The sequence below is a fragment of the Oncorhynchus mykiss genome, chromosome 16 (assembly GCF_013265735.2).
Source record: "Oncorhynchus mykiss isolate Arlee chromosome 16, USDA_OmykA_1.1, whole genome shotgun sequence".
Lineage (NCBI taxonomy): Eukaryota > Metazoa > Chordata > Actinopteri > Salmoniformes > Salmonidae > Oncorhynchus > Oncorhynchus mykiss.
Window position 1 is genome coordinate 39,651,826 of NC_048580.1, and position 65,151 is coordinate 39,716,976.

The window sequence follows — 65,151 nt, forward strand, 5'->3', positions numbered from 1 at the left end:
GAAACGCTCTCTCCTCTGTGACAGTAGTCATAGCAACATAGACGCTACAACTGTCAGCGAGCTAACCCTTCCCAAAAATGGCGAAAAGAAAGGCAGAAAACAGGAGCTTTCTGGACAAGTGGGAGGCAGAATATCTGTTTACATATGTAAAAGACAAACCTGTTTGTCTTGTTTGTGGAGTCAACGTGGCTGTAAGTAAGGAGTACAACATTAGACGACACTATGAAACGAAACACCATGACAAATACAAGGACCTGGACATGACTCAAAGGAGCCAGAAAGTAGAGGAGATGAAAATAAGTTTGGTTTCACAACAGAATATGTTTAAAAAAGCCACATCACAAAGCGAGGCTGCTGTAAAGGCTAGTTATATAGTGGCAGCAGAGATCGCAAAATCAGCCCGGCCCTTTAATGAGGGACAGTTCATGAAAAAGTGCATGATGAAGGTTTGTGACCTCGTATGCCCAGAGAAAAAACAAGCATTTTCAAACGTGAGCCTGAGCAGGAACACAGTAGCTGATCGCACATGTGATCTTGCCACCAATCTGTATGACCAGCTGATGGAAAAGGGAAAAGATTTTGTTGCGTTCTCCCTCGCTGTGGATGAGAGCTGCGACGCATCTGATACTGCTCAGCTGTCAGTCTTCATCCGTGGAGTGGACTCAAATCTGCGTGTTACGGAGGAGCTATTAGGATTCAAATCAATGCATGGCACAACCACAGGAAAGGAAATCTTTGAGGAGGTTTCCAAATGTGTAACTGAAATAAAGCTGCCGTGGGATAAACTCGTTGGATTAACGACAGATGGTGCGCCAGCGATGTGCGGTAAAAAGAGTGGACTGGTGGGCATGGTTCGGGAGAAGATGCGGGAAGAGAACTGTGCAGGTGAGCTAACTGTTTACCACTGCATCATACATCAGGAAGCACTGTGTGCCAAAGCCCTAAAGATGGAACATGTTATGACCACAGTAACACAGGTAGTTAACTTTATAAGAGCCAAAGGTCTAAATCACCGCCAGTTTAAATCTTTTCTGGAGGAGTGTGGTTCGGAATACGCAGACGTGCCGTATCACACAGAGGTGAGATGGCTAAGCAGAGGAAAAGTACTGAACAGATGTTTCGAGCTGCGTGAGGAAATATGTCAATTCCTGGAAACCAAAGGGAAGGATACAGCAGAGCTCCGGGAGCAAAAGTTCCTGTGTGAGCTGGCCTTTCTCTGTGACATCTCGAGCCATCTCGATGCGCTGAACCTGCAGCTTCAGGGGCGGGGGCGCATCATCACAGACATGTACGCTGCAGTGAGGGCCTTCAAAACTAAACTGTGCCTGTGGGAGAATCAGATGCTGCAAGGAAACCCTTGCCATTTTCCCTGCTGCCAATCCATAAAAGCGCAGATCTCTACCGCCGTGTTCCCATGCGCACAGTTTGCTGAAAAACTCAGTGTTCTCGCCGCTGAGTTTAGCCGGCGATTTGCCGACTTCGATGCCCAGAAATGCAAGTTTGAACTGCTTAGTAATCCCTTCGCAGTTGATGTGGAAAATGCACCAACCAACATCCAAATGGAGCTGACTGAACTCCAGTGCAACGACACGCTGAAGTCAAAGTATGATGCTGTGGGCGCCGCACAGTTTCCACGGTTCATCCCTGACACAATGCCTCAGCTCCGCACCCAAGCTGCTCAGATGCTCTCCATGTTCGGCAGCACTTATCTATGCGAGCAACTTTTCTCCTCGATGAAGATGACCAAAACAACTCACAGGAGACGTCTGACTGATGAACATCTTCGCTCGATACTGAGGATTTCTTCAGCTCAGAGCTTGAGCCCAGACATTGATGAACTAGCATCCAAGAAGAGATGCCAGGTATCTGGCTTGGGCACATCAGATTAGACCAGTGTGCAATAATTAACGTTTTCTTTATGCACTTTTTCTTGCTACAAGGCATGGGCTTGAATGGTTGATTGATTTATTATCATTTTATTTGTAAAATTATTAGCCAGTGGAAAAAGTTTATTTTGGTATTTAAATCAGAAGGCTGCAAATAGAAAAGAGGCATACAATTTTTATTTACATTTTATTTATTTAATAAATGAATGCCATTGATGTGTTTTTTCATTTGAAATTCGATTTTGCATGTCTCCACTATTAAATTATATATTGTATGGTAATAAGCGATGCTTATTCAATGTTAAAGCAAAACTTGTTTGGGTCCATATTAAAAGGTTAATTTGTTCAATGTTGGCCCGTGACTTTGTTCAGGTTTTACATTTTGGCCCACTGGGTATTTGAGTTTGACACCCCTGTTGTACACAAAGGATATTTTTGCAGAATTCTGCGTGCAGAGTCTCAATTTGGTGTTTGTCCCATTTTGTGAAGTCTTGGTTGGTGAGCGGACCCCAGACCTCACAACCATAAAGGGCAATGGGCTCTATGACTGATTCAAGTATTTTTAGCCAAATCCTAATTGGTATGTTGAAATTTATGTTCCTTTTGATGGCATAGAATGCCCTTCTTGCCTTGTCTCTCAGATCGTTCACAGCTTTGTGGAAGTTACCTGTGGCGCTGATGTTTAGGCCAAGGTATGTATAGTTTTTTGTGTGCTCTAGGGCAACATGTGTCTAGATGGAATTTGTATTTGTGGTCCTGGTGGCTGGACCTTTTTTGGAAAACCATTATTTTGGTCTTACTGAGATTTACTGTCAGGGCCCAGGTCTGACAGAATCTGTGGATAAGATCTAGGTGCTGCTGTAGGCCCTCCTTGGTTGGTGACAGAAGCACCAGATCATCAGCAAACATTTGACTTCGGATTCTAGTAGGGTGAGGCCGGGTGCTGCAGACTTTTCTAGTGCCCGCGCCAATTCGTTGATATATATGTTGAAGAGGGTGGGGCTTAAGCTGCATCCCTGTCTAACCCCACGACCCTGTGTGAAGAAATGTGTGTTTTTTTGCCAATTTTAACCGCACACCTGTTGTTTGTGTACATGGATTTTATAATGTCGTATGTTTTACCCCCAACACCACTTTCCATCAGTTTGTATAGCAGACCCTCATGCCAAATTGAGTCAAAGGCTTTTTTGAAATCAACAAAGCATGAGAAGACTTTGCCTTTGTTTTGGTTTGTTTGGTTGTCAATTAGGGTGTGCAGGGTGAATACATGGTCTGTTGTACGGTAATTTGGTAAAAAGCCAATTTGACATTTGCTCAGTACATTGTTTTCATTGAGGAAATGTACGAGTCTGCTGTTAATGATAATGCAGAGGATTTTCCCAAGGTTACTGTTGACGCATATTCCACGGTAGTTATTGGGGTCAAATTTGTCTCCACTTTTGTGGATTGGGGTGATCAGTCCTTGGTTCCAAATATTGGGGAAGATGCCAGAGCTAAGGATGATGTTAAAGAGTTTTAGTATAGCCAATTGGAATTTGTTGTCTGTATATTTGATCATTTCATTGAGGATACCATCAACACCACAGGCCTTTTTGGGTTGGAGGGTTTTTATTTTGTCCTGTAACTCATTCAATGTAATTGGAGAATCCAGTGGGTTCTGGTAGTCTTTAATAGTTGATTCTAAGAACTGTATTTGATCATGTATATGTTTTTGCACATTATTCTTTGTTATAGAGCCAAAAAGATTTGAGAAGTGGTTTACCCATACATCTCCATTTTGGATAGATAATTCTTCGTGTTGTTGTTTGTTTAGTGTTTTCCAATTTTCCCAGAAGTGTTTAGAGTCTATGGATTTTTCAATTACATTGAGCTGATTTCTGACATGCTGTTCCTTCTTTTTCCGTAGTGTATTTCTGTATTGTTTTAGTGATTCACCATAGTGAAGGCGTAGACTCAGGTTTTCCGGGTCTCTATGTTTTTGGTTGGACAGGTTTCTCAATTTCTTTCTTAGATTTTTGCATTCTTCATCAAACCATTTGTCATTATTGTTAATTTTCTTCGGTTTTCTATTTGAGATTTTTAGATTTGATAGGGAAGCTGAGAGGTCAAATATACTGTTAAGATTTTCTACTGCCAAGTTTACACCTTCACTATTACAGTGGAATGTTTTACCCAGGAAATTGTCTAAAAGGGATTGAATTTGTTGTTGCCTAATTGTTTTTTGGTAGGTTTCCAAACTGCATTCCTTCCGTCTATAGCATTTCTTAATGTTACTCAGTTCCTTTGGCTTTGATGCCTCATGATTGAGTATTGCTCTGTTTAAGTAGACTGTGATTTTGCTGTGGTCTGATAGGGGTGTCAGTGGGCTGACTGTGAACGCTCTGAGAGACTCTGGGTTGAGGTCAGTGATAAAGTAGTCTACAGTACTACTGCCAAGAGATGAGCTATAGGTGTACCTACCATAGGAGTCCCCTCGAAGCCTACCGTTGACTATGTACATACCCAGCGTGCGACAGAGCTGCAGGAGTTGTGACCCGTTTTTGTTGGTTACAGTGCCTTGCGAAAGTATTCGGCCCCCTTGAACTTTGCGACCTTTTGCCACATTTCAGGCTTCAAACATAAAGATATAAAACTGTATTTTTTTGTGAAGAATCAACAACAAGTGGGACACAATCATGAAGTGGAACGACATTTATTGGATATATCAAACTTTTTTAACAAATCAAAAACTGAAAAATTGGGCGTGCAAAATTATTCAGCCCCCTTAAGTTAATACTTTGTAGCGCCACCTTTTGCTGCGATTACAGCTGTAAGTCGCTTGGGGTATGTCTCTATCAGTTTTGCACATCGAGAGACTGACAGTTTTTCCCATTCCTCCTTGCAAAACAGCTCGAGCTCAGTGAGGTTGGATGGAGAGCATTTGTGAACAGCAGTTTTCAGTTCTTTCCACAGATTCTCGATTGGATTCAGGTCTGGACTTTGACTTGGCCATTCTAACACATGGATATGTTTATTTTTGAACCATTCCATTGTAGATTTTGCTTTATGTTTTGGATCATTGTCTTGTTGGAAGACAAATCTCCGTCCCAGTCTCAGGTCTTTTGCAGACTCCATCAGGTTTTCTTCCAGGTCCTGTTCCTGTATTTGGCTCCATCCATCTTCCCATCAATTTTAACCATATTCCCTGTCCCTGCTGAAGAAAAGCAGGCCCAAACCATGATGCTGCCACCACCATGTTTGACAGTGGGGATGGTGTGTTCAGCTGTGTTGCTTTTACGCCAAACATAACGTTTTGCATTGTTGCCAAAAAGTTAAATTTTGGTTTCATCTAACCAGAGCACCTTCTTCCACATGTTTGGTGTGTCTCCCAGGTGGCTTGTGGCAAACTTTAAACAACACTTTTTATGGATATCTTTAACCTCTTAGAGCTCTAGGGGCGCTATTTCATTTTTGGATAAAAAACGTTCCCGTTTTAAGCGCGATATTTTGTCACGAAAAGATGCTCGACTATGCATATTCTTGACAGTTTTGGAAAGAAAACACTCTGAAGTTTCAGAATCTGCAAAGATTTTGTCTGTAAGTGCCCCAGAACTCATTCTACAGGCGAAACCAAGATGATGCATCACCCAGGAATTAGCAGAATTTCTGAAGCTCTGTTTTCCATTCTCTCCTTATATGGCTGTGATTGCGCAAGGAATGAGCCTACACTTTCTGTCGTTCGCCCAAGGTCTTAGCAGCATTGTGACGTATTTGTAGGCATATCATTGGAAGATTGGCCATAAGAGACTACATTTTCCAGAGGTCCGCCCGGTGGCCTTTGTCTAAATTTGTGCGTAATCTTCAGGTGCGGGCATTTTCTCCTGGGATTCAGGAGAGAAAGCATGTGTCCAAGAACGATGTATCAATGAAGAGATATGTGAAAAACACCTTGAGGATTGATTCTAAACAACGTTTGCCATGTTTTCAGTCGATATTATGGAGTTAATTTGGAAAAAAGTTTGCGTTTTGAGGACTGAATTTATGGATTTTTTTTGGTAGCCAAATGTGATGTATAAAACGGAGCTATTTCTAATACACAAGGAATCTTTTTGGAAAAACTGAGCATCTGCTATCTAACTGAGAGTATCCTCATTGAAAACATCAGAAGTTCTTCAAAGGTAAATGATTTTATTTGAAGGCTTTTATGTTTTTGTTAATGTTGCGTGCTGGATGCTAACACTAATGCTAACGCTAAATGCTAACGCGAAATGCTAACTCTAGCTAGCTACTTTTACACAAATGATTGTTTTCCTATGGTTGAGAAGCATATTTTGAAAATCTGAGATGACAGTGTTGTTTACAAAAGGCTAAGCTTGAGAGATGGCATATTTATTTCATTTCATTTGCGATTTTCATAAATAGTTAACGTTGTGTTATGCTAATGAGCTTGCTGATAGATTTACACAATCCTGGATACAGGGGTTTTTTCATAGCTAAACGTGACGCAGAAAACGGAGCGATTTGTCCTAAACAAATAATCTTTCAGGAAAAACTGAACATTTGCTATCTGAGAGTCTCCTCATTGAAAACATCTGAAGTTCTTCAAAGGTAAATGATTTTTTTGAATGCTTTTCTGTTTTTTTGTGTAAATGTTGCCAGCTGAATGCTAATGCTAAATGCTACGTTAGCCATCAATACTGTTACACAAATGCTTGTTTTGCAATGGTTGAGAAGCATATTTTGAAAATCTGAGATGACAGTGTTGTTAACAAAAGGCTAAGCTTGAGAGCTAGCATATTTATTTCATTTCATTTGCGATTTTCATGAATAGTTAACGTTGCGTTATGGTAATGAGCTTGAGTCTGTATTCACGAACCCGGATCCGGGATGGGGAGATCAGAAAGGTTAAGAAATGGCTTTCTTCTTGCCACTCTTCCATAAAGGCCAGATTTGTGCAATATACGACTGATTGTTGTCCTATGGACAGAATCCCCCACCTCAGCTGTAGATCTCTGCAGTTCATCCAGAGTGATCATGGGCCTCTTGGCTGCATCTCTGATCAGTCTTCTCCTTGTATGAGCTGAAGGTTTAGAGGGACGGCCAGGTCTTGGTAGATATGCAGTGGTCTGATACTCCTTCCATTTCAATATTATCGCTTGCACAGTGCTCCTTGGGATGTTTAAAGCTTGGGAAATCTTTTTGTATCCAAATCCGGCTTTAAACTTCTTCACAACAGTATCTCGGACCTGCCTGGTGTGTTCCTTGTTCTTCATGATGCTCTCTGCGCTTTTAACGGACCTCTGAGACTATCACAGTGCAGGTGCATTTATACGGAGACTTGATTACACACAGGTGGATTGTATTTATCATCATTAGTCATTTAGGTCAACATTGGATCATTCAGAGATCCTCACTGAACTTCTGGAGAGAGTTTGCTGCACTGAAAGTAAAGGGGCTGAATAATTTTGCACGCCCAATTTTTCAGTTTTTGATTTGTTAAAAAAGTTTGAAATATCCAATAAATGTTGTTCCACTTCATGATTGTGTCCCACTTGTTGTTGATTCTTCACAAAAAAATACAGTTTTATATCTTTATGTTTGAAGCCTGAAATGTGGCAAAAGGTCGCAAAGTTCAAGGGGGCCGAATACTTTCGCAAGGCACTGTATGTTGTCATAGTTGTGCCTAGGGGGGCATATGTGTGAGGGAATGCTGTCACCTCCAGGCAGGTGTTTGTCCCCCTGTGTGCTGAGGGTGTCAGGTTCTTGTCCGGTTCTGGCATTTAGGTCGCCACAGACTAGTACATGTCCCTGGGCCTGGAAATGATTGATTTCCCCCTCCAGGATGGAGAAGCTGTCTTCATTAAAATATGGTGATTCTAGTGGGGGGATATAGGTAGCACACAGGAGGACATTTTTCTCTGTTAGGATAATTTCCTTTTGAATTTCTCTCTCTCTCTCTCTCTCTCTCTCTCTCTTCTCCATCCCATAACAACAACACTATAGGCTACATAGAGTAGTCAATCTAGCCTATTACAATGCGGTATCTCTCTCTCTCTAGTTCACTCTGAGAGTTCATAGGTATGTATAATAACATTGGCTACCCTTCCTTCTGGCTGTTAATACCTCCTCCCGTTCTAGAGGACAGGCTAGTTTGAGCCAAGAGGAAGGGGAAGGGGGAGGAGAGGGAGGGAGGGAGGGCGAGGGGGAAGGAGGGATGGTAAGAGCAGACGGAGCTCAAATTCAGTCCTGTCAGTGAGTAGAGGCACTCAGAAATAGCAGAGAAGAGAGGGAGCACGGAAACGCATGGTGAACTAATGGATTACTCTCACAGACTCTTGTGAACTACACAGCACCGACATACCATCAACCACACAACCTGGCAAATACAGTACACACATACAATATTCACACTGATTTCACTTCAGCCTCATACACTCAACAAGCTCTCTACAAATTTAGATCACACAGACTTTGAGACAGACAGTTCTAACACAGGTCTCTTAATCTACATCAGAGTAAATAGACAAACGGATTCTCTGATTCTGACACAAACACAGGCATAATGGAAATGCATGGGCTTCAGTGTTGAACTGAAGGACCAAAGATGTGAATTTCGGTGAGGATTCTGACACCTTTGTGAAACATCACTGAAGAGCACCACAAGCAAAAGTAAGTACTGTACTTGACCTTTTAACTCACTTGAGCGTTTGTAGCTAGCTACCTTTTTACTTTTCCTTGTAACGTTATGACCAAGTAAAACAACACATTTCACAGCGCCTATCCGGTGTAAACATATGTATTTTTTTTTATCCTCATATGTTACAGTAGCTGTGCGTTTGTCTGAACATGGCAGTGTGTGTGTGTGTGTGTGTGAAGCATGATGACAGGCAAAATGAGATAAGATTATACTAAAAGCTTTGTGATAAACATGCTAGCCTATAGACATTCAGATGCAGAAAGTCAACAAAATTCTGCTATATGTACCTAGCCTATATGTCAACACTCTTGCCACACTTATCTCAGTTTGTTCATTCCTTGTATAACTGACCAATCCAAGGTCAGTAACTGTGTATGTAGGGATTCTTATGGGAGCTCCTGGTCCTGGGAATTGCCACTGCGTTTAGACCAGCCAGTCATCAGTCTAATACATTTTTATGGAAAATAATGAGTCTCTCTCCTTTCCCGAGAAGACCAGAGAGGCCAGCACGCTATATGCTCCGTATTTCACCTTTAATGACAATATTTGACTCATTAAGAACATTTTAAACGTTTGCATTTAAGGTGATATAAAGAGCATATAGTGTGTGGACCTTTCTGTACTTTTCATTACGTTTTTGTAGGCAGTGGTTATGACTACAACCATTTCTCTCTCCTTCCTTCAACTGCTGTAGCAGGACACGCATGAAGAGGTTGACCATGCACTGACAAAAAGGTGAGAGCCGAGACTGAGGCAGGGAGAAGGAGAGAAGATTTATACTCACCTTGGTTTGTTCTTCTCTTCTGATGTGTACGTGCCTAGCCTACATTCTGTCACACTGACTAAAACTCTCTTGATGCTAATTAATAGATGTATGAACCCGGATAATTATTCAAATATACACTCATAAAGTATAAATTGTACACAGACAAAATCCAAAACTGAGGCTGAATCCATTTAGTCGACTGGTCGATTGTTTGGTCAATAGGCTGTTTGTCGACCGAGATTTCTTTAGTCGAGCAGTTGCAAATTATCCAAAAAAAGTAACATGTCTTATTCGTGCCTGTCTCTGTGGACTAATCCATTACGGAGGCCATGTGGATGGCACAGTCCATCACCCTAAGACATGTACTACTGAAATTGCAATTGGTTATATCATGTAAGAATAATGGTGCAACACTAATAAATATAATATTATTTTATAACAAATGCGCTACCTCCAGCGCTGTCTATGGTTCTTAAACATAATCTTCAGTGAACAGTTGAATTGGTGCCTTTCCCTATATGTTGCTACGTGCATAATAGCGAAGTTAACCCGCATATTAGTGTTGAGAACCATGCAGCGGAGGCTGCAGAGGAGTGAGGAGACGAGGAAACAGCTCTTGACAAAATTGTCTATGAAAATTGAGTAGAGAGGAAACCAACTTAATTAGGTCTATAATCAATAGCCTAACTATTAAACATGCCTGGCTTTATAAATCATCCATATATAATCTACAGAAGTAAGACAGATCCAGCCTCCTGTTGCTTGTTCGTGTTTGTGTTAAAAGCCTACTGAATCCGGTGAGCACCAAGCCTCACACAACCGCAAAATGTTGGATAAAGCCATTTCACAAATTCGTCTCTTTTTCCATCTTTGTAGTGCTGTGATAAAGGCGTTACAATTGTTTTTCATTAGAACAGACTCTCTGATATGATTTATCATTTATTTTGTGTTTACACTGTTACAAACGGGCAGAAAAAAATAATATTGTAATCTAACTGCACCTGTTTGTCACACGCAATATGAACGCAGCTCTCCCTCCTATACCCTACTTTTTCTTGATCTCCTTCTTCTTATTGTTATTATTACTATTATTATTATGATCATCATTATAATAAGTCATGTCATTATCATTAGTAGGTTTCTTACAGTAATAGCCTTGTATAACCACCATCGAGCTGCAGTCCTAAGAGTGTGTCCGGTTTCATCTTAATACCGTAACATACCTATATTTCAATATTTAGGCTACTGTATCAATCAATCATTCGTTCATGTCATCACACAGCATACAAGTCAGTCACACTTTGAAATGCAATCAAGCATTTTAGTTTTAAAATGAAGGAAGCTTTGGATAAGGAGCTCCGTACAGAAAATAAACCACAATTCATGAATGCATGTAACTGTTTTAAGTCTTTGCTGTAATAAAGGCTTTATATATTTTTTTCTCTCGTTATAACAGACTCTCTGATACACTTCTAATTCATTTTGTCTTGTTTACACTGTTCCAAATGGTTTTGAAAAAAGTATAATATTGTAATCCAACAGCAGTTGTTTGGCACACAATACTCACTCAGCACTTCCTCCTATACCCTCCTTTTTCTGGAGCTCCAGTAATTTCCACAACTAAGTCTAAATGTCTTCCACACATCTGACTTCCACATTCCCTCCTGAAAAACCAGAAAACATACACCCGTTTCAAGTTTATTTTTCACGTCCTCCGGATCCATTTTGCTGTCGCGTGTTACGGTGTTCGAGTTTGTTATAACCAATTTATAGATGTGTTACATCTACATACGTCTGTCGTTGAGTGAGTGAGACCAAAGCGCAGCGTGGAAAGTGTTCATCGTACTTTATTAAATGAACACCAAAAACCAACAAAATATAAGCGAACGTAAAGCTCTGTAGCGCTAAACAGCAACTATACAAAGACAAGATCCCACAGACTAGGGTGGAAAACAGGCTGCCTAAGTATGATTCCCAATCAGAGACAACGATAGACAGCTGCCTCTGATTGGGAACCCTACCCGGCCAACAAAGAAATAGAAAACTAGAATGCCCACCCAAATCACACCCTGACCTAACCAAATAGAGAAATAAAAAGGCTCGATAAGATCAGAGCGTGACAGTATCCCTCCCCCCCCCCAAAGGTGCGGACTCCGGCCGCAAAACCTGACTCTATGAGGGAGGGTCCGGGTGGGCATCTAGCGTAGACCCCGCTCTGCTTGCTGATCCCTCCGCTTCCGTGGAACCGGACCATGGATCGTCACTGGAGGCTCCGGACCGTAGACCATCGCCGGAGTAACCAGACTGTAGATCGTCGCCGGGGACTCCGAACTGCCGACCGTCGCAGGAGGCGCCAGGCCGCGGACCGTCGCTGGAGGCTCCGGACCACGGACCGTCTCAGGAGGTTCCGGACCGCGGACCGTCTCAGGAGGTTCCGGACCGCGGACCGTCGTAGGAGGTTCCGGACCGCGGACCGTCTCAGGAGGTTCCCGGACCGTGGACCGTCGTAGGAGGTTCTGGACCGCGGACCGTCTCAGGAGGTTCCGGACCGTGGACCGTCGTAGGCGGTTCCGGACCGTGGACCGTCGTAGGAGGTTCCGGACCGTGGACCGTCGTAGGAGGTTCCGGACCGTGGACCGTCGTTGCAGGTTCCGGACTGGGAACTGTCACCGGAAGCTCTGGACTGGGAACTGTTGCCAGAAGCTCTGGACTGGGAACTGTCACCGGAAGCTCTAGACTGGGAACTGTCGACGGAAGCTCTGGACTGGGAACTGTCTGAACTGTGGAGGCGCACTGGAGGCCTGATGCGTGGGACCGGTACAGGTGGCACCGGGCTGATGACACACACCTCAGGGCAAGTGCGAGGAGGAGGCACAGCACGTACTGGACTGTGGAGGCGCACTGCAGGCCTGATGCGTGGGACCGGTACAGGTGGCACCGGGCTGATGACACGCACCTCAGGGCGAGTGCGGGGAGGAGGCATAGGACATACTGGCTGTGGAGGTGCACTGGAGGTCTGGAGCGTAGAGCTGGCACAACCCGTCCTGGCTGGATGCTCACTTTAGCCCGGCAAGTGCGGGGTGCTGGCACAGGACGCACTGGGCTGTGAAGGCGCACTGGAGACACCGCATAACATGGTGCCTGAACGTTCACATGCTCCCTAAAGCGAGTGCGTGAAGGAGACACAGGATGTACTGAACTGGAGATGCGCACCTGAGGCCAGATGCGTGAATCCGGTGCATATGACTGGTGTCCCGCTCCTCAGCACGCCTGCTCTGCAGCGCTCTCAACGCCAGCACCTCTCTCCGGAATCGAGCTCCTCACTCGACTCCCTGACTGGCTCTGGTTCAACCCTCGGCTCCGCCGACCACTCCGTGTGCCCCCTTCCCCCCAAAAAATGTTGGGGCTGCCTCTCTTGCTTGCGTCGTGTCCTATATTCCTGGTCTTGTCGCCGTTCCTCTGATTCCATGGCAGGGTCTTGTCCCCTGCCATTAACTCCTCCCAGGTCCAGGATGTCCTCTACTCCTTGGCATGCTGCTTGGTCACTTGGTGGTGGGATCTTCCGTTACGTCCGTCGTTGAGTGAGTGAGACCAAAGCGCAGCGTGGAAAATTTTCATTGTACTTTATTAAATTATCACCAAAAACCAACAAAATATAAACGAACGTAAAGCTCTGTAGCGCTAAACAGCAACTATACAAAGACAAGATCCCACAAACTAGGGTGGAAAACAGGCTGCCTAAGTATGATTCCCAATCAGAGACAACGATAGACAGCTGCCTCTGTTTGGGAACCCTACCCGGCCAACAAAGAAATAGAAAACTAGAATGCCCACCCAAATCACACCCTGACCTAACCAAATAGAGAAATAAAAAGGCTCTCTAAGGTCAGGGGGTGACAAAGATGTCATTATGATAGGCTATAGGTCAAGCCCTAATGGTCAAGCCCCATTGGTCACGTGCATGTGATGCAAACATGTTTCACATAAAGAGGGAAAGAGTTGAGGGAATAGGGAAAGTTTTTCCAAAACAAACAAGGTATTTCAGTAACATAACTTTTAATTCAGAGAAAAAAGTAAGAAACTAAATGGCTGTAATTATGTTGCAGCTTCAGCATGGACAGTGTGGTAAACACTTGCTGTGCTGTGGAGCCTGTTCGATGCAGCAGGGAGGAGAGAGAGACAACGTGTTCCAGTCACACGGGGACTCTTGTCTTTCTTTTTTTTTTACAGTGTGGCCATCGGGCTCCCTCCCGCTTGAGTCATTTGTGTGTCTTAATTATTTAATCAAACAGTGTGCTTAAAGAATCAGACAAGCTCAGGGTGTTTATATATGGAAAAATACACGGTTCAACATTTTGACTAATCGATTGGTCGAAATTACAGACGACTTCTCTGTCGACCAAAATAAAAACAAATGGTTGGGGACAGCTTACTCAAAAATGGCTTTAATGGCTTTCCATATCTTGCATCTAAATAATAATACAACATTGAAAATCTTCCAACATAAAATTGCATTTATGTTGATGACCATCCTTATGAATGGTTGTTTATTATTAAAGAGATTCTACGGTACTTTTGTATTCAAAAAGTGGTCCCTGAAAATTGCTTACTATGTCGCATTATGTGCATACAGTGCCTTTGGAAAGTATTCAGACCCCTTGACATTTTCCACATTTTGTTAGGTTTCAGCCTTATTGAAAAAAGTATTTAAAAAACATTTTCTCACCAATCTACACACAATAAGGACAAAGCAAAAATGTTTTGTTTTTTTGGTTGCTAATTTATATAAAAATAAATATCACATTTATATAAGTATTCAGACCCTTTACTGAGAACTTAGTTGGTGCACATTTGGCAGCAATTATAGCCTTGAGTCTTCTTGGGTATGATGCTAAAAGCTTGGCACACCTGTATTTGGGGAGTTTCTCCCATTCTTCTCTGCAGATCCTTAAGCTCTGTCAGGTTGGACAGGGAGCGTTGCTGCACAGCTATTTTCAGGTCTCTCCAGAGATGTTTGATCGGGTTCGGCTGACTTTGAGACTTGACCCGAAGTCACTCCTGCATTGTCTTGGCTGTGTGCTTAGGGTCGCTGTCCTGTTGGAAGGTGAATCTTCGCCCCAGTCTGGGGTCCTGATCGCTCTGAAACAGGCTTTCATCAAGGATCTCTCTGTACTTTGCTCCATAGATCTTTGCCTGAATCCCGATGAGTCTCCCAGTCCCTGCCGCTGGAAAACACCCCCACAGCATGATGCTGCCACCACCATGCTTCACCGTAAAGATGGTGCCAGGTTTCCTCCAGATGTGACGCTTGACATTCAGTCCAAAAAGTTCAATCTTGGTTCCATTAAACCAGGGAATCTTGTTTCTCATGGTCTGAGAGTCTTTAGGTGCCTTTCGGCAAACTCCAATCGGGCTGTCATGTGTCTTTTACAAAGAAGTGGCTTCCGTCTGGCCCCTCTACAATGAAGGCCTGATTGGTGGAGTGCTGCAGAGATTGTTGTCCTTCTGGAAGGTTCTCTCATCTCCACAGAGGAACTCTAGAGCTATGTCAGACCATCGGATCTTGGTCACCTCCCAGACCAAGGCCTTCTCCCCCGATTGCTCAGTTTGGCCGGGCGGCCAGCTCTAGGAAGAGTCTTGGTGGTTACAAACTTCTTCCATTTAAGAATGATGGAGGTCACTGTGTTCTTGGGGACCTTCAATGCTGCAGAAATGTTTTGGTACCCTTCCCCAGATCTGTGCCTCGACACAATTCTGTCTCGGAGCCCTACGGACAATCCCTTCGACCTCATGGCATGGTCTTTTCTCTGACATACACTGTCAATTGTGGGACCTTATATAGACCGGTGTGTGCCTTTTCAAATCATGTCCAATCAATTGAATTTACAACAGGTGGACTCCAATCAAGTTCTAGAAAAATCACAAGGATGATCAATGGAAACAGGATCCACCACTTCACTTTGTCATTATGGGGTATCGTGCGTAGATTGATTAGATGTTTTATTTATTTAATCTATTTTAGAATAAGGCTGAAACAAAATGTGAAAAAGTCAAGGGGTCTGAATAATTTCCAAATTAAATTTGGGTGCCTGTGGATCCGGAGACACAGAGAACCAAAAATTCATGCCAACAACATTATAGAAACGAGGACAGTGAAAAATCATTGTTTAGCCCCTTTTACTCTTGGTGAAATTTGGACGTGTTCTATGTTTACAAAGCACCTTCCTCCCTGTGCTTTGTAGCCATAGAACACGTCCAAATTTCACAAACATTGTGCTATAAATCGCCTTTTACCTAGAAACATACAATATTATTATTACAATTTTGTTTTATATTGTTGTGTCTCAATGGCCCACTTGGCTATAAATAGGAGCTACTGTAAGTGCAATGGTCAGGTCACTCTGAGGAAGATGTCAGCTTGACATTGAAACGTCAGTCACCTGTTTGTATCCTGTACAATGGATTAAAGTGAGCAAAAATACATACATTTCTGCCTTTTTTTGTTATGTGCTCCAACTCCTTTTTTTACCTCAAATTAGTTTTTATTGGTAAGCCATTATCATGATTTTTGTCATTGTTGTTGAGCACACCTCCTTTCCTTTGTTTTCTGAAGCGCGAAGGCCAACCTGAACTCACACCGTTAAATGATTTAACAATTGAAACCATTTTTTTTGATGTGAACAGTTTTGTGAAACTTTTTTGCCATTACACTCATAAGCTCCCATGAATTTGAAACAGAAGCTTGACCTTGACTGTCAATCAGACTCCAGAGCCCTTTATAAGCTCTTTGCAGAATGTTACTTTCGTATTAAGTAAACAATACCCACTATTTCCGGTGCAGCCGGAGGTTTTCTCTTGGTGCCTTCAGGAGTTTCCGAAGTTGACCATAAACAATGACCACAGAATTACCAGAAAGGCTTTAAATTCTATCTGTCCTCCTATTTAACCGATTACAAAAGTATGTATACTTAACGAGCTAGCTAGGCTAGCTCAGTACTTGCCAGCAGCGTTAGCCAGCTCGCTAAACTTGTAAACAAAACAAGCAAAGTGAACTTACTACCTGGTGATCTAAGCACAGTTGTGTCAGTGAGGAGATCGGTTCTCAGTTGGCTAAAACATAGCATCCAAACACACCATATTTCAGCTTGCACAAACCCTGTAATATCAGCAGGGGTGTAAACTAAAGTACCAGTACTTAAAGATGCACTCCAGGATCTTAAGCACAACTATATCATACGAATTTAACACAAAACGAACGTAAAGTATCATACAAAAGGGATGACATAGTACACAATTTGATGACATAGTAAACAAAAAAAACGGGGACCACTTTTGGCTCATGAGAACCCATTTTAAAACAACTGGCTGAAATAATACAAAAGTTTGAGAGTAAAAATACTTTAAAGTACTAATTAAGTGGTATTTTGGGGCATCTGTACCTTACTTTACTACTTTTACTTTTACTCTATTACAGTTCTAAAGAAAATAATGTAATTTTTGCTTAATACATTTTCCCAAGTGCTCATTACATTTTGAATGCTTAGCATGACAGGAAAATCGTCCAATTCACACCCTTATCAAGGGAACATCCCTGGTCGTCCCTACTCCCTCTGACCTGGCGGAATCACTAAACAGATGCTGTGTTTGTAAATTATGTGTTGGTGGCTATCCATAAAAATGTTTTTTGTATTGTGCCATCTGGTTTGCTTAATATAAGGAATGTGAAATTATTTCTACTTTTACTTCAGTCATTTTCTATTAAGGTGTCTTGAATGTTTTACTCAAGTATGACAATTGGGTACTTTTTCCACCACTGGCTATCGGTACATTATAATTAAAGTAGGTACCCCTCAATATACACTTCATTATAACTAGACAAATCCTGTATAACACCTAGTAATAACATTGTACTTATGCAGATATGTGGTGTACTAGTGTATTTATTCTCCCACTTGGATCTCGCATCCACAGGGTTTAAATTAAGGGCCAGGTTGTCAGAATGGGTAATGTACTGTTAAGGTACACATTAGTTACAAGTAAGTACCCCTCGAGATACACTTCATTTTAACTAGCTAAAACCTGTGTAACAACTAGTAATTACATTGTACTTAGGCAAACATTACATGTGCTTTCAAATAGTGTCTTATTCCTTATCTGGGATTAATACCAATTACATGTTGTTATCACATTTTATACAACGGGTGGGTCGAATCCTAAATGCTGATTGGTTAAAACCACATTCCAGCCGGTGTCTATTCAACAAGTTACTACCGGCTAAATCTATGATGTTAAAATGCCTATTTACTCTGTTCAATCTCACTGCACAATCCACTGTCTCATCAGCCCAACCAGGCAATTTATAAACTTGATCCCCACAAGACATTATCTCACATTATTTTAGACTTCAACAGCGGAGATTTGTATGAACCTTGCTGTCTGTCTCTCTGACATTTGCAACATTGTTTAAATATTAAAATTATATCTCCAGTTGTCCCATAGTATTGACCATGTCTGGAATCTGGATGAGACAGACAGGCAGCGTTTCTCAGCCAGTCGAAATCATGAATCAGCTGGCATCATTTTTATGGATATATACAAAGAAATGCCAATACAAAAAAGGTCAAATTAAACTTCAGTTTGAAGTGATTATGTTAGCTGTGTTGTTGGCCAGCTCCCCTGAACAACAGTGTCCTGACGAGTGTGCACATTGTCTATGCCAGGCAAAATCGCACCTCATTAGCTCATTGTTATGGATGTATCCAATTAAATGTCACTAGAAAACATCTTAAACAAATGCAAATGCAGCTACTTTGCTGCAATTTGACGGGACTGTAAGTTTGCCGTAGTTGGCTAGCTAGCAAGCAAGATATAAGAACGTTGCCAGCCAGTATGGCAATGGAACATTTAGAACAAAAGACTGTTGCGTCCATATATACTAAACAAAAAGTCTGAACGACTGGGTCACGTCTCTGGCAACGCTAGATTTGCGTCGGGACTATATCTTCTGAAAAGGATGAAATAGTATGAGTAAATTCATCAAAATCAAGTTTTTAATAAAAGTATGTCAAACATTATTTGAATATGTTGGCAAAGTGATAATGTCCTCGAAGCCGGTGTTTAGAGGATATATTGGCATGGGTGTTGTTCATTAAGGGCCGGCAAACTGTGCCTGAAGTAACTATGAGTCGTTACGTTAACTACAATACTTGTTGTAGTGTAATTACACATGTAATTAAAAGGAAGTGTTACCAAATGTAGTTATTTTCCAGTTTTCGGTTCTGTTCCCTGAACCGGTTCCAAACCTTGCTTATGTGTTCTATGTTCTGTGTTCAGTTATGGATATAAGGCAGAGGTCTAAACAAACATAGGCTAATGTAGGCCAGTGATATTACTTGGGCAAATTTCTCCCCATATAATTTACTTGACATTTTTTTATGTTGCTTTTGACGTCAACAGAAACAAGTAACTTGCATGACCTTGTAAGGTTCTTATTTTTCAGAGTAAATAACTCACGGCCACTAGAGAAGCTTAACCAAGTTTAAGAGGGTCAGTTTCCTGGCACGTGCAGTATGACAGTACAATAGCCCTATTGGTTAATGATATATTACAAAAACAACAGTCAATAGAGCTGTGAACAAGGCTTTATCGGTTTCAACTAGGACCCTATGACAGTAGACCATGGTTGAAGTTCATTCCATTTCAATTCCGTCAATTCAGGAAGTAAACTGAAATTCCAATTCTCACCAATGGTTCTCTATGACAACAACTTGGAATTGGAATTTCAGTTTACTTCGTGAATTGACTCAAATTTAAATGGATTTGAGCCCAACCCAACAAGCCCCCCTGGCCTGGATGGTGTATTGTAGAACTAGAGATATGTCTGTAAGGCTGTCAATGCCAACCTTCATTGACTATGGCTCAAGGCGAGAACCCTCATTGCAAAGTCAAGCAGCAAGTGTGTCATTGCAATGCAGGTCAATGAGGTGTGGTCGGCCCATTAACATTTTAATAGGTTGCTTTGGCAAGGTACGCTATTGTAGGACAAAGTGTTCAGGTTACATAGAGATAGAGGGGAACCTCAGGCTACTTCATACACCCTTCAAAAAAAGGTTTCCATAGGGGTTCTTCGGCTGTCCATATAGGAGGCCCCTAGTGGATTCCATGTTGTATCCTCAGTGGAAAGGGTTCAAGAAGGAACCCAAAACGGGTTCTACCTGGAACCCTAAAGGGTTCTTCAAAGGGTTCTCCTATGGGGACAGCAGAAGAACCCTTTAAGGTTCTAGAGAGTACTTTTTTTCCCAAGAGTGTAGAAGTTCAAGAGAAGCCTTTTGACTTTCAAAGTATAGGCTACATAGAGAATGTTTGGGACATTTCTCCCTCCGCAAATTCATAATGATAAATTAAGGAATGACGACGGAATGTTCATTTAACTTAAAAATCAGCCGGACAAGGTTAGAAAAGGTAATACAACTCAAAATGTGAGTGAGTGGTCGGGGTTCTGATTAGTTTGTGTGGGAGAGTGGAAGTATAAGTGTGCAGCTAGAGGACAACTGCAATCTATAACGTTAATTATGTTCCCATGTGTTCCAGAACAGAATACTGATCAAAGGCTCTAGAAGTGTAGGGCACCCATAGAGTGTTTCAGCAGCTTAATCTTCCTGCCTCGGCTGAAAAATGTGTTATTGATTGGTATATAAATAAAGTATTTGACAATATGGAGCGAGCTGAACAGAGCAGTATACAGCCGACGACTCCACTTCAACGACTCCACTTCAACGCTGCTTGGTTCACAGTACAATATGGCGTAAGACATAGCGCTCACCCACACACGGTTAAGTCATTCATGCATTATTGCGTTTTGTGTAACATAGAGGCAGGGTTGCACAAGAAGAGGATTTTTTTATTTTGAGACCAGTGTGTGTGTGTGCGTGTGCGTGTGTGTGTGGGCGGGAGAGAGAGAGAGAGCGAAAGAGAGAGAAACAGACAGACAGACAAAAAACAAGAGAGAGAGATGGAGACAGAGATGGTCAGGCAGAGTACACAGAGAGAGAGGCGTGAAAGTTTAGAGAATATTTGTAAGAATCCCTGTGTAGCTCAACTGTTAGTTGCTCTCTGATTGCTTCTATGACTCTCATTGCTGCCTGCTTGCTCTGCCAACCAGTGTGTGTGTGTTTCCGTGCATGTGTGTGTGTTTTTCCGTGCGTGTGTGTTTCCGTACGTGTGTGTTTCCGTGCGTGCGTGTGTTTCCGTGCGTGTGTACCTGCGTGCATGCGTGTTTGTGAACAGGCGGCATTTTGATCCAAGTCTCACAGCACATTTGTTCCAGTGAGCCTGATATGACGGATTGACACTCCAAAACGTGTGAGCAGGGAGAAAGAGAGAAAGAAATAGAGAGAGAGAAAGAAAGGGGGAGTGGGGAACAGAGGAGGTGTCTATGAAGGGGTGAAGTGGGACAGGAAAATGGATGGTTCCACAATCATTTAACTCTGCAGAAGGAAAGCAGGAGGGAGGGATCAGGTCCTTTCGTTTTAATCAGGGTAAAAGCTTTAAGGTACAGAAGGCCGAGTGGAAGTTACAGGCTGAGGGAGTCTTTGGCTGGACCACAGTCCATCTCGCAAAATATGACAGAACAATTTGTACTTTGCGAGAAGATTGTGAATGGGAGTGCTTGCTTTCTGGCAGTGAGGTTTGCAGAGAATGGGTTGTATGACTCGCACCACTCTGTGTGTGCATGTGTGTGTAGTGCAGTGCGCGTCATCCCATTATTCATCAGTATATGAATGTGTGCAAATCATGCTTATCGTGTATTTTGGATGCACCTTCAATTATGTAAATGAGAATGGAAGTTCTGGAACACGGAACATGGTGGAAATACTATAATGTCCCCTGCGGGGACAAGAACTCGAGAACCAGGGACCAATTTTTGGGGAAACTTTTTTCGGGAAACTGCGGTAAACCGACACCGTGGTATTCGCTCGAGGGATGATGTCTAGCAGTGATGACTAAACAGTACTAACAGAGGAGGAGAGGACAGAAGATGCTTAATCAGCCTTGGAGGAGACCCCATTTTACACGTGTGACTTTACAGATTAATTAGATCTAACAGCGATGACTAAACAGTACTAACAGAGGAGGAGAGGACAGAAGATGCTTAATCAGCCTTGGAGGAGACCCCATTTTGCACGTGTGACTTTACAGATTGATTAGATCTAACAGCGATGACTAAACAGTACGTGTTAGGAAGGAGTTTCGTCCACCGGCTTTGTCTTAGCCTGAAGACGAGGTTTAGAAGGAGGAGAGCACTGAGGACTTATAATGGAGGAGGATGAGGAGGAAGAGTAGAAAGGGAGAGCACTGAAGATGCTTTATCAGCACAAGCCCGGGAGACCTCACACACACATTTGATCAAATTTGATTTAAAGTAATTACCAATTACCAGCCGTAAAGTCATCCTCATCATAACCACATGTCTTGAAGTTAGTAATCACCACCACCACAAATGGGTTTGTTATTGGACAAATCCAGGCAGTACCTTCTGTTTTCTTCAGTTTGGTACCTGATGGGGTGGCAGGGTAGCCTAGTGGTTAGAGCGTTGGGCTAGTAACTGGAAGGTTGCAAGTTCAAATCCCGTGCTGACAAGGTACAAATCTGTCGTTCTGCCCCTGAACAAGGCAGTTAACCCACCTAGGCTGTCATTGAAAATAAGAATTTCTTCTTAACTGACTTGCCTAGTTAAATAAAGGTAAAATAAAAAATGACCATGACCCTGGGCTAGAGAAGAATGTGAGCTGTTCCTGGTTCAGCATCTAGGTTAGTTAACATCATTACCACCTTCCTACCCAGTGTAGTGGATCCATCATGATCCATCATGAAACCTTCCTATGGAGGGAGATTCAGTCTAGGGATGTGACAAAAACATTTAAACAATTTTTTTTTTATCATTTAAATGTTTAAACAATAAGAACAAAATAATAAAATTACATGTGAATTCTTAATGCAGTTATGGGGCTGTGTATGACCACTAGGTGGCAATACTGTTCTATCTACTTCAGGCTACCAGAAGTAGTAGATAGACAGCAGTAAGGCTACCTTACTGCTCTCCACCACCCACTCAGCAACGATGGTAGTTAATGGCATTTTTAGTCTCTCTGCTGTGTCCCTCTACTCCATGTTCTCAGTTGTCAGTACATGGAACTTCACGTCCCACTTCTCATCAGTGTGACGACTTGTTGCAGTGATGTAATGGCAGCGTGTTCATAGTCATCCCACAATATATTGTTAACACCCCATATGGGTGATTGAGAGCTTGCACGTTGTACTTGCAGAGCAATCATTGTACAAACCAGACCATCACAGTTTTTCAAAATGGCATATTGTCGTCTAGTTCTAAATATGCCATCAGGCATTGAAGCCGACATCCTTTACCAGTGACAATGGCTGCATATCAACTGCAATCATTTCTGTAATCGGCACTTCTTTAGCGTGAAGATTCCTATCTAATGATTGTAGTTGGGGGCCTACGCTGCTGCTAGCAACAGTTAGGTATTTGTTTATAAAATAAAAAAATGAGTTGCTGCGCGACTTCCTTCACCAGTTCATGTTTGTATACCTGGATGACATCCTCATCTTCCACATGTCCATGGTTGAACAAGTCCAACATGTACGCCAGGTCCTTCAAAGACTCCTCTCTCACCACTTGTATGTGAAAAGTGTGAGTTTCACATTCCTCCGATCTCTTTCCTGGGGTACATTGTGTCTCAAGGCTGTGTACGGATGGACTCCCAAAAGGTAGTAGCGGTGATCAACTGGCCGCGGCCCAGCACTGTCAAGCAAGTCCAGCATGTTTTGCTAACTTCTACCGGAGATTTGTGAGAGACTTTAGTTCTGTGGCTGTGCCATTGACAGCGCTCACCAAGGGCATGTAAGGCTGGGCATGTAAGCTGGACCTCGGCTGCTGAGAGGGCGTTCCAGGACCAGAATTATTTTTTTTCTGCACCAATTCTAGTTCATGAGGATCCTTCTCTTCCCTTCGTGGTAGAGGTGGATGCCTCTGACGTTGACGTGGGTGCGGTTCTGTCTCAGCGCTCAGCTAAAGACCAAAAGCTTCACGCCTGTGTCTTCTCCAGACGTCTCACTCCAGCGGAGAGGAACTATGATGTCGGCAATCGGGAGCTTCTTGCAGTCAAACTGGCTTTGGAGGAGTGGCGGCACTGGTTGGAGGGTTCGGAACATCCTTTTACGGTTTAGACGGACCACAAGAACGTGGCCTACATCCAGGAGGATGCCCCAATCTCCGACAGGCTTGTTGGGCTCTTTTCTTCACTCGGTTCAGATTCATGTTGTTATCTTACCACCCGGGTTCTAAGAACGTGAAGCCGGATGCCCTGTCTCGCCAGTTCCCCAGCTACAGTGAGGATCGGCCACTTGGATCCATCATCCCCAAGTCGCTCATCCTCGTGCCGGTGTCCTGGGGTATAGAGACTGTAGTGAGGGAGGCGCAAGATAGGGAGGCAGTTCCTGACGACTGTCCTTCTAACATACTTTTTGTTCCTCTTGGGGCACGGTCCAAGGTACAGTGGGCTCACTCATCGCGTCTCACCTCTCATCCGGGAGGGCAGCAAACGCTAGAGTTTTTGGGGAGGAGGTTTTGGTGGCCCTCGGCGGAGGTGGACACTCGGACCTTTGTGGCTCCGTGTCCGACATGAGCCCGGAATAAGACTCCTAGTCAGCAGCCTCTGGGGCTTCTTCATCTGCTGCCAACACCTTCTAGACCCTGGTCTCATCTCTCTATGGATTCCATCACAGGTTCCATCCTCAGAGGGCCACACTGTCATCCTGGTCATTGTGGACCGCTTTTCCAAGACGGCACATTTCATTCCGCTGCCTAAGCTTCAATCGGCCCGTGAGACTGCTCAGGGGCCCCCAGTTTGCCTCCAGATTCTGGAGGGCGTTCTGTAACCTTCTGGGGTCATCAGCCAGTTTGACTGAGGGCTATCACCCTCAGTCCAACGGCCAAGCAGGTGAACCAGGATCTGGAGACCGCCTTACAGTGCTGTGTGTCTGCCAACCCCGCCACTTGGAGTCAGCATCTTCCCTGGGTGGAGTACGCACACAGCACTCTCCAGTGTTCCTCCACTGGCCTGTCACCATTCCAGGTGTTGTACGGATACCAGCCTCCTCTGTTTCCAGATCAGGAGATTGAAGTGGAGGTTCTATCCGCTGAACGTCCTATCTCTCGTTGCCGCCGGACCTGGAAGAGGGCTCGGTCAGCGATACTGAGGTTCTCTGCTCGAGCTCAACGACAGGCCAACCGTCATCGCCGTTCTCACCCTCTCCTGCGTCCAGGCCAGATGGTCTGGTTGTCTACTAGGGATCTGCCCCTACACATGGAATCTAAGAAGCTGGCACCCCGGTATGTTGGGCCATTCAAGGTTCTACGGTGCATCGATCCAGTGGCCTATTGCCTTCATCTTCCCCGGTCCATGAGGATTCATCCCAACTTCCACATCTCCAGACTCAAGCCTGTGGTGTTCAGTTCTGGTTCCGGCCACTCGGCCTCCACCTCCGCCTCGCATGATAGTGGGACAGCCAGACTACACTGTGTGACACATCCTTTCTAGTCATCAGTTCCGGCGTGGGACTCAGTATCTCGTGGCCCGGGAGGGTTACGGTCCTGAGGAGCGATCCTGGATCCTGGATACTGGATCCCGGCTTGGGACATTCTGGATCCTGGACTCATTCGGGAGTCCGTCGCCTCTCTGCTACCCCTAGTGGAATGTCAGGAGTCATTCCTTGAGTGGGGGGGGGTCCTGTCACAGGTTATGTTTATTTGATTGTTGTTCCCTTGGGTTACCGCTGGAGGACGCCCTTGCCTTGTGTTCTAGTTTCCAGGTTATCCTAATTATTACTTATTGGTTTCACCTGGTTTTGATTACCTTCAAATATTTAGGTTCCTCAGTTGCTTGTATCTGTGCTTTGGTCTTATATTTTGCTTAGTGCACTCTTGTGCTGTTGCCTTGTTTTTGTCAAGACTAAGTAAAGAGCTGAATTTACCTTTACTTCTGCTTGCTGTGTTTCTTTGCGACTAGGTTCGAGTTTGTACAAGCATCGCTGTAACAGTTAGTGGTAGTTTTGTGATAACTTCACTGTGATTTGAATTTTGCGGAGAAAAAAAACAACACAAAATAATCTTTGTTTTTCAGTCAGTTCAGTTCTTTCTGAACGCTAATGATCCCAATTTAATTAAAACATTTAAACATTCACACCTCTAATTCAGTCAGTTTTATTGGTCACAGTGAGCACTGATTGAGTGAGAGAGAGAGCAAAAGAGAGAGAGAGAGCGAGAGAGAGGGGACTCGGAAATCAAATGTCTACCGTTTGCAGATGATCTGGTGCTTCTGTCCCCAGCCAAGGATGGCCTACAGCAGCATCTAGATCTTCTACACAGATTCTGTCAGACCTGGGCCCTGACAGTAAATCTCAGTAAGACTCAAATAATGGTGTTCCAAAAAAGGTATGGTTGCCAGGGTAACAAATATAAATTCTATCTAGACATTATTGCCCTAGAACATACAAAGAATTATACCTACATCGGATTAAACATCAACACCACAGGTAACTACCACAAGGCTGTGAATGATCTACGGGCCTTCTATGCCATCAAAGGGAACATAAAACTTGACATCCTAATCAGAATCTAGCTAAAAAAATACTTCAAACCGTTATAGAACCCATTGCCCTCTATGGTTGTGAGGTCTGAGGTCTGAGGTCCACTCACCAACCAAGAATTTACAAAATGGGACAAGGGACAAACAGCTAATCGAGACTGCATGCAGAATTCTGCAAAGATATACTGTGTGTACAACACAAAACCCACACATTCCACCACATGAGATGCTCACACATGCCACCACAAAGCTCTCACCTACAGAGAGATTAACCTTGAGAAGAGTCCCCACAGCCAGCTGGCTCTGAGACTCTGTTCACAAACACAAACAGACCCCACAGAGCCCTAGGACAGCAACACAATTAAACCAAAACACAGAACAAATTGGAATGCTATCAAAGCAAAATTAAATAACACTTTATTTGTCAAATGCGCCGAATACAACAGGTGTAGACTTTACCATGAAATGCTTACTTTCGAGCCCTTTCCCAACAATGCAGAGTAAAAAAAAATGTTTTTAAAAAAGGAAAAAGTTACAATGAAGAGACTACACTGAGTGTAGAAAATATTAGGAACACCGTCCCAATACTGCGTTGCAACCCTTTTTGCACTTAGAACAGCCTCAATTCGTCAGGGAATGGATTCCACAAGGTGTCGAAAGCGTTCCACACTGATGCATGTTGACTCCAATGCTTCCCACAGTAGTTTCAAGTTGGCTGGATATCCTTTGGGTGGTGGACCATTCTTTATACACACAGGAAATGGTTGAGCATAAAAAACCCAGCAGCATTGCGGTTCTTGACCCACTCAAACCGGTCTGCCTGGCACCTACCCCGCTCAAAGGCAATTGAATCTTTTGTCTTGCCCATTCACACTCTAAATGGCACACATACACAATCCATGTCTCAATTGTCTCCAGGCTTAAAAATCCTTCTTTAACGGTTCTCCTTCCCTTCATCTACACAGATTAAAGTGGATTTAACATCAATAAGGGATCATATTTTCACCTGGATTCACCTGGTTAGTCTATGTAATGGAAAGACCAGTTCCTAATGTTGTGTCCAATCACTGTATAACAGTATACAAGGGGTATCAGTACCGAGTTAATGTGCAGGGGTACGAGGTAGTTGAAGTAATTGAGGTAATGTACATGCAGGTAGGGGTAAAAATGACAAGGCAATCAGGATAGATAATAAACAGAGTACCAGCAGCATATGTGAAGAGTGTGAAAGTGTGCCTATGTGTGTGTGTGTGTGTGTGTGTAGGGGGGGCATAAATATGCATGTGTGTCAGTGTAATATGTGGGAGTGTGTTGGTAGAGTCCAGTAAGTGTGCATAGAGCCGGTGCAAGAGAGTCAGTGCAAATAAAAATGGGGTCAATGCAACTAAAAAGGGTAGCGATTGATTAACTGTTCAGCAGTCATGGCTTGGGGGTAGAAACTGTTCAGACTTGACACTCTGGTACCGCTTGCTGTGTGGTAGCAGAGAGAACAGTCTAAGAGTTGGGTGGCTGGAGTCTTTGACAATTCTTAGGGACCTCCTCTGACACCACCTGGTATAGTAGTCCACAATGATGTACTGGGCCGTACACACTATCCTCTGTAGCACCTTATGGTCAAAATGGAAATCATTTGCCATGCCAGGCGGTGATGCAGCCAGCCAAGATGCTCTCAATAGTGAAGCTGTAGAACTTTTCAGCCTCCTGAGGGGGAGGAGTTATTTTCACACCCTCTTCACGTGTGTTTGGACCATGATAAGTCCTTAAAAATGTGGACACAGAGGAACTTAAAGCATTTGACCCACTCCATGACAGTCCTGTCGATGTGAATGGGGGCGTGCTCGGCCCTCCATTTCCTGTAGTCCACGATTAGCTCCTTTGTCTAGCTGATGTTGAGGGAGAGGTTTATGTCTCTGACCTCCTCCCTATAGGCTGTCTCATCGTCGTTGGTGATGAGGCCTACCACTGTTCTGTAGTCGGCAAAATGAATGATGGTGTTGGATTCATGCAGGCCACACAGTTGTGGGTAAACATGGAGTACAGGAGGGGACTACGCATGCACCCCTGAGAAACCCCTGTGTAGGTCAGTGTGGCTGATGTGTTGTTGCCTACCTTCACCACCTGGTGGCGGCCCGTCAGGAAGACCAGTATCCAGTTGCAGACGGAGGTGTTCAGTCCCATAGTCCTTAGCTTAGTGATGAGCTTGGAGGGCACTGTGGTGTTGAACGCTGAGCTGTAGTTAACGAACAGCATTCTCAAGTATGTGCTCCTTTTGTCCAGTTGGGAAAGAGCAGTGTTGAGTGCAGTAGAGATTGCGTCATCTGTGGATCTGTTGGGTGGTATGCGAATTGGAGTGGGTCCAGGGTGTCTGGGTGATGGTGTTGATGTAGTCCATGACCAGCCTTTCAAAGCATTTTATGGCTACAGGACGGCTCATTATAATGGTTGGAACAGAGTGAATGGAAACCATGTGTTTGATTTATTTGGTACTATTCCACTAATTCTGCTCCAGTCATTACCACGAGCCTGTCCTCCCCAATTAAGGTGCCACCGACCTCCTGCGCTACAGATGTGAGTGCTACGGGACAATAGACATTTAGACAGGTTACCTTGGCGTTCTTGTGCACAGGGACTATGTTAGTCTGCTTGAAACATGTAGGTATTACAGACTGGGTCAGGGAGAGGTTAAAAATGTCAGTGAAAACATTTGCCAGCTGGTAAGCGCATGCTCTGAGTGTGCTTCCTGGTATTCCGTTTGGCCTTGTGAATGTTAACCTGTTTAAAGGTCTTACTCACATCGGCTATGGAGAGTGTGATTACACAGGCGTCCGGAACAGCTGGTGCTCTCATGCATGATTCAGTGTTGCTAGCCTCAAAGTGAGCATAGAAGGCATTTAGCTCGTCCGGTAGGCTCGCGTCAGCGGACATCTCGTGGCTGGGTTTTTATTTGTAATCTGTGATAGTTTGCAAGCCCTGCCAAATCCGACAAGTGTCAGAGCCGGTGTAGAAGGATTCAATCTTAGTCCTGTATTGACGCTTTGCCTGTTTGATGATTCGTCTGAGGGCATAGCGTGATTTCTTATAAGCGTTCAGATTAGTGTCCCGCTCCTTGAAAGCAGCAGCTCTAGCCGTTAGCTCAGTGTGGATGTTTCCTGTAATTCAATGCTCTAACCACTAGGCTACCCGCCACCCCACTCATTGAAGTAGAAATCCTCATCCAAATTGAGTTTAGTGATTACTGTTCTGATGTCCAGAAGCTCTTTGCGGTCATAGGAAATTATGGCGGAAACACGATGTACAAAAAAAGTTAAGATCAACGCAAAAAACACACAAAATAGCACAAAAACGGCTACTATTCCCTCTAGTGGAATTATCTCAACAGAATCTGTCCCTAAACATAAAGTAGACAGGGCAGAATGTTTCACCACTTTGACTGACCTAAAATTAAGAAAATCCTTGACTATGTATAGACTCACTGAGCATAGCCTTGCAATTATGCAATGTAATCGGCCATGATTGATTACCGATTGTTATGAAAACTTGAAATCAGCCCTAATTAATCCGTAATTCCGATTAATCGGTCGACCTCTAGTTATCATATCTCAAAATCAATGTCATGTGGTTAATCAAAATAATATTCAAATCTAAATGAAAATGATACAAACCCAGGTGCGCAACTTTGGTTTTAGAAGTGGGGATGTAGATTTTTCTAAAACATTTTGGTAGGGCTAGATCAGCTTTAATATAGCAGATAAATTGTTGTTTCCATCAATATAATTGTCTGCATCATTTCCAATTCCCCATATATTTTTTGGGTAAATATATATATATATATATATATATATATATATATATATATATATATATATATATATATATATATTTACCCAAAAAATCAATGTCAGAAAATAATAAAGGAAAATATATTTTTCAAAGAATATATATATATATATATATATATATATATATATATATATATATATATATTCTTTGAAAAATATATTTTCCTTTATTATTTTATCCTAACCCTACCATCCCTCCCCTAATTTAAGTAAACTAATGGACAACAACACTCAGGCTTCTACTTCCAGTTTATACATACTATTTAAATAGTATATTCTACAATAGTTATCTCTTGTTTATTTTTTAGTCCCATACTTCAGCTCCACTCAACCCCTCCCATCTATCTCTGAACACCATCCAGTTTTAATTTCTACGTGCCATATATTTTTCAACTCTGCTGTGATGTTTCACAAAAGTTCTGAACGTTTCTATTCTCATAGATTCTACATATTATAAATGAAAAATAAACATTTTTGCTAAGAGTATTATTATATTATTGATCGATTGACTTTGACTTCTAAATCACCCAGCAGTGCTATTAGGGGACATAATTGAGCAGAGGGTCTGGGGGTCCTACAGTAAAGCACATCTAAAGTCAATTGTCTTTAAGACATCCTCTATACAACATTTCTGCCAGACCGCCCAGCCAACCCTACACACCCGACCCCCACCAGTCTAGTCAATAACTCAACTCTCTCCCCAACACAACTTTCTTCCCATCTTTTTTTTTGTCTCAAGGGAAAGGTTTGGAAAACAAAAGTTTAAAGAACACACATACACCTATGCTTTAAAACACAGAAACAGGACCCCCCTCCCCCTTCTCCATATAATTCATATCATAGGTCTAATAGTACTGTAGAGCTCTTTTTACTTGCATACAATCTAGCTGGGTCACCCAGTCTGCCCTTAGGGGTCCACGGCCTTGTAGCGCCCCAACCCAACACACCCCACTCAGCTTTAGGATCTTAGTGAAACATTCATTATTGGTTTCAGGTGTGTTAGGCCAAGACCAGAGTGACAACAGTACAGCCGACCCCCAGGGCCAGGACTGAACAGCCCAACAGCAAGGGATTGCCTAAAATAGGTATTCTCCCCTGACGTGGGCATGTTTTCAATACAGACTCCTTTTGTTGTACATGTAAGGCCTCTAGCCAGACCTTATGAAAGTTGCACAGTATACCCTTAAAACAAATCTAGGAAATACTGTACATAACTTGACATTTCTTCCATACATTGTGGGAGGATAACCAACCTTTCAATGAATTGCAATGCATTTACGAGCCACTATAAATGCTAGGTTATACAGTTTCTTCTGATAACAGTCTCCAGTATCAACATTTCCAAGCAAACAAAAACAGGATTGAACTGAGAATCTGTAGACATGCTGAGATAAAATAACATCAAATAACATACCTTCACAATAACACACCTTCACAATAATAAACCTTCAAAATAACATACCTTCACAATAACACACCTTCACAATAACACACCTTCACAATAACACACCTTCACAATAACACACCTTCACAATAACACACCTTCACAATAACACACCTTCACAATAACACACCTTCACAATAACACACCTTCACAATAACACACCTTCACAATAACACACCTTCACAATAACACACCTTCACAATAACACACCTTCACAATAACACACCTTCACAATAACACACCTTCACAATAACACACCTTCACAATAACACACCTTCACAATAACACACCTTCACAAGCCTTCACAAGACCTCAACATATGCAAATATGGACCCTTTTGTGTTTTACACCTCCAGCAGAATAATAGAATTTCTGAGTGCATGATATTCAGTTTCACTGGCATATAGAATGTTCTATGGATGGTCTTAAACTGCAGTCATTTATGTCTGAGATATGAACATGACTGGGCATTCTAACACATCTGTATCCATTCATCATCATCAATAGCGTCTCCCAGGTCTTCCTCATATTTTTCTTTGACATGTTGCATGTAACCGGTAAAAGCCTCTATCAACACTTGATACAGTTTGGAAATCAACTTTGGAGGTTTGTCAGACTGCCTTAAAATAGCATCTGGCTTGTCCAGCTGGACAGAGTGAATAAAGTGTTGTATCTGCAAAAATTCACCTCACCTCTGTCACAGAGCAGTCTTCCCTGGCCTGATCCTCCTAAAATGAGGTATGACAAAGAATTATCTTGGTGTACATTTATACATTATATCGTTCAAGAATAGAATAAATGGTTCAATAATTGAAATTACCATTATTAACATAATCCCAGACTGTGGCTTTATGCTTAACGCTGCTGTCCTGTAGCTACTGTAGGTCGAGCCATCTATTCAAGATGGAACTTTGTATCCTTCACTGAATATACCGCAAAATTTACTTGAGCTCCAATAGACTGGTCTTCCCTGGCTGTCTGACCCTGCTGGGACCCCTGTCACCATCTGATCCTGCTAAAACATGATGAGTATAGTGTTGTGTACTGACTGCACTAGAGGGCACCATTCCCGCGGGATGCCTGCGGGACCTGCAGGTCCCGACAGAGATCATTGCGGCGCAGTCGGCATTTTTTCACGCTGGAGGCAGGAGCGGCGGTCAGACAGACGACTTTGGGATTAAAATATTTTTGCTATCCCACAGATGATTTGGAAACGGTCCTCTTTCTGCTTTGTATGCGTCACCCACCTATTGTATTAAAAACACATATTTTTCGCATTATTCTCACACTCAGAATTCACAGCTTCAATTTCAGTAGCCTACCTCTCCTAGTTGAGCATAAAGCACGGGGCAGTTATCTTTCCAAGGAAATGTACGTCCTAAATAGGCCTATGATTAGGCTATAGTGCCTAGAAATAGGCCTAAATATTGATCACCCATATTTCTCTGTCTAAAAATCTTCCCACTCCTAAAAGGTAGCCTATAAAAATAGCTCAAGAGAAAGTACAAGTCTCTCCAACTCTGCTCTCTTCTAACTACATCTAGCATATTGGCTGATATAGCCCAGTAATACAATATAAGGGCAATGTGAGAATCTGGTCATTTAACCTATTTTTAAAATTATTTCTGCCCATTTTATATTGCCTATAGGGCGCAAAATTGCAGGGACCATGGCTGGCAAGTGAGCTGCATCACATTGGACTGAAATAACAGGGTTTGGGACCAGTTCTTGTGGTAGCGCCAGCGGGAGCGGGCAAGAAATCGGTCCGCGCAGACTTCTACTGTGCACCATGACAATGAAGCCTGTAATGTTAGAGCTGTTTTTTTACTGTGTCAGTGTGAAAAATAGGAAATTAGCTAGGGGAACTTACAGATCAATAACGTGACATTGACATACTGAATAATACAACTCACATTGCACTGAAAAAAAAACGTCAGAATATCAATCTTCAATCATTTGGCCGATTATTTCATCGTTGGATTTAGGTCTAGTTTGATTAAGGGAAAAATAATAGCTAATGTAAGCCAACTTTTGGCCAGCTCTCTCTCTAACGGGACATCAACAGGCGAAAGCTTGCCAAGTTCATTTACTTCTGAAATGGGACAAAACAAAGGCTACAAACCTTCCCATACAAACAACTGCTGTTAGATAGTAATAATAGCCGCCTCATATCGCTGTCTGACAGACAACTAGAGGCTGGAGCTTACCTGGCTGTGGTGGCTACTCACTAGTGTAACCTATTCATTCACCTCAGTCGAGAGGTGATGAAACATTAGCTAACGTTACATGTCAGTTACAATACTAGCTCAGCACTGCGAATAAACACTAGTTTACCAGTCAACTAAAGAATAGCCCGTTTCTGTTCTGCTTCCTTTTACAACTCAGTGAAAGAGCGCAACGCGTACACATCATGTTCAACTCTCCCATGGTCCAGCCAGCCTTCCAGCCTTCTGTGGTGTCCACCCGGTCATAAATGTCTCCGCGTGGTCCTAAAGCATACCGTTGCTGCCTTTTTTAAAGTCCCATTCCAATGATTAAACTGGGGTGGACAAAAATGTAATTTCAGAATGTGGGGGCGGGACATGTGAAAGTTGCGCCCCCGTACAAACCTAAAAAGTAACTTCTATTGTCAACTATGTAAAAATAGCCTACATAAATCCAACAAACAAAAACATTGCAGCCTGCAGGTAGAAAATATCCTGATAAACTAAATATCTTATAAATTTCATTGGCTACACATGGCCTGTCTGCAACGAACTTGAAACAATGTATGAACTATTAACTTTGGTCTGGCATGAAGCTTGTGCTAGCGAACTTGCAACATTTTCTGGATGCTCACAAGGCCACCTATAATTACAGGGGGAGGGAGGGAGGGGTGAGGAGGTAGGGAAGTGGGCAACATAAGTATAAAGAAGCCTCTTAGGTTTTAGATTAAAGATACAACGGGGACCAATGGGGTTCAAAGTCAGGCCAAGAGATTCTCTGATTAAAAATAGAAAGAAGACAGAAGAGAGAGAGAAAGAAGAGGCCTCTGACTACAGCCTTGAACACATCATTTTGAAAAAATTCCCCTCAGCAATGAATAAAGTACCTATCTATTTATCTAATTAAAAACGGTTCCGAGGTAAAAATCCCACTGCTGCGACCGTGTCTCAAAATACTTTGTGTGGTAGTTATGACAGACAAACATATAACGTTTGGCGAACTTTACTGAGCATGTTTCAGTCAGCAGTAGTTACATAGTCAGTCAAGTGAACATGTTTTCTGTGCAAGTGCATTTGCATTTGCCTTCAAATGCATTTCAAACCAGTCGCTCAGAACTAGTGCGTTGAACAAAATCAAAAAATATGTGTAATGTTACAAATTGTACTAATGAACGTAGTGACAATATCCCACAATTGAAGTTATGAAATACAGTACAAAATAAACTATACTCTCGAGGATATGGTTAGGTAAGCTAGCAGACATTCAACAAGTGCATTAATCTGGCCCAAATGATCAGCTTTCTTTTAAAGTATGGTTGAACCCATCGCCATCATTGGCAATGTTTGGGATTCCTGACGTTTGGTTGGTAACCCCGTGGGGATTCATAGAGTGCAGCGCTGGCTCTGGTTCTGCTCTGCTTCTTGTCTCTCAATCACTCCCTACCTGCCTGCTGAGTGACACAGACAATGGGCCGGGGATAGAGTGATGCAGCTGTGTTGGGTTGTAAAACCTGTACAGCGGAACTGGGTTCAAATACTACTTGAAATCATTTAAAATACTTTATCTGTGCTTGATTGAACTTGCCTGGTTTAATGGATCAATAGAATAGTCCCAGAACTGTAACCCCCACCATCTGGCACTCTAGACACTACAGAGCAAGCGTATTTGAAAGATTAAAATATATATATATATTTCTAATAGTAATTGAACCCAGGTCTTCTCTATAGATACATGCCCCTGGCAGAGAGCAACACAGTTGCTAACACTTTAGAAGAATAAGTCATGCTGTATTGTCACACATACCAGGCTGTGTGAACGTTATTACTGGCAGCAAATTGCACATTAAGTGGCTGTGGTATGACTGAGTGCAAACCTTGTAATTTCTCGTTAGTCACACTAAATTCAAATATAATTCGACCAGAGCTACGTTAATTCAGTTTCCAAATATATATTTCCAGAACAACCTGACCTCTAACTCTCAAAGTGAGTACTGTCCCTAGGAATGCCATCAGGGTAAATAAGACTTGGTTAAGTTAGTCGCCTGCTATTTGAATGAAGAATTGTACAACTTGCACCTTTAAATAAAAGGTCAAATAAATACTGTAACAAGTATATTACAAATATTACATCCAATTTCCTGATAACATCAGTCAGGTCATACATGCTGTCACCATGGTAATTATAGTATCATTATGACCTAATTTCCTGTCCATTCTTCTTCTCCTCCTTTTATTCACCCTCTCCTCTTCCTCCTCCTGTCTTATCTTTCATCTCTCTTCAACTCTTCTGTTCCCTCAGCTTCCCCTTTGCTCGCTCTCTCTCTCCTTCCTCTCACCACTCTCTCGCTCTCCCACCACCCCCTCACCCTATTCTCTCCCTCTCCTCCTCCTCCTCCTCCTCTCTCCCTGTCTATTTATTTGGTCAAAGCTTCTCCCTATCCCACGACTTCGTTTCTCTGATTATCAGTGTCATTCATATCAATGATGTTATTATTTACTTTTGTGCTATTTATTTATAAAAGGGAGAAAATAAACTGGATTTTAATGGGATCAAGAGAGTGTGATTGGAGGGGAGGGAAAGAATGGTATAAACAAGGGATGAGAGAGAGATAAGAGCAAAGGTGAAGGACTAAAATGCGGTGGGATAGAGGGAGAGAGGGATAGAGAAAGAGAGGGATACAGGGAGAGTGGGATAGAGGGAGAAGCTGTCAAATCGAGCCAAGGAAAGTATGAGAAAAAACAAATTGAAAGCGGGACTTACGTCAGACAGAAGGAGAGAGTCAGATAGATAGACCAACAGACAGGTTGTAGAACTGTTACATAAAAGCACAGCTTTACTGAACTACATACATACATACTGACAGGAAATAAACAATGGTTGCACCCTATTCCCTATTCAGAGTACTGCATTTAGACACATTGAGTTGACATTGAAGCATCTCTTTTAAGTTTGAACAATCAGTATAATCTCAATCTGAAAACATTCAATCTAACGATAAAACCATCATGTTGTTGCATTTGCCATTTGTTTTTCTTTTTTAAGCACTTTTAAGATTATTTCTGTAAGGAAAAACACTCTAGAAGTTAAGCAAGGCAACAGTCTCCGCACGAATAACGCATCAATTGAGATATTGCGTGTGACTAACAAATGTCAGTTAATTAGTATACCTCCCGCCTTGGGCCTATCAGTTTAATGTAGTAAACGGCGGATCTTTATGGCAAGACGCATCATTCACCTAACTTTAGTCAAAAATCGTCCCAGTGCTGTCTGAGATATGGCGTGTGACTAACGCACTAAATAAATTATATAAATGAACAGTCCCCTCCCTGATTTCATCGTGGATGATTGTTATTATCACGTTTGTTTCATAATGAGGCCTGTAAAAGCGATTTATATCCTCATGACAAAACATACCAGGAAGAAGATCCCAATCAATGAAACAAAGTGTTCTTCCAGCTTGTCTAGAGAGAGACCCTAGAAGAAAAGAAATATGGTAGAAGTATTGTCAAGAAGTCTGGACAGAAAGTGCTAAGACGTAGGAAAGGAGGGAAGGGGGAAAGTAAGACTGCTCGTCTGTCCAACAAATTAGAAGGCAATTGAAGATAATTTAATAAAAATTGGATTAACCAAACCTAACAAACCATCAGTTTATTATCAAATCTTAGCCACAATGTTTACTGCAAACAAACAGAGGAAGTTTGTGACTTGCATGCTCCGGTATAGAACAGGGCTGGACTATAGGACTATAGGTCATTTCCGCAGGCTCTGTGCCCTCTTTGCCCTCTCTCCCTACAGAACAAACACAGGGGGAGATTTTATCATTATTAGTTTTATGAGGTTTCTGTTGTTTTGTTTGTGTTTTACGCAGGCATGGAAACCATCTCCGGGGAAATGGGTTGGAATAGATTAGGCCACTCCTCTCTGGCATCCATGACAACAGGAAGAACCAACCTCACTTCCTCCCTCTTCTCCGACATCACATCCATCAACAGTTCTCACGAAGGGGCAGGGTCCTATTACTGGATTATCCCCGAGAACGCCTCAGCCACCACACCCCATGCCTTACCCCAGCCCAGGGTGAGGGATCTGGGTCTGGCCCGGGCGGAGATAGGGGTCCTGGGCTTGGTGCTGGCCCTCACTACCCTAGGGAATGGCTTCGTACTGTGGGTGCTGCTCCGCAGGAGGAAACACAACGCTCCGATGCATCTGTTCATGGTCAACCTGTGTCTGGCTGACCTGGTGGTGGCGCTGTTCCAGGTGAGACTGACACCTCAGAGATTAGAGTCAACTCCAGTTCTATTGGGATTAACCCCAGCCCTGTTTTGATTGCTAGGCACCACATGTATACAGTAATCATCATCGGTAACCTATGAGTGAGCTAAGTCACAATGACATGGAGAGTGTGGTGAAGCTAACATGACCATGATTCTGTCCCTTCTAGTCTGTTTAACAATATGAATTAGTCAACTATTCCTACAACTCAAAATCATTGTTACAGATATATGATCTTAATTTATTATGTTACTGCACATTTTCCTGCAAACTTCTAGTGTATTTGAGTTTTAAAAAGGCTTCTAAAGTTAGTCATTTTCACATTGAAATGTTAGACTTGATTTGACATAATGAAAAATGTAGCAACCCCTACCAAAATGTCCATTATAATCCACGTTTTCTGTTGCTGCAGGATTATTTTCCTGCTGTAGCAAACTGGCTCAAATTAAGATCCTGTGGCCGTCCTAAATGACTAACACACATTCGCCTACTATTGTATGGTGGGCGCAGTTCTCAAAATGCAGTGGAAATTGCATGAGCATTCAAATAAATATTATTATTGCTTTTCCATTGCTATGGCAGTCAGTCTATTCTGGTTCAATGTCCACACTAGCATGCATTGATTCTAAGTAGTATGCTAGTATCTAACGTAGCCACGCTAAATGTTCTCTTATTTCCTGTCGGCCCCACAGGTTTTTCCCCAGCTGGTGTGGAACATCACAGAAAGGTTCCAGGGGCCGGATTTTCTGTGTCGCTCAGTAAAGTACCTGCAGATCGTAGGGATGTTCGCGTCCTCCTATATGATTGTTGCCATGACAGTGGACCGGCACTATGCCATCTGCTGCCCACTGCAGGCCTATCGTGGTGGGTCCGTGTCCCGCTGGAACACCCCTATTATGATGGCCTGGGGCCTGGCCTTACTTCTCTCTATACCACAGGTAGGAGCACTATCACTGACCTCTGACCCCCTGGCCCTGCTGCTCTCCATACCACAGGCAGGTAGGAACTCTGAGCCTAAGCTTGAACCTAAGCCTTAACCTCTAACCCTAACTCCATCATGACTGCCTGGCCCTGCTGCTCTCCCTACCACAAGTTGGTACTGTAGGGGACAGTTAGCCTAACCTTAGTTTTATGTCCACATCTCAGCTAAACCCTAACCCTAGCTACATGTCCACATCCCAGCTCAACCCTAACCAGTGCCGGTTCGTGAGGACGATTTTTATTTATTTTTGATTAGCGAGGCTTTATTTCTACTACAGCATTTAGGATGACTGTCATTCCTATTCCATTCACCCAGTTCAATGTAACATTGATGGGTTTAGGCGACTACATGATGCTCAAATTTACCCTATACTCATTATGACAATGACAACCTAGCATACAAATGAACATTTATGACGTAGGTGCACAAGTCGACAAATTGGAGAAATAAGATGACAGAAAGTGACACAATCAATACTCCCTTGCACACTCTTGCCTGCATCTAGCTGATCATGGGTGTAATTATTAGTCCAAACAGTTGCAAAACATTCCTTTCTATTGGACAAATTTATGTAGGTCCCTCCCCGTTTAGTTTGCTTACGTTGAAGAAATGTTTTGCAGCAGAATCACTGTAATGAACACACCCCTGATCAGTGACCAGGCGCAAAATCTTCTCCAAGCCAAACCTTTATACTACAACCCCTAGCTGCTACACAGCCTACATCGTTGTCACCATATTAACATTATAGTCAACAAACTAAAACTAACGCGCTAGGAAACACACAATCCAATCCATGTGCACAACCACGTCAAGCAAATAAATTCATAAAACCGAAAGCTTTACCTCGACTTGGAAATCCCTACCTTGCAGTCTTGGAAATCCATAGCCAGCTAGCTAATGTAAATAGCATTCCTCTCTGTTCGAGTCAGGTTTTATTTCTATTTATTTTACCAAAACATTATAATTTACATTAATTACCTGGGAAATAGTTACAGGGGAAAAGGGGGGGGTGAATGAGCCAATTGGAAGACGGGGATGATTAGGTGGCCATGGTGGTATGAGGGCCAAATTGGGAATTTGCCCAGGACACTGTGGTTAACACCCCTACTCTTATGATAAGTGCCATGGGATCTTTAGTGTCAGGACACCCCTTCAAAGTCCCGTCCGAAAGATGGCACCGTACACAGGGAAATGTCCCCAATCACTGACCTGGGGCATTGGGATATTATTTTAGATCAGAGGAGAGTGCCTCCTACTACTGGCCCTCCAACACCACTTCCAGCAGCATCTGGTCTCCCATCCAGGGACAGACCAGGACCAACCCTGCTTAGCTCTCTCTCTCTCTCCCTCTTGTTCTAAACTGATCAACTATTGTTTTTCTCTCTCTTTGAGTCTACTACTCACCACATTTTATGGACTGCAGTGCTAGCTAGCTGTAGTTTATGCTTTCGGTACTTGATTAAATCGTTGAGCCTTTGATTGGATGAACAAGATATTTCATACTGCAAGAAAAGTTGTCATAATTACTGTGTACGTCTATGGAAGGGGGTGAGAACCACAGGCCTCCTAGGTTTTGTATTGAAGTCAGTATACCCAGAGGAGTACAGAAAATAGCTGTCCTCCAGCTACACCATGGTGCCACCCTAGAGGGTGCTGTTGAGGATAATGTAGACCATCATTGCAAAACAGTGCGTTTTAATCACTTATCTGGTGAAGTGATATATATTTACTATAGATTTATCTCAAACGTGTGACCATTTTTATTTTTCAGAAATGTACTGAGTAGGATGGTCCTCCCCTTCCTCCTCTGAAGAGCCTCCACTGACCCTAACCCTCAACCCCAACCCTAGCTTCATGTCCACATCCAGGCTCAACCCTAACCCTAGCCTCAAACACAACCCTAACATGACAGCCGCTGCCCACTTACTGTTTACTTGAGCTTTCACACAACCATTTCCATATGTTCTGCCCTCGAGGCAGAGCTGCCCTCAGAACAACATAGAGGTAGGGACACTGGCACCGCTGATCAGTATAGGCTACCGCAGGTGTGAACCAGGGACAGCTAGATGACATGCTGGCTCAGGAAATTAAGTCTCAATGGGACACTCCTGCCCTGACCCCAGGGCCTGCAGTCAAATTTAAGGTGTTCCATTTTTAGGCGTATCATGAGATCAGTGGAAGTTTCCTAGACAGTGTGGTCTCCTGTTCTGTTAGTTGTGAAGGAAATTGATGTTTGGTTTGGTTTTGACTCCCTCACCCCTCACTCTTCCTTCCTCCCCTCCCTCCATTCCACACTCTCTCCCTCCTCCAACATTCCCCTCTCCCCAGTTGTTCATCTTCTCGCGGTCGGAGGTGTCTCCAGGAGAGTTTGAGTGCTGGGCTCACTTCGCTGAGCCGTGGGGACTCAAGGCCTACATCACCTGGATGACCCTAGCAGTGTTCTTACTGCCAGCACTAATCATCACTGTCTGCCAGGTACTACTACTGAAACAGACGCACACACATGCACGCACACACACTGCCAGGCTTAATGATCACTGTCTGCCAGGTACAAGACAAGGAGACAACACAGTGTGACCACCGAACAAAAATATATTAGAAATGTATCTTTTTTCCACATTGACAGGCACAGCGTTAACCGCGGTGCAATGCCCTTGGAGGCTGCCTGGGATCAGAGAGCAGCTCCCCTCTGTTTACCAGTACACTTCCTATTTCATTATCCTTAAGGCTCTGGTCAAAAGTAATGCGCTATATAGGGAATAGGGTGAAATTTGGGATGCGCCCCATATCTCTAAGCTATAGGCTACCTGCCACCCCCGAGAACATACAAAACACAGAATAATAAATTGGATTTTGCATGAATAGAATTTGCTGTGTTTTGATGGAGCGTTTTTTGGTAGGCACTGTTGAATAAACTGCAGGGAGTCAGTTCTATCAGATCTGGGACAGGCCGGACAGCTGGTGGGGTAGATGGGGTGGCTGTACTGGCTGGTGTTGTGTAGCGTCCCGTGGGGGATAGAGACATTCTGGGCTACCTCCCTCTGGTCCAGTCAGACTCAGAGAGAGAGCAAGCTGCTCTATTTAAGGAAAGATATTTCCAGGGTCCGGCTATTTGCTGTTTCCCCTGGCCTAATTAACACAGCCCACTGTAGACCTACTGCTGTGTGGCTGGCCTGTCAGAACACTACCCACTGTGAGGGACACAGCGAGGAACCAGAATAACAGTCAAATGAACCAGATCCCAGCCAAAGATCAGGGACATTGAATTAATTTGTGTTTCATATAAAGTGTAGAGCTGGGTTCAAATACTATTTAAAATCTTTCGAATACTTTGAGTGTGTGATTTATTCTGCCTTAGAGTTCCCCCGATGTGCGAGTTTGCTGTTTTGGCAATATTCTGTGGTTCCATTATGCCAGGCAAGCTCAGTCAAAACAGCTTAAGTATTCTAAATGATTTAAAGTCGTGTTTGAACCCAGATCTGATCAAGTGACGTCCTTGCTAACATGGTTTGGCAAGACATTGTTCTAAGACCCAGTTTCTCATGACCTGCTGGGGTCTTGTGCTTTTTCAGGAAACAGAATCTAGGACATTTAATTGAGTTAGAAAGGTCTGTGTTTGGTGTCTGTGTTGGGATGATTAGGTTTAGGAATCGGTTCCAAAATACTTCTCTGTGTGCACTCTTTTACTGTCTAAGTACATTTGTTCTATTAGTATCTACAGGTAACTGCCAAAATAAAGGAAACACCAAAACGTAACGTATCTTTAGGGCGTTGGGCCACCACAACCCGCCAGAACAGCTTCAATGTACCTTAGCATAGATTCGACAAGTGTCTGGAACTTGGAGGGATGCAACACCATTCTGAGAGAAATTCCATCATTTGGTGTTTTGTTGATGGTGGTGAAAAATGCTGTCTCAGGCACTGAGATCTCTTCTTCTAGCCATGGTAGCCAAAAGAATGGACGACTGGGCATTTTTATACATGACCCTAAGCATGATGGGATGTTGACTGCTTAATTAACTTAGGAATCTGTGTTGAAGCATCTGCTTTCAATGTACTTTGTATCCCTCATTTACTCAAGTGTTTCCTCTATTTTGGAAGTTAGCTGTACGTTTCTATTAATTGTATGTATTTCACTCTTTTAGCATCTAGCTACATACTTCAGACATATTCAGATTCATTAAGGAAAATTTATTCATTCATCCATTTCTTTCTCATTCCAGATCCGGATCTTCAGAGAGATTCACAACAACATCTATCTGAAGTCAGAGAGGATGGTGTCAGCAGAGCTCAAGAAGAACAACGCTGTCATCTTCCACTTCCACAGAGTCAAAAAGGACGACGACAGAGCGACCAGGGAGCGGGGGAGAGGGGGATGCAGAGCGGGGAGAGGAGCAGGAGTAGGAGGGGAGCAGCTTCTAAAGACTATGAACAACAACCCCTCCAGCACTCTCTGCAACCCTCTCTTACCGCTCTCCCCCCAGTCTACTACAGCTGTTGTACCCTCAGAGTGCTATCCCTACCGGTCCCCCTCTCCACAGTACAGCAGCTGTCACAACAACCACACAGCAGCAACACAGCAAAGCCCCTTCAACACTTCAGATAACCTAACCCTCCCCTCCAACCCCGGCCTCAGTGACCAAAGGGGCTCCAGTACAGCTGTAGTTCCCCCATCATGTGACCCGTGCCCACATGGATCCCATGGCCCAGTCACCTCAGGTAGTTGTGGTGGTGGTTCAGTGCCTCCTAACAATGGCGGATGCCACTGTCATGAGTCCTACACATCCTTCGAGCTCCCATCCTCCCCCCGGTGTGTCTCCTCTCCACGCCCATCGCTGGAGTACCCTCCCCCACACCCCCGGGCCCTGACGCCCCCCTCCATCTCCAAGGCCATGTCTAAGACGGTGAGGATGACTCTGGTGATAGTGTTGGTCTACACAGTCTGCTGGTCCCCCTTCTTCATCGTTCAGCTGTGGGCCGCCTGGGACCCCAACCCTCCAGACCAAGGTTAGAGATCGAAGACGCACGCACACAGAAACACACTTACTAAGCACACAAAGCATACTGAGCTCCGCTGTATGGCAAAATATTTGGGTCACTGAGGTTAAAAATGTGTTATTGTTTTCATATCCACAGTGTTGGGGAGTAGTGAGCTACATGTAGTTCAAATAGTAATTTCACTACATTTTACAGTAGCTTAGTGGTAGTTGAACTGAATTCAAATCTAGGTAGTGTTTTCAGTAGTTAAAGGTTCCGCCACTTCTCAACCTCATATTCACTATCTCCAGCACCATACCAGTATCTACATGTGTAAAAACAGCACGTTTCTATGATCAGTGGTTGAAAAAGATAAGAAGAAAGTTCCTAAAAAATGGTTCTCTGTGACATCACATTCTGGCCAATAGGAGGGTATTTTCTTGCTCCACGCGTCACCACGATTCTCATAGTATTTGAAAATCATTGATGACATCGAGTAGAACTTTTTAACTTTATATTTTTTTCTACAAAATATATGTAGACACTGGTATTGTGCTGGATTAATGAAAATGAGGTTGAAAAGTGATGGAATTGCACTTTAATGACTTTTAGCCATATAGTGGTGTAGCTAACTATTGGAACTACAAACCATTTTTTTGAAAAAAGAAAAACATGGGTAAAGTAGGCAATAATCTTCTCTCTTCTTCTTTATCAGACCTTCCTAATTCTCACTTGAAACATTGTTTTTGTGTTTAAATCCTACAGTCCCACTTTGATGCTGGCATGTTTTGGACTTCTAAACCTTTTTAAACACCTACAGACTTCTGGGTTGTACCATTGGACCTGTCTATTTCTACTACATCCATTGATACCAACCATTAGTCTGTGTGATTAACGGAGGCTGAGCTAGAGTGGTGTTTGTGAGACAAGGGCCGGGGGAGTTTCTTCTGACATCATATGACCCCAAAGTGATCTGTGCTTGCAATTTACAGTCTATGACATTTCAGATTTACATCTGATATTTTTCACGAAGTACTTTTTCAAAGTAACTTTAGTTTACTATATTTTTCATAGGGGTAACTTTAGTGTAGCTTAACTTCTTTCAGTTTGACGTAATTGGTAGTAGGGATGCACCGATATGACATTTTTGGCCAATACCGATATCCGATATTTTCCATGGCAAAAAACGGTAACCGATATTAAAAATGTTAGCGGCATTTTAAGCATTCTAGTACATTTAAATAGTTAACACACACACACTGACCAAGAAGTTATTTTCTTGACATTTATGCATGTCCCTATTACCAGTAAAACATCATCAAAACCTATTTCTTTCACTTACTTGCTGTGCTGTTTCGTTCTTCATTTGTTCAGTCATTTCAGTCTCAATCAGGATTTCATCATACATGTCAAGCAGTGAAGTGTCAGCTCTGTCTGTGACTTCTCTTCCTCGGTGCGCACTGTCACTGTGTCCGTTTCCATCTTGTCCAGCTGTGTATGTAACATTTCACGTAAATCCTATTTCTTGTCTGCTTCGAAGTAGCGGCCCTTGTACCTAGCATCGGCAATGGTGGCAACACAGTAAAGAGGCTCAGAGAGAATGCCACCGAATCGCTTGTTCACAGCCTCTTGTAGAGTACTTTTGCAAGTGTTAACCCCACGGTCTGCGTGGGCAGTTTAGTTGAGCAGGCGTTTCAATGCCATGACAGACGGTATCACGTCTGCTGTTGACACAGTTGATTGGCTTATTTCTCCAGTCAGTTGTTCGAATGGCGCTAGGAGTGTGTTCATGTTTCAAACATGTTCTCAAATGCCATTGAAATGGCAGTAGCGGTATGAGAACCAGCACATTCTTGAGCATGCGATAGGGCTTTCCTCAGTTCAAAATCCTCGTAGACCCACTGTGCTGTCAGACTCAGCATGCTCATAGGGCTGACATCGCTGGTCCAAATGTCAGTCAATCGTGAAGCTAATAGCAGTGACGCCCATAGCAAGTAGCTCAGGGATGTGCGTTTCAACAATACTGTGTAACTCAGGTAGGGCAACATCTGAAAAATAGCGCCTACTAATGTGTACCGGGGCTCGAGGTGCCCGACCAGTCAACGGTTGATTGCTAAGGCCAATGAATTCCATTATCTTGGCATTAATGGATTTCACCTTTGAGTTGTCTCGCTGAAAGTATTTTTCTGATTTTGTTCTGTGTAGCTCTGTATTTTTCATGGCGTCATTACGTCATCTACCTACGTTATATAGGTATGCACTTCAGCTTTGACATCGGTTTTGCACATCGGCGTTAAACTAGACATCGGGCCATTTTTACCTAATATCGGCCGATTCCAATACGCTTACCGATATATCGTGCATCCCTAATTGGTAGCTTGGTAAACCATCTTTTCAGAGTAGCTTGCCCAACACTGCATATCCAGAATAATGAAGGCTGGTGAGGAGAGGACGTCTCATAATAATGTCTGGCATGGTATAAATGAAACGGTATCAAACACATGGTAACCATGTGTTAGATGTGTTTGATACCATTCCATTTATTTCATTGCAGCCTTTACTATAAGCCCTTCCTCCGATTTCAAGTGCCACAACTGATCCAGAACTAGAATTTATTTAAGGTCACCATAACATAACTCAACTCAACTAGCACTGTGTCAGGTGTCTGCTTACAACGGTTTACAACTTCAACACTGTGGATTCGTTTTTCCTTCTCTCATCTGAAGCAGAACTGGCATACACACACACACACACACACACACACACACACACACCTCAGTGTCAGTAAATAACCTGTTTATATCCCCTGTTGCTCTCACACCCCGGACAGATGTTGACATTTCATCAACAATAGCATCTGCCAACAGCTCGCACACAGAGTGAAACACACATGAATAGGCACCCAAAGCATGCAAACATGCACACACATAAGTCATCATGCACACACTGATTGCTATCAGCTGTGTAGTCTCTAGACAACCCCCAGCTCCTTTTATCTTCCTAAACTGGCAATAGTAAAGAGGGAGGAGGCCAGTGCTTGGTGTCCTACTTATTACATAAAAACGGCATGTTAGAAGTAGAAAGTGGCCAAAGGAAATAGGTAAAGTTTAGATTTTTGTTCCAGAAGGAAATTTACAGCACGTCTAATGGTGCCAGAGGGAAACTAAAATGGAAAACTGTAAACAGTTTGTTTCCACACTGAATACTGGTATTGTTAAAGTCACAACTCTCTGTTGTTACCGATGGGGAGGAAGTGGACCATGACCTCCATCTCTCCATGCCTGCGTCCCAAATGGCACCCTATTCCCTATATTGTGCACTTCAAAAATACTAAGAGATATACTAGAGAGCTATATCTGCCAGTGGATGCGGTACAGCCGCCACAGGTCTGTCCAGCAAGAACAGGTCAGATGTATTCAGAACAGGTTTATTACAGATAAGGGATCACCACACCATACACCTTGATTGACAGTGCTCACAGTGGAAGTGAGAGTGTATAAAAGTGTTTCTATGGTAACAGAATAGAAAGGAATAACCACGAGTATAGGCTTACATACAATATACAGGCCCAGTAGACTGTGGTGGTATTCGTGCTAGTATCTAGAATACACAATCTCTATACTGCCTATGCCAAGATATAATGTAAGGGGCAAAACAAAATGCATAGGCTATAGTAACACACTTACAGGACAAAAGCCCAATTATTGGTAACCATATGATAACTATACATCAATTGAATGACATAGAAAGGAACTGAAATGTGACTGCAATGTACCCAAGTTCTGCGCATGTGCAGGAGACCACAACAAGGAATAGTAACTGCCCCACCAGAAAAGGCACAGGCTAAATTAGGTTACATACATACATACATACATACATACATACATAAGACTAAATATACAGCGCAGAGTAGCATGAGGCTAAATAAAGGTTGTAATTGTCCATAAACACGGCTATACGTGTAGCGGTCTTTATATGTACCACAGGAGAACCAAGAAATGAAGAGCGACACCGCGGCTGTCTTTTTGGCTTTTATGTCGATCTGCAATAGTATTGTGAAAAGACAGGACAGGAACACATCAGTCTCCAACTGACAAGTTGTTCTTTCTCTCTCAGTGTTTTCTCAGACTCACACAATCACACTCATACCTAAAGCCATAATGTATACTATAAAATAATAACCAGTCCTTAATACAATGAATGTATCATCTTAATTATTAGACAATAAAACCATACCTGCAATAGTATTGTGAAAAGACAGGACAGGAACACATCAGTCTCCAATGCACCATCAGACAAGTTGTTCTATACAGGAGCATGAAGTAAGGTAAAACACATATCCTGTCTCACATCCCCAATACATTGCTAGGTGCTTTCAGTGTTTACAGTACCAAAATACAACAACTCATGTACAAAAACACTGCAACACAAACAAGCTACAACGTGAAATCGCCTCTACCCCATTCAAACCGTAGAGGGCCAAAACTACATCTCCCATAATGCAACGCCAGCACCAGTTGGCAGCTCAGCGAACCGTCTGCATCACAGAAAGGCATGCTAGCTAGCAACACTTTTTAGCACTCTGTAATCTATATTAATATCAACAATAAAACTCTCAAAGGTACATGTTTCAATAGTCTCACACCACCTTATAACAATATCTACAGCATTAACCTCGGGATGTTTTATTTATTTCACTTTAGTGTTTTGTAGGACTGAGGAGAACGGGAGCTACGGGTAGTACCAGGGTGTTAGTAGGTGACGCAAGCACCCAGATTAAATAAAATACATTTAATGAAACAAAAGCCGAAGATGTTAATATCATTCAGCTACTGTAGCTGCCTACCTAACAACAACAGGCAGCACCAGTAGCGCAACAATTAAAAATAGACACCAAAAGTAAAGTTCCTGGCGACCATAGCGATCTGACTTCTGTCTGAACTTAGAATATTCCTGTTCGTGGGCTTGGGCCACTGACCCCCAACCTGGTTGTTCTGTTCTGCGTTGTGTACTATTCTAATAATTTGAAGTTTGATGGAATCAACTTTTTAACTCTCCTACATAAACTGACAATATGAACGTCGTAAACTAGGCATGTGGTACACAGAGTATAAATTAGCTGGCATGACTGGCTAGCACCTACTTGGCTAGCTGGCTAAAAGAGTAACTAGCATGCTGTAAAGGAAAATACCTTCTAAATACGGTAAATAACTTGACTGCTTTAGCAACAGCCAACTAAAGAAGCAATGACATGTACAGTACTTACAATTAGATGCAGGCAATAACAGAAATCATAGAAAACAGTCCAATATGTCCTTCCTTCTCTTCAGACCGTGCGATCTCAATCTGATGGTAGGAGGTAGACGGGGAACGCCGGACTGTGATTGGCTGATACAAGTGGGGTGATTTATAGGTACCACTTTGGTGAAAATAAGATGTTGGGCAAAAACAATCTAACTATTAGATTAGGGGTGATGAAACTGCTAAATAAGAGCTGGCCTTTTTAACAGCACTATTGTAAAGTAGAGTGTACACTTATTACTATGGAATTATAAACGGGGTATCAGTCCAGTTATTGGAGAAAAAAATTGTATTCTAAGAAGACCTGACTTGTCAGTTATTTTAGTTATGGCTCATAAAGCTACAGTTAGAATAATAGTAATTAATTGATTCATCTGAAGGTATGAATTCTTTGAGAATCAATCGGAGTTCTTTCCCAGAATAACAAGACAAACACAAGTTCTTTATACAATCAACATTTAATAACACTAATCAAAATATTTACAAACATAAATGATAATGATCACGGAAAGGTGGGCAATAGAATGAAAGACAAAAAGTAAAGACCTTGAGATCCTGAACATGAAAGGATGTTATACTCAGTCTGTGCTCTAATTGTCTTCTCCTTCTTTCCTTGAAGAAGGATAGCTTAAGTGTACCGTTCAGGCTACGCTAGCTCTTTAAAGGCTCCTTGTACCGACAGTGCTCAATACGAGTACTACTCCCTAAAAGGTACATTCCCCAAAATGATCAGTTCACCAGTTCTTGCCATTGAAGGCTAAGGTCCATGTAGGCCCTGTGGTCGGCCTACTGAAGATGGAGGTTCTTCTCCCTCCCGAAGAAAGGTCCAGCTAGAGTGGTCCAGCTTGAGAGGTCCAGCTTGAGAGGTCCAGCTTGAGTGGTCCAGCAGAATAAGAGGCTAAGAGCTAAGAGAGAGAGGGAAGCAGTGCATTCTAGTCCTGTGAGGTCACATGGTACAAGTTAAAAGTTTGGACACACCTACGCATTCTAAGGATTTTATTTATTTGTACTATTTTCTACATTGTAGAATATTTGTGAAGACATCAAAACTATGAAATAACATATATGGAATCATGTAGTAACCAAAAAAGTGTTTAACAAATCAAAATATATTTTATATTTGAGATTCTTCAAAGCAGCCACCCTTCGCCTCGATGACAGCTTTGCACACTCTTTGGATTCTCTCAACCAGCTTCATGATGTAGTCACCTGGAATGCATTTAAATTAACAGGTGTGCCTTGTTAAAAGTTCATTTGTGGAATGTCTTTCCTTCTTAATGCGTTTGAGCCAATCAGTTGTGTTGTGAGAAGGTTGGTGTGGTATATAGAAGATAGCCCTATTTGGTAAAAGATCAAGTCCATGTTATGGCAACTCAAATAAGCAAAGATAAACGACAGTCCATCATTACTTTAAGACATGAAGGTCAGTCAATCCAGAACATTTCAAGAAGAAACCACTACTAAAGGACACCAATAAGAAGAAGAGACTTGCTTGGACCAAGGAACACGAGCAATGGACATCAGACCGGTGGAAAGCAAGTTTGAGATTTTTGGTTCCAACCGCTGTGTCTTTGTGAGATGCAGAGCAGGTGAATGGATGATCTCCATATGTGTGATTCCCACCGTGAAGCATGGAGGAGGAGGTATGTGGGGGTGCTTTTCTGATGACACTGTCAGGGATTTATTTTGAATTCAAGGCACACTTAACTAGCATGGCTACCACAGCATTCCGGAGCGATACGCCATCCCATCTAGTTTGCGCTTAGTGGGGCTATCATTAGTTTTTCAACAAGACAATGACCCAAAACACACCTCCTGACTGTGTAAGGGCTATTTGACCAAGAAGGAGAGTGATGGAGTGCTGTATCAGATGACCTGGCCTCCACAATCACCCACCTCTGTTTTTAGCAAAGAGGAGGAACGTCTATTCTATATGACTCCTTACCTATCTATATCTCTGACCTTCACAGTCTATTGCGATCAGTCAGCTCTGCTGTAATTTATTGGTTGTAGCCTACGGCTGCTGTGCTGCTGGCTCTGGCAATGCAATGTCCCTCACTTCCCTGCAGGCTGACTGATGGCTGTGTGTGCGTTTGCCTGATCGCGTCCGCGTGTGTGTCTTTGCCTGACCGTATGTGTGTCCACTCTCTCTCTCTGCAGGCGTAGCGTTCACCATCCTGATGCTGCTGGCCAGTCTGAACTCGTGTACCAACCCCTGGATCTACACCTTCTTCAGCAGCTCTGTGTCCAGGGAGCTACAGGCCCTGTTACGCTGCAGACCAAGAACCCCGCGCAGGGGCTCCATACCTGATGACTCCACCACCACACACACCTCCACCACCAAGGACAGCCTCTACTGACACATTCAGACACTCACACGTACGTACAGTTCGGTCAATATTTGTTGACACCTTTGATAAAGATGAGCAAAAAAATCATTAAGAAATAAATAATACAAATACTGAGCTATATTGTATGCTATTTTTGTTGTTGAAAATTATATTAATTGATACTAATACAATTGCTTAGAGAAGGAGATTTTGTTAAACAAGTCATTTAAAAAATCTCATAAAGATAGGGATCAAAGTTATTAGCACCCCTGTTATCAATACTCCAGCATCCTACCCTTGTGAGGATAATGACACTGCCCTTACATTTGTGTTGTTGTTGATGAGATTGGAGAACACATTGGGAGGGATCTTAGACCATTCCTCCATACAGAATATTTCCAGGTCCTTGATATCCTTCATCCGTGGGGCATATGGACTTGCCCTCTTCAATTCAAACCACAGGTTTTCAAGTCCGGAGACTAAGATGGGATCCCCATTGCAGAATGATGATTTGGTGGTCAATTAACCATTTCTTTAAGGATTTTTAAATGTCCTGGTACTTGATCAAGTGCATGATGCCGTTGACCTTAACCTTAACAAGGGCCCCAGAACCCAGAACCAGGGGAAGCCAAATAGCCCCACAACATCAAAGATCCCCCACCGTGTTTTTTCATTAGGTATAGGATACTTCTCTACATACGCATCTTTCTTTCCACGCAAAACCCACCACCGGTGTGCGTGACCAAAGAGCGTTATTTTCATGCCATCCAACAAATGTAAACTCCTGGAGTTTGATAAATGGCATTGGCACTTGGATAGGAACCGGTGCTGTGATCAGATGACATGAAAAAAGAGCTCTTCTGCCACGCACACCTGTGGTGGGTTTGCCGTTGAAAAACAGGGAGGGCTACGCAGAAAAGTACCTCACACATTCTGTAAAATATGCTGGTGGATCTTTGATGATGCAGACAAAGTATATCAAAGATCTTGGAAATATTCTGTATGGAGGAATGATCTAAGATCCCTCCCAATGTGTTTTCCAATCGCATTGTTATCCCCACAAGGGTGGAGTATTAAAAACAGGGGTGTCAATCATTTTGATTCCTATCTTTTTGAGATTCTATTTATTTATTTACTTGTTTAAAAAAACATATTCTTCAATTTTTTTAGAGCACACACACACTCCACCAAGGACAACTTGTACTGTCTCACACACACACACCACCACCTCCACTGCTGCCAGCACCTAAGACTAGAGGACAGCCCGCACTGACCTTCAGGCAGCAAACACATTTCCCCCAACACGGAAACATGGACAGCTGTGTTATGGCCAGGAAGGAAGGACCCCTATGAAACATCCCCTGTCTGTCTGTCTGTCCCCTCTGTCTTCTCTCCCTCACACCGAGGAGGTTGCTATTGAACGAGAGGAGAAACGTGAGTCAGCTGAGGAGGACAAATGTGAGTGAAGACATCGACACTACGTAATGGAATATAGACCTTTACAGCACCTGTATAGGTACTGTACCTATAAATATACATATATCAACAGCAGGATCAGATGTTCACTTGGTACTGTAGAAACGGAGCGAAAACAGAGAAAGATATTAAAATGCTCCTTTGAATAATTAAACGCTGTCTGTATTATACGTTGTCTCTACATGTCTGTCTCTATATAAAGAGAACAGTGCAGTTGTCGGAAGGTGATTCCCTTCAAGGCTACAAATTACTTCACCTCTCGCAAGACGACATGGGCAGTACATTAAATGTTTGTTGACTGGACTACATGCCTATTGTACGAAGCAGTGCATAAGCTCACAGTACGCTATGGCTCAAACTACAGAACAAAGCAGCCAGACAGCAGGCTAAGTGAGAAAGAGAGAGAGAGCGAGAGAGAGAGAGAGAGAGAGAGAGAGAGAGATGGGGAGAGGGAGAGAGAGAAGAAAAAAAGGTGGAGAGAGAGAGGGAGATTGAATTGAATTGGGGGAGAGAGAAAGAGGGGAAGAGGGAGGGAGAGAGAGAGAGAAATAGGGGGAGAGCGAGAGAGAGTACAGGCTCAGTGAGCACAGCCTTGCCATTGAGAAGGCTAGACACAGGAAAACCGGACTCCCTGTGGAGGAAAGGCTGTGCAACCACTGCACAACAGCAGAACCTGAGACGGAGCTGCATTTCCTGGCAAAATGTAAAAAAAAAAAAAAAAACAATTAGAGAGTGTCATTTCCCCAAATGTAAAACCCTTATTTAAGGTTTCAAAGACCTCTCTGATGAGAGTAGGCTACCCGTCCTGTTGGGGGAGGATGCAGAGAGCTGTGTGTTGGCAGTGCACTACATTTCTGCCTGCCATAAGTTGAGGAACAGTGTCTGACAGACCAATCAATCTGCACATGTCCTCTACTGTATGCTTATTGTTATTGTTCAATGTATGGTTATTTTGACACTTGGATGTTGTTGTTACTGTTGTCCCGTTGATCATTTTGATTCTTATTATTTTCATATTGTAAATATCCAAAGTAAGCTTTACGTCATGACAATAAAGCAAATTGAATTGAAAAAAAAAAAGAATAATTGGGAGAGAGAGGGGGGGAGAGAGGGAGATAGGGAGAGAGAGAAAGAGGGGGTGAGAGAGAGAGAGAGAGAGAGAGAGAGAGAGAGAGAGAGAGAGAGAGAGAGAGAGAGAGAGAGAGAGAGAGAGAGAGAGAGAGAAGCTGATACTGGTGCAATTCATTGTTAATCTTAGACATACACGTTGTACTGGCTGTATGGTTCTGATTACATATGCATGATTTTATAATCTCCTACATTGACTGCATGAGTGTGTGGATTGAATATGCAGATGGAGAAACAATCTGGGCCCCAAATGGCATCCCATTAGCTACAAATTGCGCTTGTTTTGGGGCCTGGTCAAATGTAGTGGACTATATAGGAAATAGGGTGCCATTTTGGATGCAGCTACAGATGCTGTGGGGCTGTGAGAGGGTGACTGGGACTAATTCCACAGAGCCAAGTCTTTGGATCTCTGTACTACCTACCACTTGTATTGATTAACTAGCTGAGTGTACGTGTGTGTGTGCGTGTGTGTGTCTGTGTGTGTGTGTCTGCACGTGTGCGTGTTTGTGTGTGTGTGTGTGTGTGTCCTTGTCTCTCTTCTGTCTCTTCTTGTAGGGAGGTTCCTATGCTGATTATTGGCTGCAACCCAACTCCAATCAGAGGCCTGAAGAGAGGAGAGGAAAGATGATATTAAGGTAGAGGAACAGTGGATGACTTTTACTCTTTTATTTAGATCTAGAGTAACTGTCTGAATCCCAGTAGAGGGAGAGGGAGGGAGGGAGGGAGAGAGAGAGAGTGAGCATTTCCCATGCCAATAAAGCCCTTAAATTGAATTGAATTGAGAGACAGAGAGGGAGGGAGAGCGAGTAAGAGTGAGAGTGAAATAAATAACTGGAGAGGACCATTTTTGGAAGCAGAATAAACAGAGGATGAGAGCGTGGGAGCAATCCTTGGAGGAGGGGCGGTTGAAGTAGTGGAAGCTAATATTATGGATGAACTACAGGAAATCAAATCAAAATGTTTTCTAAATGCATGCCTGAGGTGGAATTCATCTTCACTCAGAAGAGCGGGAGAGGAATATCTGTTTTCAAAGAAAGAAAGAAAGAAAGAAAGAAAGAAAGAAAGAAAGAAAGAAAGAAAGAAAGAAAGAAAGAAAGAAAGAAAGAAAGAAAGAAAGAAAGAAAGAAAGATAGAAAGATAGAAAGAAAGAAAGAAAGAAAGATAGATAGAAAGATAGAAAGAAAGAAAGAAAGAAAGAAAGAAAGAAAGAAAGAAAGAAAGAAAGAAAGAAAGAAAGAAAGAAAGAACAATGGTGACTTGTGAAAATAGAAAGAGTCAAACAAGTAAGAGGAGACCTGGGGAGAAATCATAAAAAATACTCTGGATAAACAATACTAGACACATTGGAGCATGTTAATCATAGCGAGAAGAGAGAGCGAGAGAGCGAGAGAGAGGAGGGAGTGAATGAATCTAGCAGACCAAGGCTTCGACAACAAACTGGGGCGCAATTATGTGATTATATTTCACAGCTGGAGAGAAATCTGAAAAATGTTATCTGGATTAACAATACTAGGCACACGGGAGCATGTTCAACATAGCGAGAAGAGAGAGAGAGAGACTTCTTAGAAGTACTTCTTAGAAGTGCAACACACTGTCATGTATGGATGTCATGCTATGAGGATAGCTCATAAACACATGGAGACGTGACTCTTCACAGACTGCCCACGAGAGAGATATCACATTGCTACTATGCAGAGATGACCACATCTGAATATTTTATGGTGTCAAGTCCATGCACAAGTAATAACACATTGTCGAAAAACCACGAGGAATTTCATTTAGACTGTACAATGAAGGAAATTACCATTCCATGTAAATCAATGATTTTAAATATATTTATTGAAAGTGTTGCAGAGGCACAGTACAATATGACCATTATTATTTACAGATTGTGTAAGAGATGATGATGAATATATACTCTGTCCGATATACAGGTAACTGACAAAATAAAGGAAACACCATATATAAAGTGTCTTAATAGGGTTTTGGGGCACCACGAGCCGCCGGAAAACAGCTTCAATCCGCCTTTGCATAGGTTCTACAAGTGTTTGACACCTTTCCTTCCATCATTTGGTGTGTTGTTGACTGTGGTGGAGATCTGGTGATCTGAGACACACACACACACACACACACACACACACACACACACACACACACACACACACACACACACACACACTGGGCAACTGGGCATTTTTTATATGACCCTAAGCATGGTGGGATGTTCATTTCTTAATTAACCTGCTTTCAATATACTTTGTATCCCTCATTTACGCTTTAGTAGGCCTAAGAGTTGTGTTTTGGAAATATAGAATATATAGAATCTGTTGTCTATTAAGGTGAAACTATCATTCAGTTGATATCAGGATCCAAATTAGCCAAATTAGCCTGGTCCCAGATCTGTTTTTTCTGCTTTGCCTATTGTCATGGCAGGGCAGCATAGACAGATCTGGGACCAGGCTAGATCCAGATTACTCAGAACCAAACAAAGTGCCTGTATTGTTATAGCCAGTGCTTGACTTGAACTGAAACATGCTCCGCTACTCGTTTTGGGTGCCTGTACTCTTTATATTCACAATACTTTTGAGCTAATATTCTATAAGAGGAACAGGAGCTCAAGCAGTAGAACATTTGAGGCGCCGGTACTCAGCTCCGGTGAGCTCCTGGCCAAGTCAAGCACTGGTTATAGCAGAAATATAATAAATAGTAGAGAGAGGGGCTTCCCTAGCCTGGTCCCAGATCTGCTATCTTGCCAACTGACAATAGGAGTTGGCAATACAACACAAACAGATCTGGGACCAGGCTAGGGCCCCATCCTAGGATAATATAGTATTTACTGTAGGCCTTATAATACAATATAATACAGCATTTACTGTAGTAGAGGGACCTCACACATAGGACAATATAATACAGTATTTACTGTAGTAGAGGGGCCTCACACATAGGACAATATAATACAGTATTTACTGTAGTAGAGGGGCCTCACACATAGGACAATATAATACAGTATGTACTGTAGTAGAGGGACCTCACACATAGGACAATATAATACAGTATTTACTGTAGTAGAGGGGCCTCACACATAGGACAATATAATACAGTATTTACTGTAGTAGAGGGGCCTCACACATAGGACAATATAATACAGTATTTACTGTAGTAGAGGGGCTTCCCTCCAGACAGACAAACCACAAAAAGCAGGGATCAGATTCATATTATGTCAGACCTCAAGTCATGTTATATGTTCCACAAGTGTTTATATCTCTAATTTATTCTATGTCTAAACAAACGAGAAAGGGACATGTTTAAGTTCCCGTTGTTGCTACCTTAAGTTCATGCATGTAGCGACGAATGTATGTCTGTTTTCGTTATATTTTCTATTCCTTATATTTATTTATAATAATACACTAAATTGACCCTTCAACTGCACGACAGACTTATGACAACAATAATCTGTTACACACCTTTCTTTAAGATCATTATTACTATGATAGCTACATGCGTACACGTTGTAACTTTACGTGTGTATTAAAAGAGATTAAATCCACATGTCTGCGCCTACCAATTTCAAATGAGACTTTGACCCGTGTGGTTTGTGAACTGTGTTTACGAAAATGTGTGATTTTACATGTCTTTATTGTGTGACCGGACGGCACAGTATAACTAAATGAGCAAGAAGTTTTCAGACCAGTAGGCCAGTTACAGTGGGCTGATGGTCATGACGGTTCAGTGCTTCATCTGCATGATTTGCAGGTTTCAACCTTACCCCCTTTTCACACGAGGCGTAGTGTTCCCGCCTGGTTCCCGCGTCGTCCACCATAGTTGCTGTAACCTTAAAGGGATGACGTTGCAACAAAACACGCAAGCCAGTTTGAAAATAATATTACAGTTCTGTGGGATCTCTCCCAGAACAGAGATGATGTGTATCTCTCCTGCACTCTTTCTAGCCTGGCTTTAATACATTTTCCATCCGTTACAACTACTGTATATTCTCTACGAATGACACTGCGGCTCGGCTCGGCTCCGTAGTGTGTAAAGGGTGTCATGTCCTCTGGCAGTTACAAGCAAACAAACACATTTCTATTGACAAAAAGGAGGTGAATTGTTGTTGTTGTTTTTGTTGTATGTTCATTGTTTTTTTGTTGTTGTTGTTGAGAGCTCTAAGGGGCCAGGGAGCTTTTCTGTTCAGATAGTTTTTTTTTTTTCTTGATTTTTAACAGATTCATGAGCCAAGAAAAATATGTTTTCAAGGTGGATTATACTTTCCTGAACGCGTCCGCTTGTGGCACAACCAACGAATACACAAGAGGATGGAAATAAAAACACCAACTCCGGTGTAAGAAAAACAAGTTACCCACAAGAATAACAATATCATTCCTAGAAACGTTTCCCCTGTCTGTTTCCTTGTCTTCACTGGGGTAATCTTGCATGCATAGCAGACTTCCTTGCCAACCGGGGGACAAGCCAAGGTTCTCTCTAGACACACACAAACATTTGTTCATATAAAACCACTGGCTGTTATAAATCTTGAGTGCTGTCAGAGGTCATTGATAGAGCATAGCCAGGGCAGGGTCAGTGGTCATTTGTAATCCGACAGGAGCTCGGCTCAGCTCAGAGCTCCATCTGTGTCCAAAGGACAGGCCTGGGTTCAAATAGTATAAACATTTTTTTAAAATACTTTAAGCGTCTGCTCTGGCCTGCCAGAGTGCCAGATGGACATGGTTTGCAGTTTTAGGACTATTCTGGTGGCCCGTTAAGCCAGACAAGCTCAGTCAAGCAAAGATGAAGGCATTGGAAATGATTTCAAATAGTATTTGAACCCAGGTAGTTCTAGTCCATACAGAGGACTCATGCTGAGCTCGGCCTGCTCTGTCTGATGTCTCCAGTCAAGGTCACTTATTCATTACAGAGACAGCACTGCAGGGTCGGCTCCCTAGGCCTGCCAGGACACCTCGCTGTGACTGGGTATTAGTGTGTGTGCTTGTGTGTGTGTGTGTGTGGACGTGATTAACTATACGTGTGGGGACCAGAAGACCCCACAAGAATAGTAAATTAACAAAAATGTTGGACATTTTGTTAGTCCCCACAAGGTAAAATGCTATTTCTAGGGGGTTTATGGTTAAGGTTAGAATTAGTGTTAGGCTTATAATTAGGTTTAGGGTTAGTTTTAGGAGCTTGGCTTAGGAGCAAGGGTTAGGGGTTAGGGAAAATTGGATTTTAAATGGATTGAATTGTGTCCCCAACTCTGTGTGTGTGTGTGTGTGTGTGTGTGTGTGTGTGTGTGTGTGTGTGTGTAACAGGGTATTAGAGAAATTAACAACCAGCTGTGTGACAGTATGACTGTATGAATGGCCTGGCCAGGGACATACTAGGTGAACTTCTTCATCCTCATTCAAATCAATTGTAACGGTTCTCTTCTTCCTCTGAAGAAGAGGTGTAGCAGGGATCGGACCAAGACGCAGCGTAGTTATAATTCATGGTTCCTTTAATAATGAAACTATACATGAAATAGACTACAAAACAAGAAACATGCAAACCCAAACCAGTCCCGTGTGGTACAAACACTGACACAGGAGACAACCACCCACAAAACCCAACACAAAACAGGCTACCTAAATATGGTTCCCAATCAGAGACAATGACTAACACCTGCCTCTGATTGAGAACCATATCAGGCCAAACATAGAAATAGACAAACCAGACGCACAACATAGAATGCCCACCCAGCTCACGTCCTGACCAACACTAAAACAAGGAAAACACACAAGAACGATGGTCAGAACGTGACATCAATTATATTAGGGTCAGCCAAGGACTTCTGAGGATGGCAGTCTGAATGAAGGGCTGAAGGAATAACCCTCATAAACTACGCCACTAAATCAGATTACAAAAGACAGACCAGAATCCTCCCTCCAACACATTAGGCTAGGCTGCACAACACTGGGCAATCAGTTTCTGTGTCCAAAATGGCACCATAGTTCAAAAGTAGTGCACTGTATAGGGAAAAGGGGGCTATTTCAGATTCAGCCTGTGTATGTTACTCCACCTCTGTGTGTAGCCCACAGACCTCACACACACACAGTGTGAAGGATACATAAGCTGCAGATGAGTAACACACGTTCATACTGTAACACATTTGAACAAATAGTAACAATAAACAATCTGGGTAAACCATTATGTTGATCAAACACAAAGGTTTTGCTTCTTTCACTTTTCTTTTGATTACTTTTTATTTAGCAAGGAGCAGTGGTGTAAAGTAATTAAGTCAAAATCGTTTTTGGGGGGAATCTGTACTTTACTATTTATAGTTGAGTGCTTTTACTTTTACTTCACTGTATTAAAGAAAATACTCTTAACTCCATACATTTTCCCTGAGACCGAAAAGTACTCGTTACATTTTGAATGCTTAGCAGGACAGGAAAATGGTCCAATTCACACAGGTATCACACAGGTACTGCCTCTGATCTGGCGGACTCACTAAACACACATGCTTCATTTGTAAATTGTGTGTGAGTGTTGGAGTGTGCCACTGGCTATACATAAATTGCAAAAAACAAGAAAATGGCTCCGTCTGGTTTCCTTAGTTTTTTTTCAATTGTCTTAGCACAATTTTGAAAACAGGGCCCGGTTTGTCAAATCACTACACACAATTAGCACAACCCTACACCAAAGTAGCACAACACTTCAGATCATTTGCAAAATGGAACACTTGTCAAAACTATACACGACTTCATAAAAATAATATTTTGTTACCATACGAACACACATTTCATATGACTTCAATCTTTTTGAACCAGTTACACACTGCTGTTGCTAACCTAAAACACTTTTAGCAAGTCTAATTGTCAGTGATTAGAGTGCTGTAAATGAAGTACACAGAGAAAGTGCAACTATACAAACACTACACAAGACCAATGCTGCAGACTGAGGAAGATATCATTTATTTCTCTCCATGTACCCAAATCAGTCAACATGTCAACATGGAGAATCACAATAAAACATGTCCCAGTTTTCATGCTCCTCAGTAGTGTGCAGAACACTGTTAGCTGAGCAAACAGACAAACGTAAAATACTGTGTCCAGTACAGGTTACAATTACAGAAAATAACAACCAGAAAAAATAATCTGGAAAAAAATGACAATATTGTACAGAAAATACTACAGTAAACATACATACACATTATTATCTCTTTGCCTAGCTGGGTCTGGCCAGAGAATTTCATCAACATCACAAGCAATATCGTCATTAGCAAGACAACGCGGGAAGAACCGTCTTGAATGTCGAATCCATCCTTGAACAGCTGCGGCGTCGACTTGGTCACAGGGGTCCTCCATGGCCTGAATGAGGGGTACCTGAGCCTGGGGCTGGAGATCGTAAACCTTCCTGGCCTGAATGAGGGGTACCTGAGCCTGGGGCTGGAGATCGTAAACCTTCCTGGCCTGAATGAGGGGTACCTGAGCCTGGGGCTGGAGATCGTAAACCTTCCTGGCCTGAATGAGGGGTACCTGAGCCTGGGGCTGGAGATCGTAAACCTTCCTGGCCTGAATGAGGGGTACCTGAGCCTGGGGCTGGAGATCGTAAACCTTCCTGGCCTGAATGAGGGGTACCTGAGCCTGGGGCTGGAGATCGTAAACCTTCCTGGCCTGAATGAGGGGTACCTGAGCCTGGGGCTGGAGATCGTAAACCTTCCTGGCCTGAATGAGGGGTACCTGAGCCTGGGGCTGGAGATCGTAAACCTTCCACTGCCATGCAGAGAAAAACTCTTCGATAGGGTTTAGAAAAGGAGAGTATGGTGGAAGGTATAGTACTGCCAACTGTGGATGGTGTTGAAACCAGTTCTGGACCAAAGCAGAGCGGCGGAATGACACATTGTCCCAGATGACCGTGTATTGCATCTGGTGCATTTCATTACCTGTTGTGATGATGTGGTGCAATCGGGCCAAAAATGTGAGAATGTGAGGTGTGTTGTATGGGCCCATTTTGGCATGACGGAGGACAACCCCATGCTGTGAAATGGCAGCACAAAGGGTGATGTTACCTCCACGTTGCCCTGGGACATTGATTGTAGCCCTGTGGCCAATGATATTTCTGCCTCTCCTTCTTGCTTTTGTGAGGTTGAACCCTGCCTCATCAATATATATGAATTCATGCAGGATTTCCTCAGCATCCATCTGCAAAACTCCATGAAATACAGTGGAAGACAAGATTGTGTAGTTCAGGATAGAACTAGTATACAGTCAATGTAAAGAAGTAATGTGTGCAGTATACAACATCACAGTGCTAAAGTGAACAATACAAACCTCCACATACTCATGCCGCAGCCGTTTGACCCTCTCTGAATTCCGCTCAAAAGGCACTCGATAAAGTTGTTTCATTTGAACTTGATGTCTTTTCAGGATGCGTGCCAGTGTTGACTGAGAGACCTGATGGACATTATTGAAAATGGCATGGTCACCGATAATGTTGGCTTGTAGTTCTCTGAGCCTGATGGCATTATTGGCCAAAACCATGTTTATTATCTCTTTCTTGTTCTTGCGTGAATATGGGCCCCCTTCCTCCTTGTCGTTCCCGACCCTCAATCCTATGTAGAGAATAATACATGTAACTTACTGTACAATGTCACAGGAAGGGGTATCACAAGTGCTGATATGGTGCATACAATAAGCAGCTGATTACTGTAAATGTAGACAGATCTTCTACCTGTTTTCCTGTCGAAAAGTCCTTATGACAGATGCCACTGGAAATCTGCTAAGATTTGGCTGAACTCTCAGTCCAGCCTCCCTCAGCGTCAATCCGTGGTTCACAACATGGTCCACTAGTGTTGCACTAATGTCATCTGATAAGTTTGGTCCTCTTCTTCTTTGTGCACGTTCTCCTCCTGCTTCAGGTCTTCCTCAACCTCTGGCTCTGCCTCTTCCTCTACCTCCTTATCTACCTCCTTCTCTACCTCCTTCTCTACCTCCTCTGTGTACTCCTCCTCTCACCCTCACTCTTCTTCTGACTTCCATTTTGCTGCATTTTTATAGTGCTTAAACCTGATTGATGTGTCTACAATTTAGCAATCATGTGTTTGAGCACCTGATGGCTGTGTTAAACAGATTGGCTCATAGGTGTGGTAATTTGACAGTCAGTGCTTTGGAATTGCAAGGAAGTGACATCATGATATACGTCTGTGTCTGATGTCTACAAGTGTGTTTAGTGTTTTGCAAATCACTGTGTGTAATGTTTTGCAAATATTGTGAAGCTGACAATGTGCTTACAGTTGTGCAAATTTAGACTTGTGTTTTACTCCTTGAGTGTAAGGTTTTGCTAATTGTGGGAAAAGTTCAATTTTAGTGTGTAAGCAATTGTAAAAAACTGTAATATAAGGAATTGAAATTGTTTATCCTTGTAATTTTGATACTTAAGTATATTTTAGCAATTACATTTAGTTTTGATACTTAAGTATATTAAGAACCAAATACTTTTGGACTTTTACTCAAGTAGTGTTTTACTGGGTGATTTTCACTTTAACTTGAGTAATTTTCTATTAAGGTACAGTGTATCTTTACTTTTACTCAAGTATGACGATTGGGTACTTTTTCCACCACTGTCAAGGTGTATCTAGAGACTTGTCTGTCAGAACAGCTGCAAATATTATTTGCGGAGTTTTTTCTTTCCAGGAAATGTTCTCACATCACAGGCATTTGCAGCGCCTATATTTATGACTATAATTGAACTACAACTGTTTGCATCTTCATCAGTCACACTCCAAATATAGTCAGACGTTCTTTTATGATGCTGGATATCAAAAAAAAAAAATTTTGAAAGGAGTTTGTATTTGCATTCTTTTTATTATCGCTTGAGGTTATTTTGTTAAGCGGCCAATAGAATTGGGGTGAGAGTTTAATCACTTAACACCCACATGTTGTTGCCATGGTTATGGAGTGTTTTTAGGCTTGTCTTTTCCCTGCTCATTGAAGATCCTGTGATTTGTCCAACATGGTAAAAACAGACATGTGGTCCTGAGAGAAAAACAAGTGATATATTTTTTATTAGCGCTCTTGTCTTTCCTTTGAAGTTTTTTTCACAGGTTTTACGGGGAACAACGTTCTGAGCAAAATATCTTGTGCACTTTACAATGGCAGTACACAGACACTGAAAAATAGAATGTTAGTACTTCTGGGTCTTTTGAAATGTGTATCTAAACGACCAATGGCTGTGTCATGGTGCTTTGACCCTTGGGCGTGAGAGAGAGAGAAACTCTATAATGATTTACAAGGAGGGAATAGATGGATGTTTTCAAATAAAGGACAAAAAATAGGTATGCCCTTAGATGGTTCGCACTTATCAGGCAAATGACCTCAGTAGAAAAGAGGATTATAAGGAAACCCAAACACTGAACACTGAATTTTTATTTATTTCATTTTTATTTCACCTTTATTTAACCAGGTAGGCCAGTTGAGAACAAGTTCTCATTTACAACTGCGATCTGGCCAAGATAAAGCAAAGCAGTGTGACACAAACAACAACACAGAGTTACACATGGGATAAACAAACGTACAGTCAATAACACTATAGAAATATCTGTATACAGTGTGTGCAAATGAAGTGAGGAGGTAAGGCAATTGTCACGTTCTGACCTTTATTTCCTTTGTTTTGTATTTATTTAGTATGGTCAGGGCGTGAGTTGGGTGGGCAGTCTATGTTTGTTTTCCTATGTTTTGGGGCATTTCTATGTTTCGGCCTAGTATGGTTCTCAATCAGAGGCAGGTGTCATTAGTTGTCTCTGATTGAGAATCATACTTAGGTAGCCTGGGTTGCACTGTTTGTTTGTGGGTGATTGTCTATGTTGATGGCTTGTTTCAGCACAGGTCTCATTTTGTAGCTTCACGGTCGAATTTGGTTTATTGTTTTTGTTACTATTTTGTATAGTGTTCAGTCTTTCTTTATTAAAGATTTACCATGGACACTTACCACGCCGCATATTGGTCCTCTGATCCTTTTCGCCTCTCCTCTTCAGATGAAGAGGAGGACAACCGTGACAGCAATAAATAGGCCAATGGTGGCGAAGTAATTTCACTTTAGCAATTAACATGGGAGTGATAGACGTGCAGATGAGGATGTGCAAGTAGAAATACTGGAGTGCAGAAGAGCAGATAAACATAAACAAATATGGGGATGAGGTAGATAGTTGTTTGGATGAGCTATTTACAGATGGGC

The 65,151-nt window shown here is 42.6% G+C and overlaps 1 protein-coding gene across 5 annotated transcripts; it reads left to right on the forward strand.

The window, feature by feature from the left end:
- Positions 1 to 8,092: 8,092 nt before the first annotated feature.
- LOC110491941 (vasopressin V2 receptor) lies at positions 8,093 to 55,052 on the forward strand. 5 transcript variants are annotated; one of them, XM_036946828.1, is made up of 9 exons: positions 8,093 to 8,534; positions 9,257 to 9,297; positions 37,352 to 37,740; positions 38,448 to 38,693; positions 41,066 to 41,212; positions 42,961 to 43,744; positions 51,176 to 51,394; positions 52,516 to 52,803; positions 54,505 to 55,052. In XM_036946828.1, exons 3-7 carry the CDS (start codon positions 37,354 to 37,356, stop codon positions 51,373 to 51,375), a joined length of 1,764 nt encoding a protein of 587 aa, XP_036802723.1. In that variant the 5' UTR covers positions 8,093 to 8,534; positions 9,257 to 9,297; positions 37,352 to 37,353; the 3' UTR covers positions 51,376 to 51,394; positions 52,516 to 52,803; positions 54,505 to 55,052. The 5 variants fall into 5 exon arrangements, with proteins under 5 accessions (XP_036802723.1, XP_036802724.1, XP_036802725.1 ...); XM_036946829.1 differs by having other exon boundaries at positions 9,260 to 9,297; XM_036946830.1 differs by lacking the exon at positions 9,257 to 9,297.
- The last annotated feature ends 10,099 nt before the right edge of the window (positions 55,053 to 65,151 follow it).

Bases quoted from the DNA above. Each gene is read 5' to 3' on its own strand.
- LOC110491941 (XM_036946828.1), top strand. From the start codon at position 37,354: ATGGAAACCATCTCCGGGGAAATGGGTTGGAATAGATTAGGCCACTCC. The intron at 37,741-38,447 runs GTGAGACTGACA...TCGGCCCCACAG, and splicing joins TGGTGGTGGCGCTGTTCCAG to GTTTTTCCCCAGCTGGTGTG. The intron at 41,213-42,960 runs GTACTACTACTG...TTCTCATTCCAG, and splicing joins TAATCATCACTGTCTGCCAG to ATCCGGATCTTCAGAGAGAT.